Below are 61,364 nucleotides of genomic sequence, written 5' to 3'. Positions count from 1 at the left end.
TACCATGTAAATGTTTCCCGGTTAAGAGAGTTATGTATTGCAATTGCAGCTAAGCCTTCACAGCGTTTAATGATATTCAGGCCTGCTTTATTGGTTCATTAGAGGTGAGAATATGACTTTTTCTGAATTATGACATATGATTGGAGTCGCTGGTGCCGTTTTGATTAGATTCACGGTGGTCGTGATGAAACGAATATAGTAAATAAAACTTTACATGATATTGAGGAATAGCCACTACGGGATAGCAAGGGGGAAATAGTACCAGGAAGAGACGGCGTGAGATGGGAGATGTAGCACAGCTGTAACCAACGCGAATTACAAATACACTTTCGACCAAATACACAGGAGTGGTGTTGGGTTAACAATTTAAATCTAGGTCAATTTAGAATAAGGTTTTGTAATGAAACATAAGGAACGGGATTATTAGAATGAAACTGCTAGGCATATTACCCGGGTAATGAGGATGGAACACGTGAATTGCACGTGAAATTCCTGACTTTTATAAAACAAGCCATAATTAACTATTTTAAGCATACAATAAAAGCAATAAAATAGTATTTTGACATTTTTGTTCTTGATTTACACTTGGCACAAAGCATAACAGATGTCCGCAGCGGATGACAATCCCTTCGTGTTTACCTCAAATAACTGAAGTGCAGCAGTATATACGCATCTTAAAAAATGTTTACCTATCTACAAGTCCCAACAGTAACTACCTGTAAAGGCTACTTTATTGTAAACAAATGTACTTAAGTTAGCAACATGCAGTGGTCACGCCTCAATTACTACGTAAATAAAAGGTACACAATTGTGACACACACACACACACCATAGACACGTGTAACCTAGATACGAACCAGGAAGACATCTGGATGTCAACACGGTAGAAAACCCTGACGTTTAACCTCTAAATATTTAAATTCTGGCAATGTCTCCGAATTCTACGACAGAAATGAGATATCACAGGAAACACATCTCTGACTAAGAATGAATGACTTCTTGTTTGTATTCTCAGATTTACTTTTGTTGTACAGACAGTAGGTTACAATGTTTTACTCTATCTCGAAAACTTTTCATTATGTTGTTCAACAGCGGTTGGCGCCTTTTCCGTCTTTCGTTTTCTGATTGTTTATCAGATTTTAGTTTATTCTGTACTTAGTTATATAGAACAACATTTCTTTCAGTACAACTTGTTTAAGTATTTTTGTAAAAAGCTACAAAGCTAGAAATTTCTAGTAAACATTTTCGTGATTTTTTTTCGCATTTATTTGTTCTTCACAAATATTACGACTCGTAAGTGGTTCTGTAATGCACAACCTGGGCTCCCATTGCAGATATTATGACCTTTTTGGGCATGTTTTTGTCGAGTACATATATATTTGAAGGTAATTCCCAGCAAACAGTGCGGATATAAATAAAGTACAACCAACAGACAACTAAAAAGGAAGTACATGATATCGATACAAAATACATTGCATTACATAAAGATGCCAATTTCCGTACATTACTGCCGTTCAAAACAAATATGGCACATGTACAACACAAAATACAAATGAGCATTGTCTCCATAGAAACACTATCATGACGTAATATATAGTCAACGCCACGATAATGTGCATGGCCCCTTGTGATGATATCATATTGGAAATAAAAATGTGTCTTCTGATGCTATATCAAGAGAAAGGGCGTGGAAAACGCATTTGCAAGCAACGTTGGAATTGATGGAATATAACACTAATTCAATGTATGATTCAATGTTACAACCAATTTTATGATTTCGTATGAAATTAATGAACCTATCTAATACGTGTAATGAACGCTAGTAAGTGTTAAATCATCTGTATCAGAAAGAACTCACAAGGTTTAGAAAATAACCACTTTAAATTAGAAAAAAAAGAATAGTGGCGTATATCACAGCAGAGCGAATCTTCATATTCTGTTCTCCAACTTCTGTCAAAAATCGTCCGTTCGTCGTCCAGAGCTACGTTATCGCAGTTAATATCACCGACACAGTAACTTTTACTAAATCGATAGAACGGGGCCAAATGTTATCAAAATACATATATAGGGCCAGATTTATCAATATTCCGTTATTTAAGGAATGTCCTAGCTTAATTTTTATATAGAGAAGCATTTCAGAATTGATGGAAGGTCCTTAACTAAGATTTCCCCTTAATTCGATGATAATTTCTTATAAAAAATAATGATTTTAAGGAATTTCCTTAAGTTAAGGAATGTCGATCAAACTGGGCCCAGGTGCCATGAAGGCCTTCGAAAAAAAGTCAAAGGAGGAAGAAAGATGCTTAGAAAGGTTCGTCTCTTCCGCAAGCGTCATAGAACAAAGATAACAAGATGGAAATCAGGGTAATGACAACAGAAGCAGAGTTGGTTTTCCATTTCAACTTTAGCGGATTTTTTTTCTTTCATATTGACAAAACAGATTTTAGCCTTAGTCAAGTCCAAGAAAAAAAAACAACAAACAAACAAACGATACTCGAGTCATTTGAGTCATCAAACCTCAGTTCCGTAAGATGATTTGAGTTAATATGGGTCGTACATACATCTTACGGGTGTTTCTACGACTCGTCAGTAACGATTTATGACAAATAAAAAGTACTTAACAAATATTTTATATGGTTGAATCAATTCATAAATCTACTCGATATATATGGCAAGCAAACTTAATATTTATTCAAGGAGCAATGTCAATAATGTATTTCATCGAATTATATAAGATATTTTTATACAACATAGATATTCTATATCAATATTTGAATTATCTTATATAGCCTATGGTATATCTTATATATTATATAAGATATCTATCATACAACATAAGTATTCTATATCAATATACATCTTTAATAGGCTATGATATATATGATATATGATATATCTTTTATAAAACATAGATATTCTATATATATATATAAGATATATAGGGTCTAGTAAGTAATAACGACGGTATAAACCAATATAGGTACTGGATCCTAACAAACAAATTTTGGATGCGTATTACTAGAAATATATATACATTCGTTGTATGTCAAGTAGTAATAACGACAGTACAGACAAGTAAATTGTCGAATTTTCGAGGCAGTCTGCCCCTTTATCAAGACACAGGTAAATTACATACGATCACATATAGACATAGAACAAGGAACAGTTACACAAATACACAGGTAAATTACATACGATCACATATAGACATAGAACATGGAACAGTTACACAAATAGGTAAATTACATACGATCACATATAGACATAGAACATGGAACAACTGTTCCATGTCCTATGTCTATATGTGATCGTATGTAATTTACCTGTGTATTTGTGTAACTGTTCCATGTTAATAAGATATATTATATACTACATGAAATATCTAATATAATTCAATGAAATACAGGATTGACAATGCTCCTTGAAAAATAATAATGTTAAGTTGGCTTGCCATAAGGATTTCGTTTTAAGTCTGAGGACACAGTAATACCCTGAAATAGAAAACCATGTCACGTAATAAATGCCCTTCCTTATATCATACCTAATCATACAATAATTTCCTGGTAGACTGGACACATTTGTTTAATATGATAAATTAACTATATTTAGTAATGATTAATAGACTGGTATTTTCACAACGCGGAAGGTAGGTGTGATCGTGTGTTCAACCGAAATATGTTGACAAGTTTAGGGAAAATCTTCCTCATTAAGTAGTGCTGTTTGGTTTTTTGTTTTTTTTGTTTAACGTCCTATTAACAGCCAGGGTCATTTAAGGACGTGCCAGGTTTTGGCGGTGGAGGAAAGCCGGAGTACCCGGAGAAAAACCACCGGTCTACGGTCAGTACCTGACAACTGCCCCACGTAGGTTTCGAACTCTCAACCCAGAGGTGGAGGGCTAGTGTTTAAGTGTCGGGACACCTTAACCACTCGGCCACCGCGGCACCCACGTAAGTAGTGCTCCAAATTCCTTTAGGTGTACTTGTCACAGTCGGATAAATGTGATAAGTGATATGCACCTTGTAACTATTATAGTGTAGCTGTGCGCCAGGTAACATAAACCGAGTGGGCTTAGTTTAAGATCATCTTCCTCATACATTAGATACTTTATGGTAGCACATATGTATATATACATAGTGTAAAATGCACTTCGTAACCAACCTCAGCAGGCCATAATAAGTAAGGTTAAGCCAAACTTCGTAACAAACAGAAATTCGTAATAAGCATGTTCGTATTAACAAAGTTTTACTTACTAAAAGTAATCTAGATGAGAGGGGAAAAGATTGTCGTCGTTAAATTGTGTATTAATTATTTTAATAAGGTAGTATTGATGATTACATTATTGCCATGTAGTGATATGCCATTAGCATGCTGTTTAATGCCCAATACATATGATTCGTTTTCCTGCTCGCTATACTACATCATTCAATTTTGTACAATACAACAAAATATGACTCAAGAATTGGGATTTGGCGACGTACATGTATACGTTTAACATCCAACGTATCTGCGAGACTGTTATATCGTAAATATAGATAATTGTTCCCATATTACCTGCATTTCCTTTAAATATGCCTTTGTAGCGCCGACAGCTTATACACAGAATTGTCACAATTATGAAAAGGTATACGTCTCATTAACGCCAAAAAGCGGAAATGAATTAACTATGTCCTAAAATTTGCTTATGACACCAGAAGTTAAATACCAACTTCCTCGGGATGGAATTAATCATTTATTCATGTTGAATTTAAAAGATACAAATAGAAGCTAAATTTTTGGAGGGTGGTAACAGTGTAAATATCCTTTTCAGGGGTTGACACTAACTAAGTTGCCTTGACAGACCGATGGACTGCCAGGATTTGAAATGAGGCTGCCCGGGCTGCCAATGGCGAAACCTCTCCTATAGGGGATTTGGGGAAAGGTCCCTAAAATGCAGTTTCCTGCTGTCTAGTTCTTACACCAACAGGTTTTATATAAACAGTTTTGAAAATATAATTATTGAAGTAAACGAGGACAATTTTAGCTGGACATTATACATTTGGCTGAAAATGTTGGCAGCTCACAGGGCTGCTGGTCTGGACATTCTGGCAGCCCGACCAGATTTCAGGCAGCCCAGGGCTGCCGGGCTACTATTAGTGTCAATCCCTGCTTTTCTTCATTCGGCCATAATTACTTTGAATACTTCCGCTATATACAATGTAGCAAGACTATATTGATAATCTCCCCTGTCAGAAGTGGACATCGGAAACACTTGGTTATATCTTTGGAAGATATGACGGAATGGCCCGATTGGTTTTCGATGGATCGTCGGAAAAATTCGCGCCGAAAGGCCATATATATTTGGCAATATTTCTGAAAATATTTCACATTTGTGATAAAAATTGTCAAAAATCAGGAAATTTGCACTAAATACGGACACTTTTAGTCCTTCACAATTAATTTGAATCACCATTAAAATCATTTTGAAACACTGATTGAACAAATTTATGGCAATATGACAGAACAATTATTGTGAAATATTTGCTAAAAAGAGTGTCAAATAAATAAATTCACAAGGCCATTGTAGTATACACGTATGTTTATACGTGTGTACAGATTTAATACTACTGATTATTATTATTTAATTCTCGGTATCATAAACTACAGTAGTTTTAATCGTTAACTTAGGTTTAAAAAAATACAAGTTTACTAACGATTTGATTGGTGATAATTCCATGTCTAGTAATAAGTCGATCCTTTCTTCTAACAAGAGACCAAATTAAATAGGCTTGTATCGCTCACCTGCTTCTAATGCAACTTTGAAATTAATTGATGCCGTCTAGGCAGATGGCCAGTTGTTTACTATTTTATTCAGATGTAATAATATATTAGGTTTATTCATATAAATCAATTGTGTAGCCTTTCATTCCAGCATACTTTTTTTAGCTACTGACCCAGTCTATTATCTGGTATCTGGGTATGTTGGTTATTGAGGAGTCGCTGTTTAAAAAAATTGATGACCGCCATGACCTTGAAAATAGACCAAGGTCATTTATTTGAACAAATTTGGTAGCCTTTTGTTCCAGCATGCAACAGGATTAATATCAGGTATCTGGGCCTCTTGCTTAGTAAGATTTTTGAAAAAGATTATATCATACATGTATATGACTTCTGTGACCTTGAATGGAGGTCAAGTTAATTCTTATAAAAAGACGTGGTAGTCCCTTCATCCCAGCATGCTACAAACCAAGGTCCTTGGGCCTTTTGGTTATTGAGAAATCCTTTAAAGATTCAGCAAAATTTACCCCTGTGACCTCTAATGTGTGTCAGCCCTTCACCCCAGCATACTACAGGCCCAATATCAGATCCGAGGTTTTTGGTTATGGAGAAATTATTGAAAGATTTTAGCCTATTTGACCCCTGTGACCTTGAATGTACATTGTAAGTCAAAGTCATTTGGTTGGTCCTTCACCCAGCGTGCTGCAGGCCCAGTGACAGGTCTCTGTGCTTCCTGATTATTGAGAAGTTGTTTAAAACATTTTGCCTATTTCACTCCTGTGCCCTTGAATGTATGCCAAGGTCATTCTTATTTGAACAAGCTTGGTAGCCCTTCACCTCAGCAATATCGGGTCTTTGGGCCTCTTGGTTATTGAGAAGAAGTTGCTTTAAGGGGACAGTTGATGCTGAACTGATTGACAACACTGCACCACAGCATGGGGTAAGCTCACTTGCCTATTAAGCAGGTAAGCTATTAATGAGCAGAAGGGATGTATCTTGGTGATATATATGTAAATATAAAGTTTACCGAGGTATCATTAAGTAAAACAATAAGTCATAACAACATCAAATATGAATAAACACATTTCAAAACAGACAACTCAGATGTGTTGATATAAAGATGATTTATTTTATAAATACAGCATGTCCAAATAAAGCATGTGACAGATCTCTGCAAATTTAAACAATAAAAATAATATTGCTTGTTTAAAGAACGAAACTTTGCCATGTTCAACATCTATAACCTAATATCAACATAGTTCATCAAAACAAAGTAAAAGATCTAATTAGATTTAAAATAACCAATCTTGCAAGTTTCAAAAGATAAAACATGCCAAATCATGTTAAGATACTACATGATATCTTTTTATACTTATGTTTTAGCTTAGTCATTACATGTTACATAGAACTCGGACCGACATGCTTTTCTGTAATTTTTGAGGACAGCTCATAAAATACTGAGCATGCGTTCCAGACATCGTATCATACATGGAAACTGTAAATACAGCTCCATACAAAGGGTGATTAGAAATACATTGACTGATAATTTGTGATGGACAAAGCCTTCTTATAAACTTCACAGGGTTATCCTGTAGTTGCCAGCGAAAAGAGGAATTGATCTCACACAGGGGGGTAAAGACACCTGGCATACTATATGTTGCTGCTCACAATATTGTAACGTCATCATTTTACATTGAGTAACCATGTCGTAAATGATGACTAGGTTTATAACAAAATTGATGACATAGTTATCAGGGTAGTTATATGGTAAGATAGGAACGTACAATGATAACAATTCTATCACATCTATAACAGGGTAGTAATATGCAGAGACATATATAGAGAGATAAGTAACATCGCTATTTTCCCGTACAAGTGGTGGCTCCCTTTATTCGTGACCACTCAAGCATATCACTTATCGAGAGCGCCTTGTCCCCTATCAAACACACATGAGCACAGGTAAATCGGGCTTTGCGCATGTGTGTATCGATGTACTGGAACTTATTTGACATGTTCTGGTAAATCCGCCATTACGTCAGACCAAAACGTCGTCAATTTTAAATACACACAAAAAGCACATCGTTTTATTTAGGCCACTACAAAAGTTACTACATTATCTAAAAACTATCATACTTATGGGATATGGTCTTGTTTATCATGCACATTGTTGTCATTTATCCGTATTTTTGAAAACCCCATAGGGACTTTTCGAAAATTGGAGATTCCCGCCGATCTTCCCTGTGGTGTGCTTGACTTTCATACTCAAAATACAAACACTTTGACAGCAAATTGTGATATATTTCATATTGATGACACTTCTGCACTTTGATATTAATAAAATTAAAGCACATCATTGGATCTTGGTGATGATTTCAAATAGAAATTATCGATAAATTATGTGTCTGGTTTTCAAGTTTTCTCCAATATGGGGTCAGACTGAACCGAGCGACCGCAAAAGATTGTGGGAAGGTAAGGGGCCACCATGTAGACATAGGGGCAAATAGAGAGTAGCCAATCTCTCTATATATGTCTCTGTTATATGGTAAGATAGGAATGTGCAATGATAACAATTCTATCACATTAATAACTGGGTTGTTATATGGTAAGATAGGAAAGTACAATGATAATTCAAGTTCTATTCAATCATAATATTACCGTAACATGATCAATATCAAACATCATATGAGGACAGGTCAAATTCTGACTCAAAATAAAATACATGTACATGTACATGTACTATCATACTGACTTCAACCTCGTAACATTAAATTCATAAAACAATGGAGATTTCATATTCAGTACAACATGACATTGACTTTCACTACAGAACAATAATTTCCATCATCCTTCACACATTTTTCTCCCTTCATCATACAGTACTCTCTCATTGTCCTGTTGGGAATTTTTATCTTACACTTAACACTTTTTAATATTTTTAATAACTTTAATATTGTCCCTCAATTGATATTTTTTCAACATAATCATTAGGACACAGTAATATTTGAGACTCAGAGATATGAGTTGTATCATGCGTTTCTTTACATGGCTAGTCTGACAAATTTTTCCTATATTGTTCATAAAAATTCAAGTACCCACTCTCATACATGTCTTGATAGTATTTAGATTCGTTAAATGTTTTGAAATGGTTTTCTGAACTTGCATATAAAAATCTATAAAAATTACTGCTGAAAGGGAACCACTTCTTGGCTCACTAGTTTAATGATGACAATAATTACCTATTAAATAAAAATCATCATTTTAAACTGATACAGACAATACATTTCTGTAAATGTTGTTGCTTTAAAGTGATTCAAATTCCCCTTTTTTAAGCTTAAATGAAATTGAGAACAAACACCTTGAATACAAAAGAGAGAAAATTATGCTCTGTTTCATAATTTTCAAAAGAATTTTCTTATTTACTTTTTGGTAGTTTAAAATCAGATCCATTGAGGAAAAAACAATACTTTACAGAAAAATATAATGCACATATAAAACACTTCAACAAAATGTCTATTTTTAATAAAACCTCAATATTAACTGGAATGCACACAAATAACCACATCACAGATCTCTTAATAACAGTCAGACCCCTAAACAATTTTCTATAAAATAAAGTTATTACTACAGTATATGAATAAGTAGTAATTTATAATGATATAAATTAAACCACAAGTATTTAAACATTGAAATTAAAGACACTTAAGGTCTTTTCCTTAAATGTAAATTATTACCATTTTTATCAAATGTAAAAACTCATGCATGGTAAAAAAAACCACCAAAATATATTAAAGGAACAATGTTTTGTAATCTCCAAAGGTACCTGTGTCCGACATTTTACTGCCAATATCCTTTCTAGTAGTTGTCGGGGACAATGACATCAGCAAAGGCACATTCCGACTCTATATCCAGGTTGTACTCATCTCCTTTGCCGTTCATATAATTACTGGTGACAATACGGAACCACCCATGCTCGCCCTGAAAGAACAAATACCTGGTAAGATTCATCTGTTCATTTTTCTTAATTATGCAAATAATCTGGACAGAGTACCTATAAATGTCAGTAAACTAGTCTAATATATTTATAGTTATACAAAATTATCTTCATTTATCAAAACAAGGAAATACTTATATTTGTAGATCTTGATGAAATACCAACACATGCTGTGAGGTTTCATTTTGTGAGGAATATACAATTTTACATGAGGGATTTTGGAGAAATAAAAAAAAAAGAAAATTACAGCATAAATACAACAAGAACTCCGCAAGCGGGAGCATGATATGCCCGTCATATAAACACAAGTCGAAATCCTGTATGTTTAACATAATTGCCTGTAGTTGTATTGTGCAAACTTTTTGAGAAATTGCATAAGAAATAGAAAACTTCTTGCATTTTCTACACAATGCCCATTTTTAGCAATAAAAGGGGCATAAATCTGTTAAAAATAATCGTGAAATTTTGTAACGCCAACTCGCTTGAGATATTGTGCCATAGAATATTTGTAGCAAGTTTAAAAAAATCTGTTGATAAATAACGGCTTGAAAGCGCTAACAAGGAAAAGTTAACAGATGGACATACATACATACGGAAAGACGCACAGACGGCCTTACAGACAGCGCAGGGTATACCATAATATGACCCGTTGTTAACGGGCATATAAAAACAAGTTGGTACAATATGAACGCCCCCACACAACGCTTACTTTTGACTCCCACAATTGCGATGTGTCAAGAAAACACTACATGTATGACCACCAGACAGTTTGAACTGGTATATCAGCATCTTTAACTGACAGTGAAGCAACAGTTTCCCAAACTCAGCCTTTAGCCAAACTGCTCAGTATTACACCAAATAAGTCATAATGCATGAAATCATAGATGCAGCAATGCTATAAGTCAACAGGTGCCTTCAAAAACACTGGTAAAAACTTAATTCTGTAAGTCCAAAATGGTAAAAAAATATCAATTTACCTGATATAACCCCAAATTAGACCTCAAAGTGATACAAATGCAAGAAACAAGCATTGTAACTATATTTTTGGTTTCCATCATATGCCTAAGAAAATTTGCTAAAAACTTCTAAAAACCTATATTGCGACGACGGCAGACGACAGACACATACAGACAGACAGATGGACAGGTGGATGGACAAAAGGAATGAACAGAAGTGAGGTAAACTAGTATGCCCCTAGCTAAGTCGTACGGGACATCAAACATAATTATATTCATCAGTTTAGAGTGAACTGAACGAGAGATGAGTGTTATTCATGTTAAACTTGAAGATTAAGCAAAATATAAACCATATGGAACTTACCCAAGGAGCACCCCAGGAATTCCTCACAACCCAGAACTCTGTATTGGTTTCGTCCACTCCCCATCCAGCCACGGATATAATGTGGTTCACCTGTTGTACAAATATACATCATTATCAAGTTATCATTGGATTCAAATTAGATAAGTTATTCAAAGCACTGTACAAAGTATACCTACCCTGTCTACTTATTTTCATGCAAGATTAATTTAAGACAAATTAAATAAATCCGTACTTTAAATTTGCACAGGTGTTAACGGTAGAGTGTATCTCCGAAAAAGAAGATCCCCAATTAAGCTCCATTCTGAAAATGATTTTTTATGCTTCCCTACATACTATTTTAGCAAAGAGCTTTATGCATTATGAAAGAAATATATATTCAGACAAGATCTGTTAACAAAAATGCTAAGGTGCAGGGACCTATATATATACTTACAACAAGACATATCCAGCATGATATTTGGGATTAAAGTACAATTTAAAGAAATTGAATTAAATTAAATTATATATCTTTTACCACTTTGTACTTTGCCTATCTTATACAGAAACAAAAATTTAAAGTTGTTTAATTATATTCTCATTAATAGTAGTCATGCGATAGATATTATCTTACACTTGTGGCTATGTTATATGAAATTTATCTAAATTGTTCAATAATTTGATATGTAAATGGCTAAATGCTCGTTGCATATTAAATTATTGAACTCGTTAAATAAATTCCACATGACATAGCCACTCATGTAAGATCCTCTATGTATTTAAGTGAAATCATTTTTTTTGTTTTTTGTTTTGTTTCAATTTCCCTTAAGTAGTCTCTCAATACAGATTTAATTATATTTATTATCTTGATTTATTTGATGAGTGAGGAAATTCCATTTCCATATCTGTAAGTGTACGAGTATCTTATAAATTTGATATATGTGGCAGAATAACTATGAACTTTCCTCTTCAGGTCATTTTTCTTGAACCCTGATCGAGAGGTCACCTGTCATATGTGACCTTTTTATCGGCTCCCTTGGAAGGTCACATATGATAGGTTTGACTGTGCTTGTAAATACTTTCCTTTTTTCTAGAATTCACACTCACCATAGGAGACTCTGCTTTCTCCTTATAAATACCTCCAGTGTATTTTTCTAAGCCATCAGTAGCCATTATGCCACAGCTGTAACAACAAACAATATTAATCTACAACACATGTCCTAATATACAATGTAGTTTATTATGAGACCTTGAAAAAATACTGCCAACCCTACTGACCCTCTATTTTTGTGCCAACCCTAAAGATTCCATGTCTATATAACCTTAGTTACAAGAGGCCCAGACGGCCTGTATTGCTCACCTGGATATTTAAGTAATCCCTTAAATATAAAATTTGAACTTGACCGTTTGGCTTAATGTCCCCATCATTTGTAAAATTTGAATTGCTGCCATCTTGGAATATGCTTCCAGTCAAATACCTATGTATGATATCCAGGGCAAAGTTCTGGAGAAAAAGTTGATTATAGCAATATATATAGCCAAATTGATTCTTTTTGGCCCCACCCCTCAGCCCCCTTGAGGTACAGTCCCACCATTTGTACAATTTGGAATCCCAACCACTACAAGGATGCTTTCAGTCAAATGAAGATAGATTCCAATCATTGGTTCAGAAGAAGTTACTTGAAGAGATGTTGATGTATACGGATGACAGAAGGATGGAGCCCATAGTTTTTAGATAAGCATGCCTTGGTCCTTTGGACCATATGAGCTAAATTCTGATGGAAAAAAAATTGAAAGATTTATTGACATACCCACTCATTTTTTTTTCTGGTATATTAGTAGGGGGAAATCATATTACCCGTAGTTGGCCTATCTTAAAACTGTAGTCTTGGAGTCAGTGATGATTGTTCATTGTCAAAATGGCTGTTCAAGCTAAAGGATCATTTTGTTAGTACAATACCTTGCTTCAGTTACATCTGGATTAACACAGCTACATAATTAGACATTAAAAACTGTAGAAAATGAAAATTTATAATTAAACTGTTTGCTATATGGCACTTATGGCCAATATTATTGCCTCGCCAATATATTTTAATTGAACTTATGTCACCTTATGGGTCCATTCTTGTAGATTTCTGCCATCATTTTGTCTCTGCCTGACACACTGCCATAGTCCCCCACTTTCCACTTTGTAGAGTTCTGTATCTTGTAACACTGATTAAAGGTCGAACATGTTCCACATTCGTTGAACGGATCACATTCTATAGAAAACATACCAACAACAGAATCAGTTACTCAAAGTTGAATAACAGGAATCATTAGAATTTAGCAACATTCATGCTGAGTGGCCCAACAGATGTTGAACTGGCTCTCTGAGGTGATAATAAATTGATGGTTCTCACACCAACATTACAAAAGAAGCATGCTCCATCTGCTAAGTGACAGAGACACTAATAAGTAGAAAAAACACTGACCCTCTCCAGATTTACCTGCTTCATACACAATATGTAAATTAGGCATAGCAGTTGATGTAAAATGTATCCATTATAGTCACTGTACAAACACCATTAATTGGTATTAAATGCTGTTTCCAAGGTCATATATTCACATGCACAGGGACCTGTGTGTTTAAAGTAGCAGGGACAAGTTTTGTGATGATACACATGAGATATGTGTGACACTGGTGTCAATAGGGGAAATAAAGGGGAATGGTCATTCAAGTCATGATAGTCAATCATAGTGAACATTCATATATTTTATAAATTGAATACTGATTGTATCTTTACTATCTCATGATTATTTATTGAAGAGGAAATTTACAGCTGTCCAATAGGGGCCACCAACTGGAGTTTCTTCCTGGATCATCATTTAGATTCCTTCTGGACCAGTCTAATTTCTTTCCAGATCAATCAAATTCCTCCCCCCCCCCCCCCCCCAATCGGGATCAGTAATATAATCTTTCTGCATAGCTGAGATCATGGCCCTTGCCTTTTCGGATTTTGTATTTTTTCAAATTATTCTATTATATAGCTAGGTGACTATTGATGGTGATGGTTTGCTGTGTTTAACAACCAGGGTCATTTATGGATGTGCCAGGTTTGGAAGTGGATGACAGCTGGAATACCCTGAGAAAAATCACCGGCCTATGGTCAGTACATAGGTCAGTACGAAGCAACTGGCCCACGTGGGTCTTGAACTTACCACCCAGAGATGGAAGGCTAGTGATAAAGTGTTGGGACACCTAAACCACTCAACCATTGCGACCCCCTTGAGGGCGATACTCAATTAAATTAATATTATAAAGGTGTTAAGTTTTATATATATGATAACTGATTTACGTTTGATTTAATATCCTGAATAATAGAACCATAACATGAGAATAAAGACAATCATACCTTGATCCTTAGCCTGGTAGTTGTTGCAGGTCTCATCTGGGATGCCATGAGTGTGGGCGTAGGCATACACAGGGAGGTCATCGCCCCCATGGCATGTGCCTGCTTCAGCACAGTCAAGGACATGTTGTACAGATAGATAGGCTGATGGCCAGGCTCCTTTCCTTTTGATGTTAATACGATCTGCCATAGCACTTGTTGATCCCATAGCCCAACAGGAACCACAATCTGTGTATGTAGCAATGATGTAATATTTTAGAACTCAAACTTCACATAAAATATTCATCATCAGTTCTTCATTTGTAAGATTCTGAGCCAGATATTGACCAGGACATCCAGATGACCCTTAGAAATATGTTTTTGACCTCAAAAAAAAGTTTTTCAGACTCTTGAGATTGAAAGGACATGTCTATTTGACATACATGTATTATGTTTTTACCTTCAGATTTCTGAGAAATAGTGATTCAACCTCTGAAATTGCTACAAATCAAGGGTCAACTGGATGCCCTAATGACAGACTGACAGTGTATGTGGTCATATGGTACATATACTAGAGAAGCATATAAATTTTTATCTATAATTGGAATTTAAGTCCAGAGTTAAAATCATGATAAACGAGGTATAGAGTTAGAATTTTGAAACGCTTGTTTTTTTTTCTCTTCTGGACATTTGCAAGCTACTTTCATGGAATAATTCAAATACACAAATAAATAAAGGAAAAAAAGGAATTATGAAAATCATTTATGCTAATAATTGCATATTTCTATATTGTGAATACAAGGGAAAATAGCAAATTTTATGACCACTTGTATTTCCCTGAGGAGGCTATAGCACTAGCAGTATATATATATATCCTAAAGTAAGCATAACAGACTTATCCATATTCAAGCCTGTGGTTAAACATGAAATAAAAACCAAAATAAATACTTACATTGAGGTATATGTTGATTACGAGTTGTGCTACAGAAATTAATTCCATTTACATTTCGCCAGTCCCAATTCTTAGGCAGGGTGCTCATGACGATGTACTCATGTGGTCGCGGGTATGTACTGGAAATGAAATTTCAAACATTTGTTTGAACACAAATCCTATATACACTGAGTATAGGTATTTCAGGCTAATCTAATAAATGTCCCACAGAGTCATTTAACGGGGCTAACATTAACTGATTCAATAATCAAAGTACTGGAAGTACTGTAAACGAACATTATTGTTTAACCCCAAATCAGTAATCTTCTAAGTTTAAAGTTGATAAATTTACTGATATTGGTTTAGAAATTAATTGCAAATAATCTGAAATGTTTGCAGCTGTTCTGATATGATTGTACACATGCATGTTTCTGTAAGGTCCTAATTGAAATTGGAAGTTTGTTCATTTATCTTGGATGGATGAAAATAAAATATGTCGGGAAGGCATCATCAGTTATAATACAGCCAGGACTCTGTGACCTTATTGATGCCGACTTCTAATATGCACTAAATTTAGGCTAGTTCCATCGTTAGTTTGGCATATTTCAACTTAATATGATGAAACACACATAAAGAATTACTGAAAACCAAAACCAGAGCTGCTAATCAAGGCCCGGATTAGGAATGTATCCTATTGAAACTATACTAAAGCATGTATGGTACTTCAAAACAAACAAGAGGCCCGAGGGCCTTAACGGTCATCTGACTCTAAATTAAAACCCTTATATTATAGTAGTATGCATTCTCTGTAGCAAGAATATAGTGACACTGTTGGCCATGGTGGCCATCTTGGATTTCTGAATGACCCAATAAATAACAACACTTGGTAAGGACCATCTCAGGATCATTTCTGGTAAGTTAGAGCTGAATCCCGCCGGTGGAATTTGAGAAGAAGTTTGAAATAGATGTTGTTTAGGAAAACCATGATTGCGCAATCATGTTACAAAATGGCCGCCATTGCTGCCATGTCAAAGTTTTTACGAGGCTGAAAAAATAACAACACTATGTTGACTCGCCTTCCTTGAGATCCTCATCCATTTCCAGCTCAATGGCACCAATGAAACTTGAGAAGAAGTTTAAAATGTGTTTTTCAAGAAGGCGACCACGGCGGCCATCTTGGATTTCGGACCAACCCGAAAAATAACAACACTTGGTCAGGATCATCTGAGGAACATTTCAGGCAAGTTTCAGCCCAACAGCACTGGTTAAACTTGAGAAGTTTAAAATGTGTTTTCAAAATGGCCGCTATGGCGGCCATCTTGGATTTCGGATCAGCCCGAAAAATAAGAACACTTGGTCAGGATCATCTCAGGATCATTTCAGGCAAGTTTCAGCCCAACAGCACTGGTGGAACTTGAGAAAAAGTTTAAAATGTGTTTTTCAAGATGGCGGCTATGGCGGCCCTTTTGGATTTCGGACCGACTCGAAAAATAACAACACTTGGTCGGAATCATATCAGGATCATTTCAGGCAAGTTTCAGCTCAAAAGCACTGGTGGAACTTGAGAAGAATTTTAAAATGTGTTTTCAAAATGGCGGCTGTGGCAGCCATCTTGGATTTCGGACTGACCCGAAAAATAACAACACTTGATCGGGATCATATCAGGATCATTTCAGGCAAGTTTCAGCTCAAAAGCACTGGTGGAACTTGAGAAGAAGTTTAAAATGTGTTTTCAAAATGGCGGCTGTGGCAGCCATCTTGGATTTCAGACTGACCAGAAAAATAACAACACTTGGTCAGGATCATCTAAGGAACATTTCAGGCAAGTTTCAGCCCAACAGCACTGGTGGAACTTGAGAAGAAGTTTAAAATGTGTTTTCAAAATGGCGGCTGTCGCGGCCATCTTGGATTTCAGACTGACCCGAAAAATAACAACACTTGGTCAGGACCATCCCAGCATCATTTCAGGCAAGTTTCAGCTCAATCCCACTGGTGGAACTTGAGAAGAAGTTTGAAATGTGAAAAGTCTACGCACGGCGCACGACGACGGACGAAGCATGATGACTATAGGTCATTCTGACCCTTTGGGTCAGATGACCTAAAAACTTGACTCCTTTTGTTCTGGAATCATTTGATGTTAATAAATCTTGATATGAGAAGATATACTTCTGGTATAATTACAGTATTGCAAACAATGTGATAGCAACCAGATAAAGACTATCTTCATCGAATAATTCAGCAAACAGAAAAAGAAAACTTCGAAGCTTCATTTTCAACTTCAAACCTGATCACAAAGATTACAGTCCATTCGATGGGATGACACATTCCCTATTTATTGTCCTTTTCCAATGTTGATCATCCAATCATACTGTACCACACAGTTCAGCAATGTAATTGCACAAATCACACCTTTATGTGGAGAGAACATCTTTGGGGGTGTTATAAGATTCCATAACTGTATGCAAATTTGTGAAGCATTCCATATCTATAACTATATATATACCGTATGTGTATATATTTACACATCAAAATTGGAATGACACAGGAGATTTGCAACTTTAAGTTCACCATCAGTCATGGGAGGTTTATGTAAAATGTTATATTTACCGGGGTAATTAGTAATTTTGAGAATATATTTATGAAGCTCTATTCTGTACTTTCTACCAGTGCTTAGAGAATGGACACAATTATATGTTCTCCAATGTCAAAATTAATCATATGTAAAATATTAGGGGTTTATTTGACCGAGAAGTATTTAATTTTTTTGTAATCATTCGCCATTTGAGACCTGATTGCTGTCATAGTTGAATTACCAAAATGGACCTGAAATCAATATTTTTAAAAGAGAATGATCAATGATTTGAATATTTCATAAACATAATTTAATACATCGTTTATTCACTTCATTCAGATCTTCAGACACCAAATAATTTGTGAAGTAATATAAAGAAATATATGAACCATTTTGTTATTGATTTATAGTTCACACAAGTAAGCACTAGATGTAAGCAGTACGTATATGTACCGCTATCTACTGGCATGACTTTGAGTACAGTAGACTACACTGGCTTTGTGGATATTGACAGGCTAGCATATATTTACATACTAATTCAATTTTAGAATTGAAACTGAAATCTTGTAACAGCATGGCACTAATAGTCATCTGAACATTTGTTGTATATTGAAAAAATACTTAAGGTAAATATTAACTCATTTGCTTGACTTCAATTTTCAGTTTATCAATTCATTGATTATTCCGTGTTTGAAGTATGGTGTAGTGAGAATTTCAAGTCTTGATCATGACTTGATGAACATTCTAAATTAACAAATTATTAAAATGAATTTGAAAAATAACACAAGTTCCACAGCAATATTATATAGAGAATCAATCACAATATATCAGAAGTTATAAAACTACAAATAACAATTAACGGCTGAATATCAAATTAAGTGAATATCACAAGTATTTTTGCATTTGTTTTTAGATAATCCGGATTTCCGTTTTCCGTTTTTTACGTAGACGTAGTGCATAGTAAACGTAGCCATGTAACAGCTGATTTTAATCAGATTGGCTTAACATGAACTTAACACCGTCTCAGTAGTTCGTCACAATCGAAAATTTAGTCGTGAATTCGGTATTTTGCAAATGATTTCAAAATACTTCCAGGGAAATGAAAAACAAATTCATATGGTCTTTATACACACACCAAAGATTACTATATTGGGTCCATTCTCTCGTAAAAATATCGATTTTGGGTCCACTATCGGCCATTTCGGCAATTCAACTCTAACGACAATCGGGCCGCGATTCGCAAATGAAAAATTAATTTAAAAATCGGTCCTGTAATATTTTACATATGATACAATTAGGCATTGAGGAACATATATTTGGGTCAATTCTCTGAAAATAATGCCAATTTATATTATAATTGAGCCCCATTTTTCTTCGCGTCGGTATTTCCAAGTCCGCTTCACCTGTGGTCCGTTTCAGTAAATATTCTCGTCTTTGCCGAAATAAAACCAAACTATATAATTGTTCATTTTAAACATGACAACAACTGCCAACCACACGTATCCAAAAATGTTTTTGTTGATATCATCTGAATATTGCCGTAGTTATCTGTCACTTCGATTGTAAACCCCATGCCAAAGTCATGGAAGAATCGACCAATCAAATTGGTATAACTTTTGATTTCCGTAATCTTGCAGTTACCTCCCTTACAACAGTAAAGACGTTCCAAGTATCGCCTACAACAAGAAATCCCGTGCACATAACAAGATATTATCATTTGCATTTGATGTATTGGTCGTTTTCGTCAAATAGAAATGGTATATGGAAATCGATGACATCGTTAACGCTATGACCAGTCATCCTGACCACAAATACCACTTTATTGTAAGCCTATACATATGTACAGTTCTTTCTCGCAAACACGTACAGTAATCTATGATACAACGTATCGTCTCGTATGCCGTTTTTGATATATTTCTTTCTCTAAATTATATAAATACACACCTAGTTGAAAATGATGTAACATTCTAGAATGTATATATTACACATTTAAGTAAATCGCGGACATATTTGCAGACCTATGCTATAATGTCAGCCGTTTTGGAATGAACACGGAAGAGCAAAACTTTCAAAACATCCGGAGACGAATGCGCCTGCGCAATAGTTGTTTACATAAATATATTGACCTGGAGTTGTTCGCAAAGTTCAGGTTCATTTAGTCTTCACATTTCGCTAGCGTTATGCATTTCTCAAATCGTATGCATCTTGAAAACATCTACTGAATACATTTCAACATTTTCGGCAAAACTATTATATAAAACGAAGATGTTTTTGCACATAAATTATTTGAAGCGTAAGGCCATGGGGGCAGCCATTTTCATTGAAACAGACAGTAGATGGCGTATTGGTGAATGTGGCTACCAAATATGGTCATATTTCTCAGTCCAGTTCTTGATGGCAATAACCGAACATTAATGTTCGTTTAAAAATGTTTGTTCTTTTTTTATTCTTGACATTTTGTTTTAAGCAGTGGACCTTTTTAACCATGTGATTTTTTAAGAAAACAACATTTGAAAAAGACATCAAATATCAAGAAATTTAATTACAGGGTGATCAAGTAAATTAATCAGTTCAATTGCTTTAAACAAAATATCCTGAATAAAAAACCCCAAACAATTGAGTTAGTTAGCCCCGTTACTTAAATGACCATGTACATGTGACATCATGATGTGGACTAGTGGAGGCAGTGTACATGTGTGCATCTGCTTCACTTCAGCTAGCTAAAGGTCGCTGGCTATAATCTTTCGGTTCTGACGCCAACCACAGGAGCATGTCAAGTAATAGTCAGAAATACCTGTATATAAAGATTATATAAGTATTTCTGGCTATTTTTCAATACAAGACTAGCTATAGACATGCCCCTGTGCACCAACTGACCATGTTACATGGCACCTGTCATAAGTCGCTGTGTTATCCTCTAACATTGTTGGAGTACATAAATAATAATGTATGTGTGCATCATTCTTCTACTTCTAGATGTTAATGATCAACTTCCAACAAGTTGAAGATAATGTCATGCGAGAGAGAAAAAAGGATGCAGTCGTTTCCTAAAAAGCCAAAAAGATGTGTATATATATACCGGTAGGTATAAATTAATTTTGTGGGATGATATAATACTGACAGGATATGGCAGACTTAAAGATTCAGCTGTTGGACAGGAGGATATGATATCAGATTATCTGGTGGGATCTTGTTCCACTCAGATATTGTACATGGAAAAAATATTGTATTCTGAATATGGTTTTGCAGTGTGGTAGTTGAAATGATTTGTGATTGATATATATATATGCCCTGATTTCCAGCTGTTTGTTGGTATTGGCTGATGGCCTGGGTGTGTTGTGTTGGCTGAAGGCTACAGTTGAGTGTAAGCTAACCTTTACACCCTAGTGCACTCCTAGTGCACTATGTTTAAACTAGTAGTGCACTACATTTAAGCTACAGGTAAACTAGTAGTGCACTACGTCCAGTCAGGTGTGACCACAAATCCCCCATACAGGTAATGGACACAGTGCCACTGGACACCTGTGTTAGATACCTGTAGTTGTTACATATACAGACCTGTGTAAATTTACTGTCTTATATCTGTCATCCTGACTTTACCAGGTATATGATTATCTAAATGTTGATAAAATTTTATCTTATATTAACTCAAAATAAAATTGGCTGTGGTTCTTATATGATAAATTGCACAAGAGGAATTAAAACTCTATCAATTGGATTTGCAGTGGGTTTTATCATTTTTTTTTTAAGATTTCATTATAGTGGAAATTAAGGTTTATCTTTATAATTTCAAAATTTTTATGCTTTTCATTTATTTTTTTAGATGTAATTATATGCATTTTATATCAATGATTAATTCTACCTTAGGCCTTGATGACTGTTTGTAGATTTTTTTTCTCAAGTACACTGTATATATTATATGTACATATATTTTAATATTTATTATTTCATCAGACAAAAATATTTTTAAATTCAATGTTTTGTTACTTCATCAATATCTGTTAATTCAACCGTGAAATCATTTCATAGTACATAATCAAGAATCAGAAGTTTCGTATATTCTCATTTATGTTCTGTAAGAGACAATATCTACACAACAAGTTATGTACATGTACCTGTTTGTATAATTGGTACTCTCAGGGCATGCCTGTTGTCATGGCCACCTGGGCCCCAGGGCCCAAACCCCACCTCACCACCACTTTATGGACCTCCATAACACCTTACCTACATATATGTATCAGATGAGGATTCATCTTAAGGTGTGCCTGTTTTAACACCATGCTATAGTTTTGTCAAGTCCCCAATTACCCCCAGGGGTCCATTTATAGCATGCTGTGCCAGGCTCCTCTGCCTTATATTACCTATCTGTAATTAGCATCTAACACTACCCATATATAATATCTACCCGTGGATGTTTTTGTTTTTTTAAATCGAGTTTTTTTTGCAAATCATCAAAAAATAATTAACTTTTATATACATTTTTTTCACAATAAAGATATTCAATAAGTATAGTTTATATATGCTGATTTTCTTTAATTACAAGAAGAGGTAAAATCCCCATCTGTTACACATTTTAAGGTAAAGAACAATTAATCATTTTCTAAATGCAATAGGGAAACACTTAAATGCTGATCAAAACATATCCCAAAACTTTGTTTTTAAACAATATTGCAAAAAAAACATGTTAGCGTGAACTGTAAAGTAAAACTTTAGCAATTAAGGTCCACCTGATCCACATATGTATATAATATATATTTGTTAGCAGATAACTTTATAGAAGAAAATTATGAAATCACAAATACAAGTGTTGTACAGCTCCAGATACATGAACGTGTGTGTTATATAAGCTTAAAACTGTTGCTTTCCCCCTCCCCAAGTTTTCCAGTACATTTGTATATGTATTTCATAACAAAAATGACATTAATTGTTCCCTGGGGCCATTATCTCCTTCTGTGTTACCTGTAACTGATACATGTACCTGGAATCAGATCCAATATGTTAGATCTTCAAAATATTTGATACCTGCACACGGGTACATGTACAGAAATTTCAACTATTTCAGTAAAGGAAGATGGAAGGTGTATTTCAAGTAACATATACCTTTTATAAACTTAAAATTTTTAAATGTAGAACTGTTATGATCACTTGATTACCAGTACATTCAAAGAATCTCTTTACATGTTAAATCAAGGTTTAATTAATTTCTTTATGTGTTCACTCAGGTTTCTGACTTTAAGCATTGACTGTATACACATATAATGTACAACATATATTATGCCATAATGGGCTGAATTAGGTTTTAATAAGCATAATATCACATCAAAAATGAAATTATGAATATGCCCCTTAATTTAATCTGAAACTAAACTTCAATATAAATTAAATGTTTCAAATTGAAAATGTTCCAAGTAACGATAATTGTTTTCAAATGTTTTATTATATACTTTCATGTGATGAAAACAAACAAACTGGAATTAAACATGTGAAATATATAACTGATCAATGGATACAAAATAAAAAGTACCAAAAGATAAATGAAACTTGGCTTGAACAATTTAACTTAGTTAAAGGATTTATAAAGTAAATTTGTCTTAACTTAGTTACAGTGTATAATTAACAAGAATAGAAAGGTTGAAATATAACATCAATCTAAGCTTCCAAAACCTTTTAAATATTAACTCTTTGAATATAACTGCTAGATAGCCTTATATATACCGTACAGGTAAAAATCACAGGTAGCCTTGGGGCTGTTGGGTACTGCCCATTACCTGTATGGGGGTTTTGCCGTTCATCACCTCTTTGGGTGTAGTGCACTACTAGTTTACCTGTAGTTTAAATGTAGTGCGCTACTAGTGCACTGGGTGTAAAGGTTAGCTTACACTCAACTGTACTTGGTTGCTGATATGACTACTAGATCTATTATTCGGATTAAGAATATGTTTCTGATGGAAAACATAATATATAACGTTTTCATAAAATTATCAGTGTGTAATGGAATGTATCCAAATTAAACTATATATCCTCTTTCGTTTTTGGCCAGTCACTATTGTAAATCATGATTACCGATGTAACGTACATGTACTCACCTTACAACAGGCTGAATTCCCTTTCTGAAAGATTTGTCCAGACATGCTGGTTTTCTGTTGAATGAGGCTCTACTGTTTGACTTGATCTCAAACTCGACGACGCTCGCTTGAACTGCCGTGACTATTACGAACAGAGTTAGAATAGCAAGATCCATATTGTTCGGTGACTAACGGTTGTGTGATCCGCCTCAAAGTTGTAATCACGGGACATCAATAAACATCGCTTACAACGCTGAAAAAAAGAATCACAACAATGTCGCTTATAACAACTAAAATAAAATATCCCCGATTGACGTTCTTTGTGATTTAACAGTTGGTAGTTTGCCATACATTACACATACATATTAGACTAAATATTAGGCCTTCACATACAATGAATTTTTTTTAAATTTTTGACTGAAATTTATTTTTGGCTTTACCTGGTATCAGAGACTATCTATCACTTGTCCAATGGGTGCTCGAGCAGAGACATACATGTATATGCCTCTGGCTCGAGTAAAACGAATCTTAATTAGAAATATTCATTTAAAGAAAAACAGCAACAAAATATAGCCACAAACTGTCCTGTTTCAGTACCCGATAATGGTGTCATACGATGGTAAAACTACAAATGGACTGTAAGAAGCAATACACTTGAAGACGGTAACAGTACTACAAGTAGTACAAGTTAAGTTTTTCAAGGGTTGGGGGACCCCTTACCAGCGAGGTTTACTCAGCATGCACCACGTGTATAAAACCAAAGAGAAAACAGAGACTTAATTATTTATAAAATTCATAATTATTAGATGTTAAAAAAATATGTTTATGATACATGTATGATAGACCCAATATTTACAGTATATATAGACTTATGCACATTGTCTGCCTATAGGGAAATGCCAAAAAAGTACAAAAACATGGTTTGCCTACATCCAAGACATATATAAGAATATACATGCGGACATTCTTTATGTATGATTTAATTGCTTCAACACCAAAATAAATTTTCCCTCTGCAGAATATGTAAGAGGCACAGCTAGAGACCTTAAACACATATATATATATTTGTTAGTCCAGCTACACGTATTTTGTGACATTCTCTAAAATGTACATCACATTTTGAGACGTTTTGGGGGCTAGATGTAAACTCGGTAAAATGATACCCCAGTGTTAAGTATAACCTGAAAGTGAAATGTATTCTCCGTAAAAAAAAAAAAAAAAATCGACCCGCCCACACACGTGTTTTGATGAAATAATCATATTTCAGTTGAAAGTGAAAATATGCTTATAATCACTGAAAAGATCGATAATTTTCCTTTCAGTAGCATCCTATAAATATAATGAACACCGGGGTGTCATTTTTATCGAATTGTAATCTAGTCTCCAAAACGTCTCAAAATGTGATACAGTATATTTACACATTAGGGAAGGTTCGAATACACGTAGACTGTAACAAAGACTCTGTCAGGTCCCTGTGCATGGAGACATGTGATGCTAATAGGCTACATGTAACTAGTGATTTTCAGAAGAATGCTGCGTTTTAAGGTAAAAGCATGAAACTTTTCCTGAATATAGTTTATGATTTAACAAGATATTTTAATTAGACATGGACCCATTGGAACTATTCACAGAATCACACTTGCCGAGATCATATAATTATATAAGCTCCCCTGAAAATTCCAGAAGTGAAGAAAATGTGGCGTCAGTGTTTAAAATGTCTAACATACCAAAGGAATATGCGGAGAGAATCAAGAACCTTGGTTTAAAGACGAAGCATGATATTCACACTATACCAGTCTCATTAACAGAATACCTTAACATTGTCCAGACATCAAGTCTCACAAGGAAGTAATTTACTTGTCTTTAAACATGGTACAGGCAGTTCGCTGGACATGGTTTGCAACAAGGGTTATTATGCCAATTTTATGACCATACTTCCTGCAGCAAAATTGCTACGAAAAGACAATTTAAGTGTCGTCATCATTTGTTGATTTCAGGCCAAAATGTCAAGAGGAGTCTGTTCCAAGGTCCTTACTAACAATTGTCAACGCGCCTCTAGATCTCCATGGTCCTAGTCTGGGGGTAGATTCTCCTTCTCAGATTATCTTGTCAATGTCACGTTTACTTGCATACAACACCTTCAAACTGGTGGTAACATATTTAGGTCATCGTCATGGTGTATCACGTGACCAGTATATGTTGATATTCTTATGCGTTGTCAAACTCGTAATCCTTCAAATATGACAGATTGTTTCATCTTGGAATGTGTATTTCATATGCCAGAGTACTATCTATGTCTATGCCAGAAATATCCGGATGGTGACTTGGTTTGCCCTTCTGGTTTTTACCACAGCCGTGGTTGTGATCATGATTAAACACTCAATGACAAGCATCGGTAAATGTGCGCAGTCCATAAATCTGATCAGATTTGGTTATCTTTTTGTTCCAATAAAAGTTAAAAGAAACCGGAAACCGGAGGTTCTTTCTTTTAAAGAAAAAAAACAAAACATGCTAAAGTATAAGTGATTCGTTCTCACACTTAATAAGTTGTTGATAAACAACATATAAACAACATATCCAACCACTTGTTTTGCCTGAAAGCTTTATTTTGTGATACTGCAGCGGCCATCTTGATTTTTCAAGAAGTAGTGCTTTTTGGCGATGAACACACCAATTTGCATGCTTCTCCCACGATTGTATTTGAGAATTTCACGTTTTCATACAGTAGTGCGCTTTGGACTTTCCAGAATCTCAGCAGAAATTGAGAAGAGAAAACTGCTGTTTCTTCAAAAAAATTACCAAAGGTTTTTACTATACGTTTGCATTAATTATTATATTACAGTGCTAGCTAGAAATTCAACAATTAATCAAGCTACATGATACTTCCCAGACATAGGAAACGTATAGTGAAATCCACTACAATGTCCTACGAAAATTCGTTCCTCAATGAACGTCTGGCAAAAGATCCATTTCTCATATATTCTATAATGTGGCTTACTGCGAAATCTCCATCCGACATTCAAACCGTCTACTCCCTATGTTCCCTGTTGGCACTACCAACATATTGTGTCGGTAATCTGTTTCCACACTGCTCACAAACTTTAAAGTTCATATCTGTTCCGTGTGTACAAACAACAACATTATAAGAAAAAAAAACTTAATGAACGATATTCTGACCGAATTTGGCACTAATGTTCTTATGCCAATAAATAGCATGGATACATATCTCAATTACTCTCGGCTTATTAGGAGCGACCACAGGAATCCCCTTCACAGATGACGGAGTCCAAAGACAATTCTTAATGAAGTCTGCTCGATTTGTTGTACGCTTTGCATTGCTATTTGTAATATAGTGACTGTCAATCACTTTGATTGGTTCAAGCGGTGGAGGAATATATTCCTGTTATTTTTTTACCGCACTGGTCTTTCTTTCTTTCTTTTTCCGATTTCTTGCATTAAAACATCTCCTTCCGGAGGAAATAAAGAATGGCGATGGTCAAGTCATTATAGACTAGATAATTGGGCATAGTCAAACTTTAACTATAGACTTAGATTAAGAAGGGAATAGCTTAGGATAATCGGAGAAAGAACATACACATATTAGTTAAAAGTTAACACAATTTATTTGCATGCCTGTTACACTGTTCATATTCATAAATGCCTCTGCTTCATTCGAACCACGACTAAAGAAAATCTGTTATACCAAAAATATCGTAAGATTCAATAACGATTCCATACGGGATCAGTCACATAGGATATATGGTAGGTACATTAATATATCATACAATGTACTATTGTCTATACTCACGTGGTTTCGTAAGCACAAAGTTTTTTTTTAACGTATAAAAATAATATCAAATTACATTAAGTATCTTTGGTCGACAAGTCCCTGAGAACACGACGTTCTTTGTATGTGAATCGCGTAAAATCTGCAAATGCATTCCATACACTAACTAAAGTGTTTTTTTTTTCTTTTTTTCTTTCATTTCAAAATTTCAGCCAATGACAAAAGTTCGGTGATGTATTCTCTTCTGAGACTGGTCCGGGCCCGGCATACGTCACACGCATGTATCCTCTCACGGGAGGCATACAGCTCGTCCGGCTTTGTTTGGACCTTGCACGTGTACTGAAAAAAAAAAAATGAAAATGTTATTTCAAAATATCCATTAATCATCTACATACATCGCTTTGTGAAATAATATAATTTAATAATAGAATACAGGAAAACAAAATACCAGAAAGAAATAATTCCAATTAATGACGTTTTAAATGAAGATTTGAGCGAGCTTCAACACTTCTAACTTGTGAATACATCTTATTGAGCGGTTTAAATTTAAATAACCATTTTGCCAAAAGATTTTACCTGAATTTAAAGTCTCCAGGCTTCAGGCATTTCATCACACAATCCCCAATCGTCAATGTCGTCGGCAAACACCATAACATATGGGTTGTAATCCTCGTCATAGAATCCATTTTCCTTTTCATCTACCTTATTTTGTTTCGCAAGTTCCGGATAGCCTCTCCGTTCTTCAGTTTTGTCATTTAGTACGACCTGAAATGTAAGGGTTTAACAAGTATTTGAAAGTGATTTTTAGATACATAGATGTGCATTTCGAAGGGATTTAAAGAAAACTACCAACTGCTAAAACCCTAGTTTTTTTCAGAGTATCGAAATAAATGATACATTATATAAAAAATTCAAAGTATAACTGTAATATTTATATTTAGGTACTAGGTACATATGTAATATGAATCAAGTTAATCGCTTGTCGAAAATAAAGTATTCTGTCAAGATTTACCTGTTTATATGATTTCTAGTTAAAACAATGATATTTCGTTGGATATCAAGTTTACCTTGTCCTCCAGGAAAGTCACCCATAGGTTTAAACCACTTGACCTTTTAACTCTTAAAAAGCCAAACACGTCATTGGGCCATTCTTCTCCGTCAATAACCTTATATGAAATACAAAAGAGAAAAATGATCATCTTACAAATAAATTTATCCGTTCATGCGCACGTTATAAGTAATCGCTCGCTCCGCACAAGGAAATATATATAGATTTCAATGAATTCAATACACATATAGGATTTTAAAACCGTCGTCACTTTCTCTCAGAATAAGTTTCTTTTCTTCAAATGAATAATCTATTAGAAATCTATTAATCAGTTAAAATTTAAAACATTTCAGCCTAATCAAAATAATTTTTCTTATCACATGATACAAATGTACATTACCTGATTATTGTTCTTGTTGTCCATTGTTTGTTATTAGAGTTATAATGTATTCGTATTTATTCTGCGAAAGTCCGTGCTGCAATGCTTCGGTCGTGAAGGAATTGTCAAACAAAAGACGTTACGTCACACTATTGTTGCACAGAGTTACCTCCCTGTATGAAGTATGACGTGCAGTTACTGTATCTGCCCATTGCTAAATCACACATTTGTTATCTTCGTAAAGTATCGTTACTGTTTCCCTTTTCTTGTGGAACTGGCATAGTTTGAGTGACTTGTCTTTACGTAAAACTACAGATGCACATTTTGAAATTTAAATGCTTATGCCAATAAAATTAGGGCGGAACTTTCTTCCGAAATAGAATAAAACTAAAAGGACTTATCGGGTGACACCTGTACAGTCTTATTAATCTTATGAATTCATTTTAACGTTTGTTTTGAGGTCTTTAAATTTAGAGACAGTTTTGAATTTTTTTTAGCAGCCTTAATGACGCAATTTGTATTGATTGTTCAGGAACCATTGTCAAATTCATTCTATGGCCTTAAACAAGTAAAATTAGAATTATGAGTTATCTCCCTTCCATCAATGTAACAACACGTCCAAATATCGGTTTTTCTATGCATTGATTTTTAAGACAAGTTCAGATCATGATCCGAGTTGTCATTTGACATGAAGAGTTACAATGCGCCATGGAAAGAGCGACAGCGCGGCATGCGAAAAGCGACATGCGACAAAACGAACGTGCCAACGACACAAAAGTATCTTGCAAATGTGACAGGGAGACGATATTTATTTCGGATATTTTTGTCGCACTGCATGATACATTGCCGATCTCAAAGCACCAACGCGACAGTGTGACATGGCCGAAATCAGCCACCATATCAAATTCCCTCAACAAGTACTAAACTTCCATTCATCACTGCATAATGACTTTGCAACACCCTGGACGATCTCTTATTACTCGAGTAACTTGGGTCTAAACTCTTGCTGACTTATTGAAGTCGCCGTTGTTACTAAGGACCGCTGGTAACAAATAGAAAATCAGTGTATAATAGTTTATGTAATACGACAGGTTCTGTTCTCAATCCTTCCGTTCCGCCGATCAGAGGATGCAATCCCAGGAACCTCCTATGTTGGAATACAACACGTTCACAACTTGCTCGACTTGCAACCCATAATGAAAAAATAACCTCATGGTCCGACCTATAGATCACTTACAACCCCAGGGTCATTGCACGATCTAGGGGTGGGACTTCGGGGTTCACTTTATACATTGAATTGTAGAAACATACCAAACACGTGGAATAAATTTGGAGCAATTACAAATGTAGATGTGATAGTGTAAGTACTGTATCAACTTAAATTCACTGCAGGGCAGGACTAGGGGACGGCCAATTGGGATTTAGGGGACCTTTGGTTACACTGTGGTACATATTTGCACCTGTGTTTGAAAACCAATGCACTTTCATACCGCAAAATCTACCATTTTATACCAAATAAAAATCCATTTTCTCGGGTGTGCATATTTTCAGCAAAGATTTGTATACCACTAAAACTGTTTCATCTTTTATAAATTGAGTTCGAGACATTTGAGTGTATTCTAAACATTAAGTTATTATTTTTTTTGTTCCAAAAAGTTGGAAAAGTACCGAGACGAATAAAATTTCAGTTCATTCCTAGGAAAGAATGTAGGAGGTAACTCTTAGTTTGTCCCCTCGGTAAGTACAGTTCACAGCTCCCTATTACTAAGATACTAATCCTATAGGTATTAATCTCTGTAATTATCGCCGCCGGTCACTCCGACCACCCAGGTAAACTGTGACAAAACACCTTCCATATCTACAAGTATTACAGGTATAGGTAACTTCTATTCTTTTTGTAATTTATTTAGTTCTCATTGGAATTTGCCAGTTAGTCAGAATTACACAAAACATAATGTTAACCATATTTAAAATAACACATTGATATCCCCTTACCAACCTTTCACCGCCACAATATTAAAAATGACTCATTGACATATACCACGTAAAATCTGTTCATCAACGCCTTATTCAAAATAGCACATTCATATAAACCCCTCGCCGTCACCATATGTAAGATAACACATTTATATACCCCGTACAAACCCCTCGCCGTCACCATATATAGGGCAACATATTAATATACCCCGCACAAACCTCTCGCCGTCACCATATGTAGGGCAACATATTAATATACCCCGTACAAACCCCTCGCCGTCACCATATGTAGGACAACATATTAATATACCCCGTACAAACCCCTCGCCGTCACCATATGTAGGGCAACATATTAATATACCCCGTACAAACCCATCGCCGTCACCATATGTAGGGCAACATATTAATATACCCCGTATACGTACAAACCACTCGCCGTCACCATATGTTGGACAACACATTTATATACCCCTTACAAACCCCTCGCCGTCACCATATGTTGGACAACACATTTATATACCCCTAGCTACAAACCCTTCGCCGACACCATATGTAGCTCATATTTATATACGTACCCCGTACAAACCCCTCGCCGACACCGTATGTTGGACAACACATTTATATTCCCCGTACAAACCCCTCGCCGTCACCATATGTTGGACAACACATTTATATACCCCTAGCTACAAACTCTTCGCCGACACCATATGTAGCTCATATTTATATACGTACCCCGTACAAACCCCTCGCCGACACCGTATGTTGGACAACACATTCATATTCCCCGTACAAACCCCTCGCTGACACCGTATGTTGGACAACACATTTATATTCCCCGTACAAACCCCTCGCCGACACCATATGTTGGACAACACATTTATATTCCCCGTATAAACCCCTCGCTGACACCGTATGTTGGACAACACATTTATATTCCCCGTACAAACCCCTCGCTGACACCGTATGTTGGACAACACATTTATATTCCCCGTACAAACCCCTCGCCGACACCATATGTTGGACAGCACATTCATATACCCCGTACAACTCCTTCTGATATATTTAAATATTACTGTATACTTTTAGTAGTTAATGCAAACCGCTCTAATAACGAATTTCTAATATTACACGTCTTTATCATTATACAATGGAGACACAAATCTAGACGTGTGACGACAGGTTGTTTTACTAGTCCAATAGTCTAGAGATCACCGGATCGTTTTTCGAGGGCTGATCATGCTTGTCTGGCCTCGTTTTATCGTTATAGCTTCAAAATAGGAAAGCATTACAGAATTTAAGGGGAAATTCTAGTTAAGGAGCCCCTTTTAATTCTAAAATGCTTTCGTAAGGGAAATTTGAAGTAAAGGGATGTCCTTAAGTAACGACAATGTAATATACAGGTGGACGTCCTGAAGACTCTTCTTTGCTCTCTGTGTCACAAATGAGAGAAACATATATAGTATAATAATTTAGCGTTTTCATCTGGACACTTCGGATTTCTTCTTCTCTTAGAACATTGGTGAAAGAGTCCCGATTCTTGAGATAATAGCTGTCTTTGTCAAAAATTAACATCACTAAAAAAAATCAGTTTTAATATCGGAAACTTCCATTCATCCATGTTTCGGTTCGATCGATTGTAGTTCACTGTGATCGGATGGTCAGGTGTCGCAGTGGTAGCACATGTACACTCGGGTTCTGGATTCGCTGATTGGACGTCTACTGGCGCTATATAGTGGCACCTGGCCGACCACGTGGGATTTCTCCGGGTTCTCTGGCTTTCCCACAATAAGCCCTCGCACATCCGGGCAAACAAGAGTTATTGATATACAATGATCTATCTTTTTTTTCGCATTTGTTTTAGAATAAAGTTCATAGTTCATCAGACTAAACAATTGTCAGTGTTTCTTTCTGTATCTTGCCATTCTGATATACTTAGTTGGTCTTGCGTGCTTTAATCGACACTTTTAAATGTAATTGATCTTCTGCCCAAGGATTCCTAAGACGGAACATACCACTGTATTGGGTTTTATGACATCACTGATGACTTTGTATAGAGCTATTTTACTAGCCAACGTGAGTTTTAATATTGTGTAACAGCTATCTACAACATCCTTATATATGCTGAACGGCCAATAACTAATGAATGTTCACGTATGTTTAACGTATGGACGCCCTGTCATCAACAAATCTATATCAGCATTGTGGTAGCGTAAATACATCATATATATATAGCCAAACAAAAGAAAGATTCCAAAAGGAAAAGAGAAAGACAAAGGAAGTGCAAGGAAGACAAATACAACAGAATATATTTCCAAATTCCAATTTATTGACTTTAAGCGTATCAGATTTCAGAAGTTGACAGGAATTCTTCATAGGAATCCATTATCACTATCACTATAAAATGTGAAATCAGGAGGGGAAAAGGTCACGATTAAATAATTTGACGTCACTGACCCTTTTTTTGTAACCTTTTAACCCATTATTTTTGGTAAAGGCCGAGCATTTCTTACAGACGTTTGTTTAACTGATATTGAAATAGAAACTGAAATTGACAAGGTTGTCTCGCGCCTATTGTAGTATTCCCAAATGTCAGTGCCAATTTTGATTAAACTGTCAGTACCACTTTCACAACATACACAACACACCCGCTAAGGACAAGCTTCAAATAAATAGTGTTGTAGCAAAGACTAATTTGTCAACCCTTTGTCTGAAGACACTGGGAAAGGGATGTCAGCGCAATTTTAGGTATTATTGACTACTACTACAATTAAAAAAGAAAGTTAATAAAAATAGAATGAGATAAAATAAATAAATCAATACTATTCATCAACATCACATATTCGAAACGTGAAATCTTAATCTAGATAGACATGTTGAAAAACAGCGGGAAAAATTGATATATAAGTATATTAATCATAACACCTGAGGACCTGATTCAAATTACAAAATTAATAGGTTTTTCTTCAATCTCCATTTACTGGCTGCATCTGATTCGGAAACTTCGTGATAAATATCGGCTGCAGCTGGATCCCAACACAGAAAGGCATTCCGGAGATTCTGGATAGTGACGATTATAGACAAGATTTACGGTGAACATCATGCCCACACATAGAAATATTGTATTACGTTATCACGATTGATGGATTTGATGCTGCTAAGCATGTCTGATGCTTGTTACTTACTTGTTCTCATTTTGATAATGCGATCGTACAAAGATGTGACGTAACATAGCAGTGGTCGATTGTGACGTACAACATGCTTATTGCCATGGTGATCATCGTTACGAATTTAGTAAACATCATTCATATGCAAGCAATCAACTGATTAAAACTGATTTCTGATCTGAGAATCTGAAACATCTACGAAGGTGTACTACTCACCACGCTGATTCATATTTTGAGGATGTGGCATGACCAAGATTTGACCTAGATTTGACCAAGATTTGACCTAGATTTGACCTAGATTTGCATGACGGATGTCGTCGATAAAGCACGAGACGCTCAACCTCCGGAACACCTGGTTATATTCTCAATGTAATATTCAAGGTTCTACATGTACAATCTATATCTATATATTTTTTTTCATTTTTCTCCTTAGCTTGTCGGTTTTGAGTTACAGCATTTTCTGTTTGTCTTTTACTCACCAGGCGGACCCTCCCTTTACGAAGCATTATTGATTAGCAAGATTGTGTCGCTTGTTTTTTCTTCACATGTTATAAAGAGAACAATTGTTTAACCCGGAAATGCGTTTTTTTTCTTGGTTTGTTTAGAAAACTCTCTTATTCAGTATTTGGTGTGCGTCTTACAGTGTGATGTGCTCTTGCGACCGTATAAAACCCAAAATGCAAATTAATTTTGGTTTCTTTATCTAACGGAAAGGACCTGGTGTTTCTGTCGGGTTTTAATTCAAACTCATCCGTGTCTTTATTTTACCAGACGTGTTTGTAATACCTTGTGCCAGTCCGCCTTCATATTGTTTATTTACATTACAGCATGTGTCACTGTGAAGAGAAAGGTGAGGATGGGGGCGTTACGTTCCATTTTCATAAACTCACCAAACAACTACAGTATATCTTCTTTAAAAATCATTTTCAAGGAAATAATAATAATACAAAAACAACAAAAAAACAACAACAAAAACAACAAAATCTTGAGAGTACCAGTTATGAGGAAAATGATAGCCTGTTACATAATTCCATGATATTATTTTACTTCAAGCATTTGGTGAGAACCTTGTTCGAATAGCTCATTTGTTTTCGATTTTGAAAATTGATTTTTGTTCAGAAACGCACGTATTTACATTTGAAATAACACGCGATGTCGCTATTTGAAACCATATTTAAGATATATTAATGAAACATTTAAAAAAAAAGTAATTTTTGTATGCATTTTTGTTGTTTACACGAAATGATACCTTATTTTTCCTAATGGTAAATGACACTTACTTGTTATATGTATAATGAAATAGTTTTCACTGGGTGGACAAGTCTTGTTCATTATGCCAGGCAGAATTATATAAAATAAATCTTAAATACATATGTTTCAGTACACATCCCTCAAGTTAGAACAAATATAACACGTTTTCGTGGAATTTGAAATCCCTTTTGTTGTTGATATAAGACAATTAGGAAAATATAGTCGGTAAGTCGCTGCGCTACTTCTGGGATTCACTGTATTTTTAATATATATTCATATAAAACCTTATAACACACATAAAATAAATATGATGATTCAATTCACCCATTGTATAATCATAAACTGTTATTGACAGACGAGGCGAGGACCTTTTGAGGACTTTTGATATTTTCAATATCATACAATAGTTGATTTTATTATATGATTGGTATATGTAGCACTTTCACTCATTGGTCCTCATGAGATGACACGACATCAATTATTTCCTTGGATATACTCCATGACATAACCGAGGAGTCAATATAATGTTTTGTCAGGTCCGCGGAATCTTTTATTGACTCCTGCTATAAATTATGTGCCGAGATGTATTTTTTAGTAAAGGCCAATATAACATTCCACGAATCTGGCGAAACGTTATATTGACCTCCCGGTGCTGATTTGAGGTAATTTCAAGGAACTTTATTAGGTGTTTTTGTTTTGTTTTGTTTTGTTTTTGTTTTTAGATTAATTTAAATCATATAAAATGTAAATACTAACTTTAGTTTCGGGCAATCGATGGTTTTACGGACCTGCCCTGAACTTTATTTCCTCGGCCTTCGGCCTTGGGGGATATTGTCCAGGTCAGGTTCGTAAAACCATGGATTGCGCTCAACCAAAGTCTGTATTTGTATAATATTGGTAGATAATGAGAATATTAATTTAGTTTAATATGTTATTAATACTTTGGGTGGTGGGCAATTTTATCTGCATAAAATTACAAGGGAGTCTAGATCTCATTACACCAGTAACCAGATCCCTCACTTGTAGGGGTCCAGCTTGCTTTACTTTAACTGCTACAGTTGTGTAAATAAAGGGTCAGCTGGCATCTGGGACACCAACTGTGAACAGGGCCACATACATTACATAAAGCAGGCCTCACCCTGATCAAATAGCAGATGACTAAATTTGGTTATATGTAATCTGTTTGACCAATGGGATGGACACTTCCCTGCTAGAGTGAACCCCCATAGGGGAAACAGTCAGCAGACTGTTCCCCTCCTACATGCTGGTCACTTCAGAATTTTCTGGCAAAGCTTCAGCAGCAGGATTTCTCTAACCTGAGATTTCTTTACTATACATGTTTACTGATGGACACATTTTGTCCATACTGTAATATTAGCAGTACTCGATGATACCATAGGCCATTAACCTCATTGGAAATCACAGTTTTTCATTGCTTCCGAAAACACAAACAGGACACAAGCGTGCCCTATCGCAGCAGCAAGATGAGTATAAATGCAGAACCTACACCTGGCAGCAGTAGGCACATGGAGGAGCATGAATTATCTGATGAGGACCGCGTTAGAATATGGGGAAAGCGGATGAAGCTATCTGATGTAACGATCAAACTGCTGATCACACATGGGTTTGATTCCATGGAGGCTCTGTCCCAATATGCACCAGAGGATCTGCCAAAGCAAAAAATTACTATTGGACAGGCTAAACTTTTGAATAGTGCAGTTAGAAAAACATTTTCTGACAAAACAACAGACATTGCAGTGTGTTCCGAGGAAACGGATGCTGACACCCCTTTTAATACACAACCCCAGCCCCAACCAGAAATGGATGTAGCGGCGGCTGGTGTTGACCAAGTCAACCAGGATGATGTGTTCATCCAAACTGTACTACGGCAGCTGGAATCTGGACAGGGAACACGAACAGGTTCAACCAGGAATATACCAGCCACTCATGGAGCTCCACCACCTACAGGTAAGGGTACAGCATGTACACTATCATGGCAGGACCCACAAATTTATTTAAAAAATGCTGCCAATCCTAAACGGCAGAATTTTTATGATATTCTTGATTTTGTAAATTCTGACGGGTCCCCTACTGAGGAAGTGGTATCTGGACTACCTAACGGTCAGTCATTGGTACTTAAAACAGGCCCCAAAAAATTTAAAATTGAGAATATCTCTCAAAATCAATGGTCAATGGCAAATTTGGCAATTCTGTACAAGTTAGTTGAAGAAGGTGCGCTTGCTCAGGACCAAATCTTTGACTATTTGTCCTATACATACAAAGTATTTCAACTATTGGCCAGTTTTGACCAAACCTCCATATTTCTTGTGGACAGGGAGTACCGCAGACTCCAAAATACCCACAATTTTCGATGGGGTACAGATATCCCGCATCTTCAAACGGTGCATTTAAAACATAGGACATCAAAGCCAAATGTCACTAATCCAGCATCCAAGGCATATCCAAACCCAAAAACGCCCCAGGGTGTTGAAATCTGTCGACTCTTTAATAGTCGAAAGGGATGCTGGCTTCATTCTTGCAAATATGAGCATGTTTGTTTTGTCAAGAATTGTGGCCAAAAACACCCTGCTTTTTCTCATCCTCATGGGGATGTGGCTAAGCCAAAAAACTTGTAAGGGTCCCTACTGCTGGCATTGACAAGTGTCGGACAGCATGGGAGAGTGAACTAACAGGAGATAAAGACAAACATTTCATTCTCTCCGGCTTAAAATATGGATTTGACATCATAGATCCAGATACCAACCCTAGCCCTGTAGAATGTCTTAATCATCCATCAGCGTCTACTAAAAGTGATTTGTATGATAAAGCTACAGCACAAATTAACACAGAAATTGAGAATGGCAATTATATACAGGTTGACCAGGCTGCACTGATTGTCAGTCCGATCGTTGTCATACCAAAATCAGACGGCGGAGTAAGACTGATTCATGACTGTAGTAAACCCACAGGTCTTGCTGTTAATGATTATGTATCGGAACTAGACAAACAGAGGTTTCAATCCGTTGATGATGCAGTCAAACTTGTTACGCCATTTTGCTATATGGCGAAGGTGGACCTTAAGTCCGCTTACAGGTCGGTCCCCATAAGCAAACACAGCCAAAAGGTTACTGGTCTTAAATGGGAATTCAAAGATGGCCCAAGATATTTAGTAGATACAAAATTACCTTTCGGTTCCAAATCGGCTCCTGGCATTTTTCACCGGCTCTCCCAGTCTGTCCGACGCATGATGCGAAGGAAAGGTTTCAAGATTGTTGCTTATCTTGATGACTTCTTCTTATGTGAAACTACTAAAAGCAAATGTTTAACAGCATTAAACACTTTACTGGGCCTGCTCAGGAAGCTAGGTTTCATGATCAGCTGGGCTAAGGTAATCGGTCCCACTCAAAAGCTTACCTTCTTAGGTATAGAAATTGACTCAGCCACAATGTCAACCAGGCTTCCTGATGCAAAACTGCTGGCTTTGAGAGAGGAATTGGCTTCCTTCTCATCTAAACTTAGGGCATCTAAAAAACAACTGCAATCCCTTGCTGGGAAATTGAATTGGGCAGCATCTGTAATTTATGGTGGGAGATGTTTCCTGCGCAGAATTCTCAATGCTATCTGCACGCTCAAGCACAAAGCTCACAAAATCCGCCTTGTTGGTGAGATTCGGCAGGACATAGATTGGTGGCTACAGTTTATGTCCACTTTCAATGGCAAGTCATTTTTGTTGGACAAGCGTCCCATAACTGACATCCACACAGATGCCTGTGTAGACGGGGGAGGGGGCTGTCTGGGAAACGACTGGTTTTATGCAAACTGGCAACAGGATTTCCCAGATATAATGCCCCTGCACATTAATGAAAAGGAGGTGTTTGCAGTTACTTTGGCAGTAACTAGATGGGCACCTCTACTGCGTAATCGGCGCATTTTGATTCACTCAGATAACATGGTCACAGTTAATTGCATTAATAAAGGCACATCACGTAATGAAACTATCATGCACTCCCTACGTACTTTCTTTTGGCTCTCTGCATATTACAATTTCCATATCACAGCCTGCCACATTCCTGGTAAGCATAATGTGACTGCTGATACTGTCTCACGCCTGAGTGAGTCATCCTTCTTCTGGGAGTGGTTAGCAGCCATAGCCACCCCTTACAGATCAGTTGATCTTACAGCTCACATGTCCTCAAAGGCTTTTCACTCTCTGTTATCCAGGCACGGGACGACAACCGAGCAACCTAGATAGTTTGGATGCTACAGTCAACCATTTTAGGCTGAACACATTTGCACCATCGACAAAGAAGACTTATTCTCAATATCTTTGTGCTTATCTCACGTTTTGTAACACATTTAACATCAAGATGGTACCCATTTCTGCTTTTGACCTGGGCCGCTATGTAGCCTATCTTTCACATCGCCTCTGCTTTGTATCAATACGCAATTATCTGTCAGTTGTCCGATTACTTCATATTGAGGCAGGTTATAGTAACCCTCTACAATCCCACTATATCAATTCAGTGTTAAAAGGGGCTAGACGTGTCCTGGGAGATCAGTCATCTCCCAAACTGCCCATCACCCCAGCCATACTGTTAAGTATTCTAAAACAGTTAGACTTAAGTTGTCCAGCAGATATTACCTTTTGGGCAGCATGCACAGTTGCATTTTTCTCCTTCTTCAGGAAATCAAATCTTTTCCCCCCCACCAAAATCAGTGTTTACTCCAGGTATTCACCTATGCAGGGACTCTGTGGTCTTTACACCTGATGGGGCTGTACTATCTGTCAATTGGACTAAAACTATCCAATTTCGTCAGCGTACATTGGCTATCCCCCTACCCCGCATTAATAGATCACCCCTATGCCCAGCACAAGCACTCCTGTTGTCATTCAAAATATCTCCAACATCTTCTTATGTTTGCCCTCTCTTCATGTATAGACAAGGTGAAAAGTTGTTACCGCTAACGTATGCAATGTTCATATCCCGCTTGAAACAATGCTTAGCCACTGCGGGACTTGATCCCAGCTTATATTCTGGACATAGCTTCAGACGGGGTGGTGCTACCTTTGCCTTAGAGTGTGGTCTCTCTCCAGACATGATTCAATCTCAAGGGGACTGGAAAAGCCTGGCTTACCAGAGATATCTTGACCCTTCTCTCTCAGCAAGGCATTTAGTTGTCAAAACAATGGCATCCCACATTAGGGAGCTTAATTTATAGTAGTTACCAGTTGGGAGTCCTTACAAAGCAAACTTTTCTTGAATCTGTGGTTTTATACTAAGTAGGGACCTGTCAGAATATAGAACAGGGGAGGTCAGTATTGCCTGCTCCCCTAACTATTACTTTTATTATATGTACAAGTTTTAAAGGTCAATTATACTGCCTGAGGTATTAATTAAGATATACATGCTGTGCCCTATCCTTCAGGGTTTCTGAGACTTTAATTAACCATTTCTGTGTGTAACTGGTGTTTTCCATAGAGAGTTAATTTGTCTGCACATGTACAGGAACAGTTTGGAGACATTTGTGTTTATTCCATGGACATAGCTATATACACAGTGAACAATACGTGATTATGAGACAGTGTTTATCCCATGGATATAAACCACCAGCACATATAGTGAATGGAAACACTGTTACACAATTTGATTTGCTTTATGATATTGAATGCTAACTACTTATGTCTAAATTTTATGCAATGTATATAAACGTTTATACAAATATTAGACCTACTACTACATAACAGGTTGGTTTGGGTGATTTGGAGGACCATAGTTTAAGTTTTAACTACAAAAAATAATGATATTGCTTATTGTTATTTTACTCTGTTATAATTATGTATTATGCAAATAAATCATGGTCTGAAGTTCACCCAAACCAATTTGTATGTTATTTATACTTAGTATATTGTAATATGTTTTCTATATCTCTTAAGCCAGCATTTCTACCAGAAAATTGGATTAATGAGAATATTAATTTAGTTTAATATGTTATTAATACTTTGAGTGGTGGGCAATTTTATCTGCATAAAATTACAAGGGAGTCTAGATCTCATTACACCAGTAACCAGATCCCTCACTTGTAGGGGTCCAGCTTGCTTTACTTTAACTGCTACAGTTGTGTAAATAAAGGGTCAGCTGGCATCTGGGACACCAACTGTGAACAGGGCCACATACATTACATAAAGCAGGCCTCACCCTGATCAAATAGCAGATGACTAAATTTGGTTATATGTAATCTGTTTGACCAATGGGATGGACACTTCCCTGCTAGAGTGAACCCCCATAGGGGAAACAGTCAGCAGACTGTTCCCCTCCTACATGCTGGTCACTTCAGAATTTTCTGGCAAAGCTTCAGCAGCAGGATTTCTCTAACCTGAGATTTCCCACCCGCCCACCCTCAAATCATCATTCACCATTAAATCTATTTATGTGTAGTTTTAGTATTTGTTAACTTGTAGTGTATAGTGATTAGTGTAGTAGGAGGACCATAGTTTAAGTTTTAACTACAAAAAATAATGATATTGCTTATTGTTATTTTACTCTGTTATAATTATGTATTATGCAAATAAATCATGGTCTGAAGTTCACCCAAACCAATTTGTATGTTATTTATACTTAGTATATTGTAATATGTTTTCTATATCTCTTAAGCCAGCATTTCTACCAGAAAATTGGATTAATGCATATATAAACAAATTCTATCGACATAAATTCTAATGTAAACTATGTGTACTTTACAACAATGACCAAATAATGTCATAGAAAAAATAGATCATAGAAATGATCTATCATTATTGTTGGCCTGGATGAAAACCCTTGGTCGGGCAAGTAACACCATACCCTTTCATGTTCAAGCGGGAAATCGAGCCTCTGCCACCTTGGTGAAAGGCAACTGTGTTACCACTGTGTCATGTGCCACCGAACACCCACGATATTTTTATATAACCGACCTTGATATAAATTTAGCTTCACAGGAATTAAGAGGAATCTCCTGTTGTTCGTTATTTCATGTGTTTACATAATAAGTTATATATAAATATTATGTAAGTATACATCTGATTCTCAAATTGTCAAGATGTTTGTGTTATTTTGATCACCGCGACTCAGTATTCTATCTTTGGGGGTAAAGACGTGGGAATCTAATTGCCAACCTCAAGGAACTTGTTTATTGTATTTCCTGTTTTCCTTGCTGGCATGCCATGCTGTGTCAACATCACTTAATGATATCAATAGAAAAACGTCAATGACGATATTACTGTTCCCGGTGGTCATGCAATGAGATGAGACGTGACAGATATAATAATTGTGTTTGTTTCTTAGTTTCATTACCGTTTATGTCAATCACGTGTAATTAAAATGCATCACAGCAAGTAAACATGACAAATATTCCAAGTCAAGGGATTGTACAACTGAAACATTTGTGCATTGAAGCCGTATTTCTAATATATGTCAGATAAATAAAGCATGTTTAACACATAAGCGCGGACTATTAGATATATCTTCTATATTACCAATAGCAGGGATGGGATATGCCTGCTATTCCGCACTTCCTGGTGATTGTAGGCGACGAAAAGTCTCACCTTCCTTTAAAGTCGAGAATTTTTTTTCTGTGTCTTCAGCTTAGTGGGCAATGAAGAGACCAGACGTGATCTGTATTACAATAGTTGGGTTATTTATCTTATCCTTTCTCTCCTGACTCTAGTTGTCTCCCCTTTATTTTTGAACTTTTGGTGTCCTTTTTCGACGTCATCTTGATATCTCACATCCTCATATTTTTCTGGCTGTTAAAACTCTGTAAACAAATACTTCTATCTTTCCTTTCTAATTTTGTGTTCTGATCTTGACTTTCATTGACAACTATCATCCTCATATTTTCCTGGCTGTTTCTAGGACGTTAAAACTCCGTAAAAAAAATACTGCTTATCTTTCCTTTCTGATCTTGTGTTCTTATCTTGACTTTCAATGACAGCCATCATCCTCATATTTTCTTGGCTATTACGAGGATGTTAATATCCGTAAAAGAAATACTATCTGTCCTTTCTTTCAGAGCTTTGTATTCCTCTATTGGTGTCTCCTTGGTATTAATCATACTCATATTGCTCTGGCTGTTTCGGGAACGTTTATCTCCGTTAAAGAAATACTGCTTGTCTTTTCTTTCCTTAATACTCGTCATCATATCACACTGACTTGTGAAATATTAAACCCTTCTCCATGTTTTCTCTAAGACGACATTTTTACAAAACACATATCATTGGCTAAACAAGTTTATCGTAAGGTTTGCACTCTTGACAGATTAATTTTTCAAAAAAAGATTCTGACAATAGTTGAGAAGATACATGTACAAATATAGATTGGTCGTAATTCATTTTAAATTCGTCAACAATCATCTGAAAAATGTCGGTGATCAATCAAATTAGTTTTAGAAGCAGCACTCTATAAATGTTTACTTTGCGTGCTAAATAATCATTTGAATATAGAATATGCACTGTTTATCTATTTCCTATTGAATTTATCACCCCGAAATTGCCTGAAGACATTTTTATCACTCTAAAAGATCTGCACTTTTAATTCAGTTATATATTGTCTATGACTATGGGAAATATTAGATTTCTCTGTAATCGCGTGTTGATTATTTTTGATATTCGCACGAATGTATCAAATATGCTTTGAAATAACACCAGATATATAACAAAACACGCTTACAGCAAGACGCTCTTTCATTTAATTAGCGGAAATGGCCAGTCTACCTACCGTTATGGAGCGCTTTATGGCCTACAGACATACAAGCTTGCTATAATTTGTCTATATTCCAGATGTGTATGAACAGTGCAAGTACAAGTGACATAATGTCAATATCCACGTGTTACATTATATACAAGGGGAGCACTAAATGATGACTTACTAAATGTATGTTAGCAACATAGTTTCCTCCTCCTCCTCCTCCTCCTCCTCCTCGCTGACGCATATCATGACAAAATAAGAACATTTCTTTATTCTAATTTGGTTAAAACGTTTTCGCGCTCATAGCTAATGGTAGCATGTTCTTTTTATTGAATTGTAATTCTTTTTCATCGAGATGCCGATGTGGCGCAGCAGTGTAAACTGCAGGTATTTATGGCTAGGCGATTTGGTGCTGTAGATCGTGAGTTGAAGGCCCGGTCAAGGCACGAGTCATAAAGTTGTTTTCTTTCGTCAGTTGTGTTACTGTTTTTCGTACATACATCTTATTGATTCCAATACATGGCCTGCATGTTCAGCAATAAATGACATGTTTCAAAATGACCACACGTGACCTCTCTTATAAAAACAAAATCTTCAATATATGAAATATCACAAAACTAGAAAAGCTTCCATGTATGAATGGGTAACAACTTCCCTGTGCGAAAATAAGTTAAAAGACCTCCTTGTATAGAAATACAAAACACAATAGTTTTTTTCCGTATGTAAATATCACATTTTCCGTGAAAAAAGAATAAAAGACAACAACACCTCTTTTTAGATAGACAACCCCCCCCCCCCCCCCCCCCCCCCCCCCCCCCCAAAAAAAAACAAAAAAAAACGAATTTACATATTCTCTGTATTATAATACAACAAAAATGCAAACTTTTCCCTGTAAAACACTATAAAAAATAAAAACACATTCTGAGTATGATATCATGCATACATCTTACATGCAAAAAATATGTACAACACGCTGTAGATTTGCAAAGTCGCAAAATATTTGCGCTACCTCTTTCTTCACGTTTTAGCTGTCAGTATCCCATTGGTCTCATTAAACAGTCTGATGCCCCCAATTTGTCCTTGGAATGTTTAAACATTGAAACATTAATGATATTTTACATACAATACGGTCTATTTTGGTATCTTAAAGTGTTACTTTTCTACGTCCATCATATTGATTCCAAAATTATACAGCCCGCATGTGCCATGGTACATCTATAACAAAAGCCCAAGGTGGCCTTAAAGCATGGCTATTCGCAACATAATTTTCTACTTCATTTTTTTTTTAGAAATATTCAGAAATAACCAATAAAAAAGGGACCTCATCTCTATTTCAACATATATTTTAGTAAATTTTTGATCTAATGTGCTTTATGCTTGAATGCCTTTTGTCCGATCGTTTACACCGCTCGCATGTTCATCGATATAACGATACCACGGTCTAAACTTCCCTATGTAGTAAATGTCGAACTTATTCTCAATATCATAAAAACCCTAGAACTAATTTTTGCTAGCCATAATTTTTTTTTTTTTTTTTTTTTTTAAATGATGCCAGGGCAGAATGGTTTTTTTTTCACTAATGGAAGTACACAATGCTGGCACAACGTAATTACAGGTCACGGGGTCATATGTTAATCTGCATACAAGTTATGGTGTATATGTTGCCTTATTTTCCTCGGCAAACTACTTTTATATACACTGTATACTACGACGGCTGATTGATAAGTTGTGAGCCTCATATTGAAGGATTTTAATTTTGCCGGACATATTGTATTATTTTAAAACATAATCCCCTTCAGTATCTATACACTTTTGGCAGCGGTATTTAAGGGCTTCAGTGTCACTTTTATTAAACTCCTCTTGGTTGTTCAGAAAGTCATCAACTGCATGATAGGGTTAGGGTTAGGGTTAGGGTGCCTGAAATAGCTTTTTCAGTTTTGGAAATAGACGGAAGTCTGATGGAGCGGATGCTCAATCAATTTAAAGCCACAATCGTGAATGGCAGCCATGGCATTGACAGACTCTCTTACCCTTACTCTAACCCTAACCGATTTTGTCCATTTTGCAAAAGCCGCTTGTCTTGTTTAAACTAAACAAACGAGACAAGAATTGCAGTGAATGTAGAACATCGTAGAGGAGCAGATATTACAAGTATAATTTTAATTAGATACCCCCCTGTCCTGTTGCTATTAATTTCTGATCGTTAGAAATGACTAAATTTGGGGTCTCTCCATTCTAAAACAATTTCCTTATCCTAATTTTCCCCCTGATTCTGCCTCACTTTTGGTATTTAGTTGTGAATTTGCCCTTGGCCTTGGGTTCTGTCCCTGGCCTAGACATACCAGAGTCTATTACAATGACAATTGCTACTCCTGTTTAGAGCTCAGCATGTTTTTGAATGTGACGACTGGTTCGCCCGTTGTCAGTATAATGTGACCGGGTGTGGTGTCCTGCTGGATGTCTTCAGCAGTATGCTTCAGTCAAGAAGCATTACACAATTTAAGAAGCCGGCATCAGTTTCTTGATATCCTAAAGAGACAAAAACGTGCATACCGCCACCAAAAACACTCCACACACATGCAGTTCGCACACAGGGGATGCCGTCCTTAAACGACTATAGCTGGATATAACATTAAATCATTCAAAACCAAACATGAGATGATAATTTCTAATCTGACTCTTTAATGGTGCAATCACACTGGCATGCCATACTTGGACACGGTACCGTGACACCCCACAATGAGTGAACTAACTAGTGTTCCAGTAAAGTGAAGTCCTCAATGTTGTGTATAATCTCATTTGCACAATGTTTGCGACAACAGCAAAATATGATCGCGTGAAATATCTTTCTGATATGCCCCTTGCTGTTGATAATTAGACATGCATCTCTGATGATGGAATAGCTGTTATAGGCCATGTACAACCCGACTAATCAATTGTAGATGTTGCACTGTTGGTTTGTTTATAAATCGTCTTTTCACAGCTTTTGTGTTGTTATGTTCGCTTCCGTGTTCATATATTACATGCGTTGAATAACAGATGACGTTTGTTCGTATTTGACAGTAGTGTATATACAAATGAATGAAAGTTTTATAGAATTTGAGATCTCCGTGATCTGGTCTTTATGGGTGTCAGCTGAGATTTTTTTTAATGAATGGTGTCCCCTAGATAATTAACCGAGTCGACTTAATCCAACTTCGGCCAATGAATGTTATAGTCTCTGCTAATGCTTCATCTTCATCTCCGACAGAGTGTTATAAATTGTTATTATTTTGACAATAAATGACATCTAGTCCATATATGTAAGCCTATTTAAGACCCACAAAAAATATATATATAACGTCAAAAATTGTCGTATTGAAGCAAAGAAATAACGAACTTTTGAATATTCCTGCTTATGAAAGAGAAACATAATAATATCATTTGCATACACGTTACCTCACTACAAATTCAAAATGCCGATGTTTAAACATTATCTGTCACGAAAAATTACGATTCTCTGCATGCTGCCACCACGAACTGAAAAGCTTTCTTACCGTTACCCGCTTCCGCCCCATTTTGCTGGATTAATACAAATGTGATTTATCCATAAGTTTAAGATTCCATTGTCTTTTTTTTGTATAATTCCACCTGTCTATGCAGTCTCCGATCGAAATCCTTCCCTTTATTCGTTTTATAATTTAATTTACGCTTAATACCATTCCGTCTTTTCTGGCGATGTTAACAATTGTGGCCTTCCTCACTTTCTAGTGCGATCGCCATTAATCGTCTGTATTTCTGTTTTCGGCGCATGCGCAATCAGTATTTCATTCAATATGGAGGCGGAGCGAAATGGAATCGTCTTCGGGACGCAATTAATTTTCATCTTTCAGTTTTAAAGATCAATAAGAAGATGAAAATTTCCGAGGATGGTAATAGTGTAAAGTGTGTAACATTTATTGCTGAAGAAAAGTACATATGCTTGATAAAGATACTATTTGTTGGAGAAGTAGCACCTTTAAGATTATTCCTGATACAGAACAGCTGACACCCCATTTTTACTTGTCTTAAACACTGTGATAGATTTTACATGTCCTACCGTGAAAATAGCAAAATGACATATCGGATGTTTCATGGTTTCGAGTGCTTAAGAAGTTCCTAATCCGTCTGAGTATTGGTACTTCAATACAGTAAGGTAGGCGGAAATTATGAAATGCCCTAGAGGATTTGAGAAGGATAAGGTCAAGTTGTTCTGAGAAATGTTCTTCGGTAAGTCTTGGTCGGTAAGGACCAGTTGTAACTCATTCTACCGAGCATTAGTAAGTTGGTTGTGTTGCTTTAAATACTTGTGCATACTGCCAACGATGGTGCGTTTAATCTTGCAAAATATTGATGTTGGTGAAATAGGTCTTTAACTGGATGCTCGAGGTTTGTCTCCGTATTTACACAGATGAATTAAATTTGCTTTTTTCAATTGTAGCGGATGATTTCTTGATTTCCTGATGTTCAATTTAATTTAAAATTGTAAACACGGAACAAGGATAGGAGCGCGGTCCTTAAGAAGCGTAGTATGCATTTAAGCATAATGGTTGGATGTTGAAATTTCATGGTTGTCTGAACGCACTCCCTGTCTCAAAATACAAATGCATAAAGCTACAAACTCAGTTTAAGTCCATCTTAAAGAACTATGTTCATTTATATTTTCCGCTAATCTATTGTAATGATATATTTAAATTCCGATACACTGTTCTATTTAAATGGTTACTTTATTTTGGCATCTGATCAGAACGTAGTGCACTTTAGGAGAAGGGGCTTATTAAAACACAGGAAGTGGAAGTATTGTCCGTCTACCAAACAATTGACCCTGTATATCAGGGCGTGTTAATTATACTGTAATCCCTCGTTGTATGTCTCAAATTATTCCTCTATAGAATCTTCTGTAATTAGACTGATTTGTGTGCACGGCTGACAAAAATACCAGTCTAGTGTCTCTCACAAGGAGATCTCGCGGTATATATATCGGCTGTCGATTGTTCTATCTCAGTTATTATGTCTGAAACCTTAATTAGGATGTGACATTTCGTGTCGATTTCTCTATCGGAATGCGAAATGTATCTCTTCTTGTTAAAGATACTGCGCCAAGCAGTATAAAGCATAAACCCAGACTTTAACATACGCTAGAATGCAATAGTTATATAATAGTTGTTATGGTTTTGACAATAGTTTCAACAAAAGTATTCTTTCCTTGATTATCGACATGAAACGTAATTGATGCTGAAAATAAATGACCATGCCTTAATGTTATTGAATTTAAAATAAAAACAAAAAAACAAAAAAGCAAAAACAGAAAAACCCATCATAATTTGTAAACTAACGATGAAATAATTTCATTATATATATATGCAATACTTTCTATCTTCACTAGCCAATTGTGCTGAAAAAAGAAACGCAAGTTAATTGTCGATAATTATTATTTCACATGATTCTTTGACGATGTGTCCATGGTGTGGGTTTCTCGATTCTTTCATCATTACTTAATACATTTTGATGATTTTTGTTGTCATATCACAAACGGTGTTTGAGTGAATACCGTTAAAACAAGAGTACCCTACGCCGTTTCCTGATCCAAATCAGTAGCGTGTGTGCCCACCCTGGCATCAGTCGTTGAACTTACTCTCCTTAACATTGACTCCATCAAGGTGAGTGATATTATTCAACTCCTGAACAAGGGCCTGCAGGAGTTGAGCGACGTTATGTGGGACGTTGACGCGCTCCCTTACTCTCTCCTGTCTAACTCGTCCCTCAAATGTTCGATTGTGAATACATCTAGACTGTATAGGTCGATCAATAACTGGAACGCTGTTTTGAGTCACGACAAACCCTAGCAACTTTTGGCCTCGCGTTGTCCTGCTGCAACGTAATGTTACGTCGAAGGATAAGAGGAAGAACGTGTGGTCTCAAGACCTAGTCGAGATAACTTAATGCTGTAAGATTACCATCGAAAAATACAACACATAAAGTGTTTTCACCCCTTAAGATATCCCTGCCCATACCATAACAGACCCTCCCCCGAATCTGTCGCTTTCCGTCACACAAACATCAGAATATCGCTCACAACGACGTCGATAGACATGTTGTCGTCAATCTGACCTGTAAAGCATAAAGCAAGACTCGTCAGTAATTAAGTACATGTGCAAGCAGTAACTGCGTTCGGCATTGGTGTCACCTCTGCGTAAGTGGCGGACCAACATAGGGCCGTTGTGGCCTAAAATGAAACTCCCGCAACCGATTACTAACAGTTCCTGGAGATACTGGCCGACCCTGAGTGCCGACAACTTCACGTGCAGTCTCCGTCGCCATCTGAAATCGATTAAGGAGATGCGAGTGAGGTATCTTTCTATCTTGACGACGCGACGTTATGCGCGGGCGTCCCGCTCCAGGGACGGTCACCCATTCTCCCTGTGACTCTGAGACGCCCAACTGAATGGAATATTGTTGCCTCATGTACACCATATTGCTGGGTTACATGATGTTACGAATCCCCCTGCATTATCAGAGCAATGGCCCTACCGCTATCAACTTTACTCAAATTGGTCAGTTCGCTGTGTAATTGCTTCGAAAAGAAATGTTGTGTAACTGATCTGTACTGTACCAGCACATATGGCACAAAAGTACCCCGGATGCACGCTTTCTTGAAAAATAAGTTGAAAGCATGCAGCGTCAAGCGGATTCACGGTCGACTAAATTTTAACTGAAAAACATTTTGACAGGGCACGGAGTCAGCTCAGTATCAAATTGAATTGAATTTAGATCAAGTGTCTCAAAGTTATATTAGAAAAACCGAAATCTTTTTTCCGCTAGTATACTATCAAGTAAAGTATCAACATACCGGTATGTTAAATACTGCTAACAATATAGCATTATGCCCGTTTTAATTAGAATACAAACAACACTTTCGTTGTTCATTTATCCGGATATCCATTATTCCGGAAATCTCAGCCGAAAACGGATGTCCAGAATGACAATATTTATGTCTCAATAATTCTCCGACAGTCCTATCTCGGGCACAATCGATTATTTAATACTATCTGGGCAGCCGACGCATCTCTCTTCTTTAAACAAGAGTTATCTTTCTTATTTTATTAGGGGGTCGCTCTGACCGTTAGCTGTAGTTAATCATGGTGCTTACTAATTGATTGCCGTATAATTAGCGACATATAGTCCTGTCTGGAAGTCTTGTCTGGTATTGATGGAAATTAATGGAAAAACCTTTTGATGCTGAAGATATATATAAAGCACTAGTTTTCTGACCCTGTATAGCCTTCATACGAGGATGATAGCGGTCTGTATTAACCACGTTAAATATATTTAACTAGGACTGTGACGAGGTTATTTAGTATATATGTACATGTTATATATGCTTATCTAATAAATTCTGTAAAATACACGTTTAAATTTGATTTTGTCAGCCTCAGTCTAATCTATGTTTTAGTGAAGTCAAGCCACAGTCTAATCTATGTTTTAGTGAAGTCAAGCCACAGTCTAATCTATGTTTTAGTGAAGTCAAGCCTCGGTCTAATCTATGTTTTAGTGAAGTCAAGCCACAGTCTAATCTATGTTTTAGTGAAGTCAAGCCACAGTGTAATCTGTTTTTTAGTGAAGTCAAGCCACAGTCTAATCTATGTTTTAGTGATGTCAAGCCTCGGTCTAATCTATGTTTTAGTGAAGTCAAGCCACAGTCTAATCTATGTTTTAGTGAAGTCAAGCCACAGTCTAATCTATGTTTTAGTGAAGTCAAGCCACAGTCTAATCTATGTTTTAGTGAAGTCAAGCCACAGTCTAATCTATGTTTTAGTGATGTCAAGCCTCGGTCTAATCTATGTTTTAGTGATGTCAAGCCTCAGTCTAATCTATGTTTTAGTGAAGTCAAGCCACAGTGTAATCTGTTTTTTAGTGAAGTCAAGCCTCGGTCTAATCTATGTTTTAGTGAAGTCAAGCCTCGGTCTAATCTGTGTTTTAGTGATGTCAAGCCACAGTCTAATTTGTTTTTTAGTTTTACGTTTGAATATCCTATGAAGCTTTGCTTTAGTCTAATCTTAATCCTGAGTCTATTTCTTCTAATTCGTCTTCCTCAATATGCGCAGTTGGTAGTTGTCTTATTGATACAAAAAAATATCTTTTCTTTTATTCATCATAATGTTCAAACCTTTAAACAGAAATAGATGTTTCATACGATCTAGATATGTCTGGTTATTCTGACCCATGCTACTATTGTCTTCCCGATCGCATGGGTGGTGGTATATCAGTTAATGTGAAGGAAAATATTCCTGCAGAAAGAAAGTCTGATATAGAGCTGTTGAATGTGTTTGGCTAGAACTTGTTCTTGGCTAAGAAAAAAAATATATGTTACTTTCTACCGACCTACAAATGTTCTTCTTGCTGTGTGTTCTCATCTCTCAATCTATTGAAAACGATTATAATACTGAGATTTCTCATATGGTGATAACTGGCGAAACTATTCTAGTGGACCACCGTTCGTCCCTCTTACGAGATATACTTACTGCATTCAATCTATCCCAACAAACTCTAGTCCCTAATTTTTTTATATTGACACCTCCCAGTCATTGTTAAATATACTATGTGCAAGTAGTAGCAACCTTATTAGTAAATGCTATGTTGGAGAGAGTTTCCTTGACCAACCGGTCAGATATCATTGTCCAATCTATTGTAGATGCAGCAGGTGTTACTCGTTCTTATATCCCCCATTAAGAAATAACTGTCAATATAATGTACCACATTGGCTATCAAATTAAATCAAAAAAAGTAATTCATCAACGTAAACATGTTCATAATAACGGCAAACGTTCCCCTACGAATGTTCACTGGGGAAAATGTCGTCGTCTCCGCAATTAATAACAGTGTCAAGCATGCCAAACTAACATATTTCTCTAATTTGTGTATTGAACTTTGGAAACCTTCTAACTTAAGTGCTAAACAATGGTGGGAAAATGAAAAGTTATTTCTGTCTATCTCTACAAAATTTTATGTACCCGCATTGCATTATAACAACAATGTAATTTCAGAAGATTTTAATAAAGCTTGTATATATTTAATGATTTTTGTGTGCTCAGTCAACAGTTGGCGACACTTAAGAAAACCTTTCTGACATTGACGACGAGTGCTGTAATTCCCTACCAGATATAAACATCACAGCTAATAATGCTATTTTCACCACTGATTGTTAAAAGGCTAATGGAAGGATGTGTCTTCAAATATATCTTCAACTTCTTTCACATCCACTCTCTCCTATCCCCCACCAACCAATCTTTAAGATATATATTAGGCATCAGATAATGGTAAGGAAATTCGTATGGTCTAAAGCTTTTGATCGGGTTTGGCATAAAGGTTCCCTTTCTAAATTGTCCAGGTTTGGGATTCGTATTTCGTTATTAGCCTTTTTTGAAAATTATCTATCTAATTGTAAATAGTGAGTTATCATCAATGATAAAAAAAAATCTGATGTGTTTAATGTTAAAACTGGTGTTCCACAGGGCTCTATCCTAAGACCTACGTCACTGTTGATATTCCTAGAGTAAATTTCAACCCTTCTAAAACAGTAACCCTTCTTGTTCGTCTGTACTGCTGTAATCAATTTTTATATACATATTGGAATGAAATAGTCTAATTTACAATGTATGTGTTTAGTTTTGTTATTATTTTACCTTTGTATATATATATATATTTTTAAATCTTCATGCTAATATATTCGGTTCCTGTTTTGTTAAATCTTTTTCTGTTTGTTAACCCTAGCTTTTTTCAGCTGTAAATACTCAATTTCATTCGGTGGTTTTCTTTTTATGTCAAAAGAAACCCGATATTCTACACAAGAAATATATACTGATTTCATAAAGTAGGACAATAATTGGTCTAAACATTGTCGGTGACTATGTTTTAAGGTATATATCTATCAATATTTAGTGTCGGTATATTGATTAATATTCGCTGTCATCGCGGATTTTGATATTTACTATAATTTCATTACACCGAAATATATACCAGACTGTGATATCCAGAAAAAAAGGAATTTTTCTCGATTTTCTGTCTCTCTACTACCCCCCCTCCCCCAAAGAAAAAAAAGAAGAAAAAAAAACAAACAAATGAATATATGTATTTTTGATCAGCGGGGAAAAAAGTGTGTATACATATATCCTTGTTCGCCATGAGTTACGTTGGTATATCTTAATACAACGTCATCTACATTGTGTTTAATACCTTTTGGGAAGAAGGCTGTCACATAATCGTACACCGAACCTTATTTTATATTGGATATATACGCAAGTGTGTCTAGATCTAGATTGTTTTGACCATGGCAGGCTCAAAATGAATCGCAACATCTCGGCCAATTCCGTTAAGGTTCGGAATCAACGGAATTTGCCGATATGTTTGGACTGGCTCACGTTACCTTGCTTTGTTTATTAGTACATGTAGATCCGCTAGAAAGTCACGTTTCTTGTGGCTGGCCTTCCAAACCGATCTATAACAAACCTTAGCCAATTATATAGCGGTGTTTTGGATCAAAGAGGACGAAATCTGATTTTCGTTCCAATTTAACGTGATTGCGTCTGGTAAAATGATCACATGATTTGTGATGAAGCTGCAGTTACCTTGGTGATAGACATCTGTCACATACAATAGTTACAAAGAACAGGTACCTGATATCGGTATTTGACCTATCCCAATGTGTATAAAGGATGCTTAGATGTTTCTAAATAACAAATAAACAATTATACTTTTATTTCTTATTGTGTTTTATATACATGTAAAGGTTTTATATTCCAAAAATAAGTACTTCTATTACATAATGAAACAGGCATGCATTTCAAACATGTTTAAAAAAAATGTTTTACCAATTTAAACCTGGTCCGGTACATTAAAAAATGAAATTACAAAACAAAATAAGATTTTTTTTTCATTTCAAATAAGTCAAAATACTAAAATGCTATTATGCATAATTTTAGGAAAACCCCACAAATTATCCATTTGACCTTGAAAAGGGTTCAAGGTCAGTCATTTGAACAAACTACTGGTTAATAAAAAGAAGATGTTTGAATATATCACTGTAGTTGTTCCCTTTGTGTAAGTCAAGCTCAAACTTGGTAGGCGGACATCAGAGCGTGTTACTGGCCTAATATTTTGAAACGTTTTGTTTTTGTTATTGGTAAGAAGCCGTTTAAATATTTTAACACATTTGAATCCTATGATTTTGGAAGTAGGTCATGGTAATTTATATGAACAAATTTGGTGAACATTAACCTCATTATGCTATGGGCCTAATATCATGACCTTGGGTCTCTTGGTTGATGAAAATAAATCCTTTAACGATTTTGACACGTTTGATCCTTGACCTTGTAAGAAGGTCATTGTCGTTTATATGAATAAACTTCCACCCAACATTCTACTGACTAAATATCTGAACCCTGGGTCTTTTGATTTTTTAAAGTTATTTGATGACTTTAACTCATTTGACATGTCTGACCTTGGATATAGGTCAAGGTTAGTATTTATAATAATTTTGATAGCAAATCACTCATCAGAAATATTTTTCCACGTAGAACATTTACTGAGAGAAATTAAGGCGTACTGGTCAAGAATAATAAAAAATGAAAATTATCATCAACTTATCTAGTAGGATACATAGTTTCAAAGCATAGGACTATTTCCTTACACCAGCGGAGAACTGGCTAAATTCGAGGAGACAAAGCTTAGCACTAGGCGGAATGTTGTTGGCAGTCGACCATTAACTCACTATTTTTTTCCCGAAACAGGTAGCAGACATGTTATTTCGTTTCTCTCAGAATTCGCATTATAAACTAATACTACCTTCTGACAAATCGTCATTTTTACTGCATTTACTTTGATAACTGACATCATATTTTTCAACTAATTACAAAAAAAAAATTAAGAAATAAATAAATAAAAAACGTATTTACTTATTCTGAACTGTATGACGCATGCTTTGAAAATCGATCTTAAACTATTTTGCCAAAAAAGTGTTACTTATAGATTTTGTAGGGAGTCACGACAAGGGAGATAATTTAGCTGATTTATTTGGCACCCATACCGTTAGACTGAAGGGAGATAATTCTGTTATGCCGATCAGTTTGTATTCTCAACATCGATCCGGCGCTCGGCGGAAACTAACAACGCTGTCAATCACGGATGTATCGATTTGTTTAGCTACTATACCGGGACTAGGAGAGGCAAAATGGGAGCGAGCATCAGTTGGGCGAGAGATTCCGTGTTGATAATGCATGGACCTTATGTGCTCTTGCATCGCCAAAGATAGTGTTAAATCTGATATCAACACTGATTCATATTTTCTATCTTAATTTTTCAAACAAAAATGCATACGCTTTAAAATATTTCTAAATAAACGGAATTCTGCATTCAGGGTTGTATTATGAAATAAACAATATTTACTTAATTAATTGATGAATTAATTGAAATACGTTTTGAGAAAAAAAAATGAACTTAATTATCTACACTGAGTTAATGATACAAAATTATTATTATATAATGCTATCAAAATGAAAGTTTCTACGTTAATGCTACATTCAGATTTAAACTATATGTAAATTTTGTTCCTCCAAACTCGAGGTGATCTACACGGTATAAACCATACGTACACCTGAACTGGCCGTGGAATTTGTGTCCAAACTCAAAACCGAGCAGTGTGATTCTGTGGAATATACTCACATGTGTATGTACATAATATTGGTTAGTTTCGTCGTTCAGGAATCGAAATATCAGATAAGAAGCACGCGCAACAGGTAATGCCAATCCTCTACTAGCGCTAGTAACAGGAGCGCCAAAGTGTGACGTCATCTATCTTTCTGGTCCAGTCGCTGAATCTGTTGCTATCTTGGAGTTTGTAGCGAGTCCTGAAGTCCTGTTAACAAGAGCGCTCATAAATGTTCCTGGTTTTGTACATGTATTTATAAGATATTAGAAATGTTTACCAACATCAGCTGCAACATATGGATATTCATCTTGATTTTTGGAGTTACTCGAGGTAAGTCTTGTTTTCTCTTGCTAATTTCATTCTTCCATTGCTTTTTTTTTTTTATTCCGAAATGTTTAAATCGTTTTCAAAACATTTCAAGTCGGTTTAAACATTTTGTATGTCTATCAGCAAAACCGACGTATCATTTACTTAAAACATTATACTGTTTAGAACTCTGATCATTTCGTTTCGTTGGTAACAGTTTATATTATGCGGATATTTGCAAAAGTAACGCTAATCATTATTTTGGAAATCGTCGTTAAATTTAATACGTTATGTCTGGTTTGTGAAAACGTGAATGAAACATTTTTCAAATTCAAAGAACACTTACCCACAATAAAAACAAAAACATAGTTTGTATCCTTGTAATATATGTTTGCAGAAAGGTCAAAACCTGTCTTAATCAAATCTGTTACAATTTTGATGAACATTCATATTCCATCGACCAAGTTGAATTTAATGAATGTTTAATTTTCCCTATGACTACTCACACAGGAAATGAAATTTTATTTTCATCAAAACAAGTAAATTTTGATGTATAGTACGGCAATGTTTGCGTTAATTATATTGTAGTTTATTGCCTACATGACTCCATCTAGCTTTGCGCATTAAATCTACATTTAAGCATTGTACTCTCTAACGATGCATAGTCGTTATGAAAGACAAATTTGTTGGTAAACACAACATATTGCGTTAAAAGCAATGTGTTAATTTCCTGCAAACTTCCGTCATTCACATCAATATCAACTATATCACCTCAATGGTGTCCTACAAATATCGCAAGACAGTTCAATGCTTAAATTTACATTGCCTTCACGTTCGACTTCATTAAATGTGTTCTAAATGGATTTTAAACTGGGAAAGGTTATCAAGTATCGACAGCACGATTCCATTAGATGGAATACTTTTTATTTTTTTTTTTTTAAATTTCAATTATGAGGTAATAATTGACGTTTTTAATCCAATAAATCGCATTTTTTTCTATTTATTTATATGGTGACATTGCCGATATTTAGTTGATTTTGACGTACAATGGTAGGGGATGTTATGCTGACTTGACATGAAAAAAAACAACGTTGGCAAAGGAAACGATAAGGAAAGATCGCCAAACTTTAACGATTTGATTTTACTTTTGTCGATTTCATTCGGCAATGAATCCCATTGAATTCGATAAAGCAATATTCAATACTTCTATTTCAATTCAAAACACCTATTTTAAGTAAAAAATCTATGACTAGATGTTGAAACTTGTGCAAGTATATGCAAACATACAGTTCATCTTTCAATAGTCATTTTAACAAAACGGGATGCAATTTAAATTTAAGATTTCTTCATGCAGCATTTCATTGTTTATTTCACAAAAGCATTGTTCGTCTTTAAGTCTCCGATGATAAGCGAGTGCGTATGATCACCCAGCGCCACCATTGCGGCAAGTTCAGCTGCAGGAAAACGTTAACACGAAAATTTGACTATAATTTATGGATCAACGAGTAATGGTATATGTAAATCATTTGTTGACTAAACTGATAGTATATGGTACAATATAAACAACTCCAGTATGTTTTATCACCTCTGAATGATATTTTTGATCAGATGAGGAAAAAGAAACAAGGTGTTTGTTAGAACAATAAAGATGTGTTTGTAAACATATGTTACATATACGGGCATGATCAAGCATGTCTTAAAACATGCCAAAATACATGTTGATGTTGATGTTGCTGGTTTAAAGTCTCGATTTAGGTTACAACCTCTACTCGCGACTCTAGGTTAGAACATTAGTCCGGGGTGACTGCTAGGTGTTGTCAGTTGGTGCTCCCCTCCTCCTTTCTCAACGCGGGCTTGGGACCGGCTACGGCGGAGTTTGCGCAAAATACAATTGTTGTGGGCTATTTATGAAGTGTGACCCAATCGGAACACCTCGGATATTTCCGTAGATTGCCGGAAGGGCACTGATACGTATTGCGCTAATTCTACAACGTCATTCTAAGTGTGTCGATTGTTGTGACGTCAATGCTCTCTGTGATGATGTACGTAATATAAATTAAAGTTTCAAATTACTTAAGATATATTTCTAATAAAGGCTATAACATATTCTGTTACTCGCGATAATTATATAATACCAATTATACATGAAGGATATGCCTTTATTTCATTCCTTAATTAGAAGCTGAAGTCTTGTGAAATAGGCATGCTTTAAATATGGCCAAGCTATCTCAAGCCGATTAAAATCTGTTTGAACTTACAATTCGATTGGAATTTCAGCAACAATTCCGCCTTCATGACTTGCTATGTTGTAAACGGGCGTTACGTTAAGTTGGCTGACAAATCGATTAGATAATCTAAAACAGAAATCAATGGCCTTGGATTAATGCGACCTAGGTAATCTGTGGCGATTCTCTACAAAACATATTTCTAATAGTCATACTACATGATTCTAACATGATGTATCAGTCCGAAAAAGAATGATTTAGGAACCTTTTAAGCAAGTTGAGATGTGCGTTTTCTAGCTATGCGGCGATCAACGGAAATCTCGGCTGTACGGTATTGTCGATCTTTGACCTTATGACGTCACATGAGGTACCGGTCTCTCCACTAACATTTAAGAAAGTGCATACACAGCAAATTCAAGAGCTGCCGATGCCCATTACTTTTTTTGGTCTGAAAACATTTCTGACATTAAAAAAATCACGGTTCACAATCCAGTGTTTCATATCCCTCATCTTGATTACGATACTAGCGTGCCGTCTAGAACTCAAATTCATTTTTCCTATAACAACAAATGTTATTATTAAAGACATGTAAAATTTCTACTTTAAAGGACTTTCACCCTTCTTATTGGACAAATTATGAAGAAGTCTGTGATTAAATTGTCATAAGTCGCATTAAAAACGCACCGTAAGTGACATTTACGGCTGTTTGCAATTAAAATATTGAACGAGTTTGCTTCCTGTAAAAGGTCGCACGTGAAATGTTTTCTGTGTGAAGGGTACTTAACCTCAAAAAATGAATGAGGGAGTCATATTTAAAAACTATATGACAGAAGTGAAAAAAGGATTTTTTTTTTACTGAAATAGTTCCCGATATTTACGACCTACGTCACTGGCCTATTAATTCGATATGCATTCATACTTTGTTGTGACTTGATCTGTGGAATCCTTCAATTTTGCCGTGCAAATGTATTTGTCAACAAGTACGAGCAAAAGAAATATAATCAGTTGAAAATCCATGATACAGATTGTAGCATGGACCATAAATGCAGAGGTTTGGTTTGGTTTGGTTTATTTTGTTTAACGTCCTATTAACAGCTAAGGTCATTTAAGGACGGCCTCCCGTGCGTGCGACATGCATGCGTGTGGCGAGTGCGTATGTGTGTTTTCGGAGGCTGCGGTATGTTCGTGTAAAGTCTCCTTGTGATAGGCCGGAACTTTTACCGATTTATAGTGCTACCTCACTGAAGCATACTGCGGAAGACACCCAGCAGCACACCCTCACCCGGTCACATTATACTGACAACGGGCGAACCAGTCGTCCCACTCCCAATTGCTGCCATGGTTGAGAATCTTGACGCGTCATGGAAGAAGTTGATTAAATCTGAAATAATACCATGTGACCCATTTGGGGACCGCCACCAGGGCCCCATGTCAATCATCTTGCAAAATATATGTTATGATTATATAAACTGTGTTCTAGCTTTCCATTATTCTCAACTGAAGTTTTAAGACACGATATTTTTGGACCAAATGCAAACGTTTTCACTTTCACTGATTTAATATCTAAACAACAAAGTTTAACCGAAATAAAATATATACGTCATCATCTTTGATGATTTGGATAGCGATCTATATAAATTATATGCAGGTGACTTTCAGGACCTTCCTGAAAATATAGCTTATACCTGAAGGGCAGCGTTGTAACCAAACTCGGTATCCTAGCTTTCAGGTTTTGTTCCTTAAGCTTTCGTTTCATCTTTATAGACTAAAAGTGGCACTGTAGGCCAGTCTTATTGATCCCAG

The 61,364-nt window shown here is 35.9% G+C and overlaps 3 protein-coding genes across 3 annotated transcripts; 1 reads left to right on the top strand and 2 right to left on the bottom strand.

Annotated features, from left to right (window-relative positions):
- Nucleotides 1-9,279: 9,279 nt before the first annotated feature.
- LOC117337774 (cathepsin Z-like) lies at nucleotides 9,280-24,230 on the bottom strand. The gene is made up of 7 exons (XM_033898887.1): nucleotides 24,002-24,230; nucleotides 15,365-15,483; nucleotides 14,437-14,661; nucleotides 13,152-13,302; nucleotides 12,149-12,224; nucleotides 11,066-11,155; nucleotides 9,280-9,729 (listed from the first exon to the last, which is right to left on the bottom strand). Exons 1-7 carry the CDS (start codon nucleotides 24,154-24,156, stop codon nucleotides 9,607-9,609), a joined length of 939 nt encoding a protein of 312 aa, XP_033754778.1. The 5' UTR covers nucleotides 24,157-24,230; the 3' UTR covers nucleotides 9,280-9,606.
- Nucleotides 24,231-28,349: 4,119 nt separating this feature from the next.
- LOC117337773 lies at nucleotides 28,350-29,307 on the bottom strand. The gene is made up of 3 exons (XM_033898886.1): nucleotides 29,216-29,307; nucleotides 28,835-28,933; nucleotides 28,350-28,532 (listed from the first exon to the last, which is right to left on the bottom strand). The coding sequence occupies exons 1-3, from the start codon at nucleotides 29,237-29,239 to the stop codon at nucleotides 28,350-28,352; spliced, it is 306 nt and encodes a 101-aa protein (XP_033754777.1). The 5' UTR covers nucleotides 29,240-29,307.
- A 9,319-nt stretch (nucleotides 29,308-38,626) lies between these two features.
- Nucleotides 38,627-40,420, top strand: LOC117337772. The gene is made up of 2 exons (XM_033898884.1): nucleotides 38,627-39,680; nucleotides 39,988-40,420. The coding sequence occupies exons 1-2, from the start codon at nucleotides 38,648-38,650 to the stop codon at nucleotides 40,353-40,355; spliced, it is 1,401 nt and encodes a 466-aa protein (XP_033754775.1). The 5' UTR covers nucleotides 38,627-38,647; the 3' UTR covers nucleotides 40,356-40,420.
- The last annotated feature ends 20,944 nt before the right edge of the window (nucleotides 40,421-61,364 follow it).

Source organism: Pecten maximus, chromosome 11, assembly GCF_902652985.1.
Source record: "Pecten maximus chromosome 11, xPecMax1.1, whole genome shotgun sequence".
NCBI lineage: Eukaryota > Metazoa > Mollusca > Bivalvia > Pectinida > Pectinidae > Pecten > Pecten maximus.
This window is presented reverse-complemented; position numbering and strand designations above follow the sequence as displayed.

What these genes read in the sequence shown, in the direction of transcription:
- LOC117337774 (XM_033898887.1), bottom strand. Translation starts at nt 24,156, where the DNA reads ATGGATCTTGCTATTCTAACTCTGTTCGTAATAGTCACGGCAGTTCAA. An exon ending in TACAAGAATGGACCCATAAG is followed by an intron (nt 12,225 to 13,151) that starts GTGACATAAGTT and finishes TTGTTGTTACAG; the next exon opens with CTGTGGCATAATGGCTACTG. An exon ending in ATTCCTGGGGTGCTCCTTGG is followed by an intron (nt 9,730 to 11,065) that starts GTAAGTTCCATA and finishes TTGTTCTTTCAG; the next exon opens with GGCGAGCATGGGTGGTTCCG.
- LOC117337773 (XM_033898886.1), bottom strand. Translation starts at nt 29,239, where the DNA reads ATGGACAACAAGAACAATAATCAG. An exon ending in ACAACAAGAACAATAATCAG is followed by an intron (nt 28,934 to 29,215) that starts GTAATGTACATT and finishes ATTTCATATAAG; the next exon opens with GTTATTGACGGAGAAGAATG. An exon ending in TGACTTTCCTGGAGGACAAG is followed by an intron (nt 28,533 to 28,834) that starts GTAAACTTGATA and finishes CTTACATTTCAG; the next exon opens with GTCGTACTAAATGACAAAAC.
- LOC117337772 (XM_033898884.1), top strand. Translation starts at nt 38,648, where the DNA reads ATGGCGAAGGTGGACCTTAAGTCCGCTTACAGGTCGGTCCCCATAAGC. An exon ending in TAAGCATAATGTGACTGCTG is followed by an intron (nt 39,681 to 39,987) that starts ATACTGTCTCAC and finishes ACCTGGGCCGCT; the next exon opens with ATGTAGCCTATCTTTCACAT.